The 60948-nt window shown below is 34.9% G+C and overlaps 4 protein-coding genes, 1 non-coding gene and 3 pseudogenes across 5 annotated transcripts; 6 read left to right on the forward strand and 2 right to left on the reverse strand.

The window, feature by feature from the left end:
- The first annotated feature begins 2475 nt into the window (after positions 1-2475).
- Positions 2476-6405, forward strand: LOC143625816 (uncharacterized). The gene is made up of 11 exons (XM_077096055.1): positions 2476-2533; positions 2602-2710; positions 2785-2893; positions 3761-3849; positions 3944-4000; positions 4094-4202; positions 4287-4388; positions 4518-4582; positions 4876-5044; positions 5158-5212; positions 6245-6405. Exons 1-11 carry the CDS (start codon positions 2476-2478, stop codon positions 6403-6405), a joined length of 1083 nt encoding a protein of 360 aa, XP_076952170.1.
- Positions 6406-15480: 9075 nt separating this feature from the next.
- Positions 15481-22383, forward strand: LOC143625912 (serine/threonine-protein phosphatase BSL1-like). Its single transcript, XM_077096129.1, has 21 exons — positions 15481-15685; positions 15786-15846; positions 15905-15983; positions 16056-16135; positions 16241-16335; positions 16492-16591; positions 17038-17107; positions 17744-17845; positions 17979-18060; positions 18166-18348; positions 18432-18603; positions 18997-19195; positions 19344-19511; positions 19586-19824; positions 19901-19985; positions 20062-20160; positions 20704-20903; positions 20978-21053; positions 21674-21809; positions 21887-22026; positions 22111-22383. The coding sequence occupies exons 1-21, from the start codon at positions 15481-15483 to the stop codon at positions 22192-22194; spliced, it is 2655 nt and encodes an 884-aa protein (XP_076952244.1). The 3' UTR covers positions 22195-22383.
- Positions 22384-23189: 806 nt separating this feature from the next.
- On the reverse strand, positions 23190-24907 carry LOC143625817 (protein SLOW WALKER 1 pseudogene; annotated as a pseudogene).
- Positions 24908-26881: 1974 nt separating this feature from the next.
- On the reverse strand, positions 26882-29455 carry LOC143625818 (NPL4-like protein 1). Its single transcript, XM_077096056.1, has 2 exons — positions 28475-29455; positions 26882-27264 (listed from the first exon to the last, which is right to left on the reverse strand). The coding sequence occupies exons 1-2, from the start codon at positions 29453-29455 to the stop codon at positions 27010-27012; spliced, it is 1236 nt and encodes a 411-aa protein (XP_076952171.1). The 3' UTR covers positions 26882-27009.
- A 23122-nt stretch (positions 29456-52577) lies between these two features.
- On the forward strand, positions 52578-55440 carry LOC143625819 (zinc finger protein GAI-ASSOCIATED FACTOR 1-like). Its single transcript, XM_077096057.1, has 3 exons — positions 52578-52869; positions 53893-54289; positions 54393-55440. Exons 1-3 carry the CDS (start codon positions 52722-52724, stop codon positions 55438-55440), a joined length of 1593 nt encoding a protein of 530 aa, XP_076952172.1. The 5' UTR covers positions 52578-52721.
- A 1149-nt stretch (positions 55441-56589) lies between these two features.
- LOC143625925 (small nucleolar RNA R41) lies at positions 56590-56673 on the forward strand. Its single transcript, XR_013152346.1, has one exon. It is a non-coding gene; the product is annotated as a small nucleolar RNA R41 (small nucleolar RNA).
- A 126-nt stretch (positions 56674-56799) lies between these two features.
- LOC143625924 (small nucleolar RNA Z103) lies at positions 56800-56920 on the forward strand (annotated as a pseudogene).
- Positions 56921-57299: 379 nt separating this feature from the next.
- Positions 57300-58180, forward strand: LOC143625821 (uncharacterized; annotated as a pseudogene).
- The last annotated feature ends 2768 nt before the right edge of the window (positions 58181-60948 follow it).

Consider the following 60948-nt stretch of genomic DNA (forward strand, 5'->3'; position numbering starts at 1 on the left):
CAAATATTCACTTTCTCTTAAATGCCGGTCGAGATAAAGATAATTGCATATATATCTTACTTGAAACCCTCATATTTCATTATGTATTATTGTTTTAATCTACATTTATTTCATTACGTGTTGTATTTTAAGTTTAACAAAATATTAAATAAACTGATCAAAAAGTATATTACTTGATATACCCGGAGAACTTGATGAAAATAATATTTCTACACTTCTATTAGTATTATTGGTTGAGAACCGCGAGAAGCACCTAGTACATTTGGACTTTGGAGGTAGTACTTTGAATGAGTTCGTAACAGGTCCAGCTTCTAACTTTCACTGGTATGACAATTATATTCTATTAAATTATTCATAAATTCTTTAATTATGCAATTCATATAGTTCTAAAGATATATACATACGTGATATTTTTTTATTAACTATTACTTCTACGTGTAAATGCAAATATGGATTGGAATAATTAATATCAATTAGTATTTTACTAACATAATTATATTAATTTTTCATTAGACATATACACTCAAAACAAAATTCAGAAATATAATTATGCAATAAGATTGAATTGAATATAAATTGAAAATCTATAATTTTGTTAGATGGTAAATATTCATTCAATGATATTAGTTGAGAATTTGTTGTGTAGTTAATATGGTCGGTCGGTCGGTCACCATTCACACCCATATGATTATATTCCCATTTAAATATTCGTGCCTTTGATTCTCTGTTTCCCTTTTGGTTTATAAGTGGAATAACATTAATATTCTTATAAGCTTTTATTTTATAATTTAATACAGAAATGAACTATTTTTCAAAAAAAAAAAAAAAATACAGAAATGAACTAATCAAACTAATTATTTAAGATACCGACAAAACAAATGAAATTGTGAATTTTAGCTGCACAAAATATTCAAGTTGAAAAACTTGTCAAAACTAAAAAACGGCTTTTAAATTATGATAAAAGAAATCATAATTTCATCCAAATGTTGCTTTCTAGCATCTCAAATTGAGTACTATTACACGTGTATTATAGAGTTGTCATGATATTTCGAAGCATATTAGAGTGATTATCCTTCCTATATTCATTCCATAATTTCTATCTTGTATTATTTCTATATAAAACAATGATGCATTCTAGTTTATTCTAGTAACACAGAATACCCCTATTCAATACAACTATACAAGACTTGTTTTTCTCTGAATTTGTTGGTATCTTACCATCATGTTATAAAAGTTTTTCTCTGAATTTGTTGGTATCATACTATCATGTTATAAAAAATACAACTTATCATTTGTGTTTGACAAAACTTTGAATTATCATATTAATTCCAAGCATTTTTCATAATACTACAGAAAAGAGAGTATAATAAGATACGCTTATGCATTTTCTATGATCCGGAAATTGACAGCCCAACTTCAGCCCAGGCCCATCTGGCTCAACAATCTCACACACCGGTTTGTAGCAGTAGCCCAACAAATCATTCATCACGTTTCAGCGGCCCAAGGTGTCTCAATCTGAGCCTGGTCTCTTTGCACCTTGGCCTCACAACGGTTTGGCCCACAGCTAGGCCCATAGACCGTAGTTAGAATATAATGTCCAATGAACAGTTCGAGAGCTCTTAGCCATAAAGTTCACTTTTCTTTGTTTAATTGATAAAACAAATAAACATGAACACTCATTTAGTTAAACAAGCCCTGCTTGAGTTGCGCACATATGATGTATATATGTGTGAAGCCTCGGGTGGGCAAAAGTGAAATTGCACTAATTTTGACGTTATTTTACTAATCTCGTGAAAATAACGTTAAAAGTGACGGACGGTTAATCAGGCATCATGTAGTGGCGTTGATAGCCGAAAGACAAGGGTACATGCACCGATCAGCCGGTGTCCCGATGATTGAGTGCTATGTGCCTTATGTCCAAGGCTTTATGCAAAACTACTATCGAGCCAGGGGTCTCACCGGAAGCAGCCTCTCTATCCTTATGGGGTAGAGGTAAGGCTGTCTACATCTTACGCTCCTCAGACCCTACCATAGCTTTGCTATTGGTGGGATATACTGAGTACGATGATGATGATGATGATGATGATGACTCATTTAGTTAAACAGACAAACTTGTCTCGTTTTGTTCATTTAAATATATTTATATCAATACATTTCATTTATTATTGCTTGTTTATGTTAATCGTTAATATTTCATTTAACTTAGTCTTGTTTTAATAACATTTTAAGCCTAACGTGTTGTTTTCACATTATTTTTAACAAGTTTTATAGCTTAACTATGTTCTTTAGCTCACATTCACGAACCGTTTGTTTATATCATTTACAAATAAACACAAACACATTCATTTTTTTAACGAACTAGCACGAACAAGAAAACCATGTTCATTTAATTATTCATAAAAATTACTCCTAACGAATGCTCAGGTTAGTTTATATTAAAAAAAAAGAAAAAAAAAGCAGCTTTATCAATTAAGAATGGCGGTTCCTCTATCCAATCTATCCTCTAATCTCCAAGTTTCCAAGCTCTGTTTAGGTAATCATTTTTCACATCTAAACAAGCATCAGTCGATTCAAATCTTCCTTTTGTGTTATCTATCACAGGAACGATGACGTTTGGTGAGCAGAGCTCGTTATCCGAATCCTTCAATCTTCTGGACAAAGCATTCGTTATCACGGACGGAGTGAAATGTAACTTAAATTCGGCTGAAATGTAACTTAAATTCGTTATCACTGTTTGCTTAACTAATAATTTGAATAATTGATTAATATGTTTTGAGATTTTAGGTATCCGGTGCTGCAGCGTGCGGACACTCACGGACGGAGTGAAGAATACTTCGGCCGATGGATTAAACAGCGAAAAGTGCCTCGCGATCGTGTCGTATTCGCCACTAAGGTTATCTCATTTCTGATATAAGAATTTGATGTACAATGTGCTAGCTGTTTTTAGGCTTAGTTAAGTAATTTGTATCATATATATAGTTAACTAAAAAAGCGTGCTAACTATGCGAATCAAGTAGTGTAATTATGTAATTACATCGTAGTGTAATTACACTATGCTGTATATATAATTGCACTACTTGATTCGCACAGTTAGCACGTTAATTTGATTTGTATTTGATCCAAACACTAAACAAATGATATGGATGTTGATTATCTAGGAATATAGATTGTAAGGAATGGATCCATCATTCATGTGTAAAATTGATAAGCTCAGTTAGATGTAGGATAATAGGAAGGTGTGTTGCTCTATGTACTACCAAATAAGCTTTATGACAACTAGAAGTTGCATTTCTAACATGGAAAATTGTGAAAATATTCATTTTGTATGAGAATATTAATAAAATGAAGTTGACTTTTCAGATTACGAAATAGCCGTTTGATTATTTTTTAATTTCCAATAATTTTGATTAATCACAGGTAGATATGTGTCACCAATCAATGTTGGATTACACCCTTGATTAAAATCTCTTGTGCCATGTTTTAGCTTTAAAAAATCATTTTTTTATCATGTTTTAGCTTTAAAAAATCATTTTTTATAAAAAAAATTGTGGGGCCTTTGGGGGCTAAAATGATCGAATCTGCTGTGCCAGATCAAAATATGTTGCGTCAAAAGACATTTTTTCGTGCTCTGGTCATTTTGTAGTTTTAAAGAGTCAAAGGCTATTTTGTTAATTTTCTCCGTCAAAAAATGGATATTTTGATGATTTTCCATTTGCTTGTTGGTTTTAAATAGAAGTTGTAAGATTATTTCTGATTGCAGGTTAGTGGCCCTTCGGGGCAAATGCCCTGGATTCGAGGTGGTCCAACAAGTTTAGATAGCCGAAATATAAATGATGCTATCGACAATAGGTTAGTTCACATTAGTGCTAAATCTGATGCTGCACTTGTTTCAGTTAATGCAACCGTTTGATGGTGCCTTTTGTATATTGGAGAACTCATGCAGCTTGCTGCGTGCACAGACTGATTATATTGATCTTTATCAAGTACACTGGCCTGATCGGTTTGTATATTATCTGTTTAATTTATTTAAACACCTACTTTGATATCATATAATTTCAGAATAAAATATTCTAAATTTTGTCCTAAATCGTAGCTATGTTCCAATGTTTGGGGAAACTGATTATGATCCTGTGAGACAATACAACCCTGTTAGTTTTGAGGAACAACTTGATGTTTTAGGAAGAGCAGTTGATGCTGGTAAGGTCGGTAATCATATCATCAAGTGGTAATAATTTATGCATCTAGTCTATATTATATAATGATGTAGGTGGTGAAAATTTGTATAGATCAGATTCATTGGCGTTTGTAATGAAACACCGTATGGAGTCATGAAGTTCTTACAAGTTGCTGAAAATAATCCCGCTTATCCAAGGATAATATCTGTTCAGGTGTTGTTTCACTTTATTCTGACTCGGCCCGTTTTGACTTTTGACATGGGATCCCTTTTGACCCATTACCCATACCCGCTGTGCCTGCTATATGGCCATCTAATGAGAATATATGCATCAATATTGTAGAATTCGTACAACTTGTTATGCCGACATTTTGATTCAGGGTTGGCTGAGTGCTGTCATTTGGAGAGGTATGCTTTGCATTGGTTACTATTGTTAATGTAGGGTTGACAATCATGAGTGGGTTTGTCGGGTCAACTCGAATTAGAAACATGTTAATTTTGGGTCAACTCAAATTATACAACAGGTCAATTTGGGCCTACTCAAACTATACAACTGGTCAATTTGGGTCTATTCAGATTATACAACCGGTCAATTTGGTCTTAAAACTAGTTAACTTAAAACGGCCCCAAACAGGGTAGTTCTGGCCAGTGTCCACCACTGACTTTGATGCTGATTGTGATGTTTGTGTAATAATTTATAGGGTTAAATTGTTGGCTTATAGCCCACTTGCAATGGGTTTGCTTTCTGGAAAATATCTGTTACCCGATGGTGGTGCAGCCAATGCTCGTTTGAATCTTTTCAGAGGCAGGTATTCAGAAGGGGAATCCAGATACAGCCTTTCAAATCCCATCATTAGAGAAGCGATTAAAGTAAATCCAGTCTCTTCTTTGTTACGTTTAATTGTTAAATATGTTTCATTTTCTTTTTTCCTTGTGATGGCTGAATACACTGCATTACTTTCTGATCCAAGAAACTTTTGCAGGCATACATTTCTATTGCAGAACGTTATGGTATTCATCCGGTATCTCTTGCAGTAGGTATGTACAACAAAAACTGCTGGATAGATTTTCGGGTTCGGCTTGTTTATTATTGTTTAAATATGTTATTATTTATTTTTACACATATATAAACATATTTATGTCCATTTATAAAATTTATTGGGCAATACTATAAAAAACCAACATTCTTTTTGCTTTTTTCTAGCAAAAGTCCCTCAACAGTATTTTGCACTTTAAAGTCCCTCTCTACATGTTAGATTTGAACAATATTGTGAAATTCCTTAAAACAACTAGGAACGGATATCCAAAATGTTTTTGAAAACAATTGGGATAAAAAATAAACAAGCAAAGCTTGAAGATAAAACAGAATGAGAAGGAGAGCCGGCGGACCACAAGAGGTCATTTTTTACATAGGAAATAAGGAATAGCCTATATGGAATCAAATACTTGACTTAGACACAAGGTATAGCCAGACGTGGGGACGTATGATTGAAATTCTCTTAAGGAAATGGCCAGACCTAATGTCAATAGTGGGGCATAAGCTCGCTCACACCTTTATTCAATTCGAAGTACCTTCCACGACGGGACCACTTCAACCAGATGTATCAGTCCCAAGTTTTTTAAATCACACTTCTGTTCAAAATTAACATATAAAGGGACTACTGTGCAAAAAGCTGTTGAGTGACTTTTATGATAAAAGAAAGTACATTGGACGTCGGTTGTTTATAATATTTGTCCATATCAATTTTATAAATACAACAAAATATATATTTTGTAGTTATTATATTATATATAGTAATATTGATTATGTAATTATATATGTATTATATAAAATAAATTTATAATATTTATATACATAATAGGTTAGGACTTAGGAGCCTGAGTGAAACTCGATGTTGGAAGCTCAGGCTCGAGCTCGTTTATTAAATGTGCTCTAATTTAGGCCTGAGGCCTGTTAAGCTCGCTCGTTTTGAGATTTTAACTAGCTGATCTTAAGTAGCTCATGAGTGGCTTGGCTCGTTTGCAATTGTAGATTTGATTTGTGTACTTGCTTTTCATTATTTTGGGCAGCTTTTGTTTTGAGGCATCCTCTTGTGAGCAGTGCCATTTTTGGAGCTACAAAATTATGGCAACTTGAAGAGGTTGTTGGTGCCTGTGAAGTGAAGCTTAATGCAGAGATCATGGCAGACATAGATGAGGTTCATTCAAGGTTTCCAAGTCCCTGCCCCTGAGTAAACATTGAACTCATGGTTTTGCTAGTTGACCGATGCCACTTAAATGTTAGTCAAACTAGTTAGCGCCTTTTTTAGATGTTTGTAGGTTAGTGAGAAAACCGTACGTTTAAATTTAGTTAAATTACTTCAAAAATCACAAACACAATGTTATGTCTGCTTCTTCTTATGGCTGGTCAAGTGACAAAAATGTTATATATATTTATTGTATTTTTTAAGGTATTAGTATTTGAATAAGTAGGAAAGGCCCCATTCATATTATTACAATGGTTTTAGTTTGGTACTACTTGCCTGCATTTGAAGACCAGTCTTTGATATTGATGCTGATTTTTGTGTCGAAACATTCATCATTACAATGAGGGGAATAACATACCTATCTCCTGTTTATTTTAAATAATTAAATCAACAATGTTTTTTTAATACTATGAGAATTTTTTTAGTGTTTTACTCATCATAGGAAAAAGTTGATAAATAGGTTATTATTAGATTATTAGTTAAATGTAATGTGCTTTGGTTGAATGCTAGGTTATGTGTTGTCGTTGAAGTTAGAGGACGAATTTATCCAATAATGTTATGTCATGCAATGCTGACTAGATGCTCGCCGAAGCCACCTCTATAGCCACCCGAGCCTTCTATGGTTCAGGCGAATGGTGGTGACTTTTTTTTTATTAATTTACATTAAAATAAAAATCTTAAAAACAAAATAACACTGGCCTAGTACAAGATCATCGGGACGTCTGGCCCACAAATGCTCGACTAACTCATGATGAAGGTTTCCATGGATCTCGCGGTTCTTGAGATATATAAGGTTTTGGAGTTTTTCATCATCGGTGATTGTCGATTCGGGTTGTTAGACGCCACCTTGGTAGTTTTGACAAATAGTCATGCCTTGGTCCTCTAGAACCATGCTATAAAGAATTATACAAATATATTGACATCCACTATTTTCTCCCTTGACCACATCCGTAGTTGCCTCGAAATCAAATGAAAATTTTTCTTTAGAACTCCAAACATCCTTTCAATATCTTTTCGTGCTGATTCTTGCTTTTTCGTAAAGTACTTCCGTTTGTCTTCAAAGGAGATGAATAAGCTTGAACAAGCATTGACCATTTGTTGTAAATGCCATCAATTAGGTAGTATCCATGCTTGAATTGTTCCCCATTCGCATTAAACGATTGAGTTGGCTCAACCACGTCAATAATGCCGCCGAATATCGGTGACTATTTGATAACATTTATGTCGTTATTTGACCCAGCAACACCAAAAAGCATGCCAGAACCAAAGATCTTGGGAGGCCACCGCCTCAAGCATAATAGTGGGGTCAGGGTGATCACTCCGGTGGAACTGTCCTCTCCAGGCCGTAGGACACATATCCCATCCAACATGCGTATAGTCGATGCTACCGAGCATTCTGGGGAAACCGTGTTTTTCATCGTGCATCTCGTATATGTGTTGGATATCATACAAAGTTGGTTTGTGCAAATATCTCTGTGAGTAAATCGATATGATCCCTATATAAATATAAAAATATGTAAACCCTCGAAAAATATAAACACGTAACCAAACTAAACATATATGTATATATTTTAACCTTGACAGAAAAAATGAAGTGAGTCTCACGCAACTTTTTCAGACATTTCTAGGTATTCATCCATTGCGTCTGACGAAATTTCATAAGCTAGTTGACGAATAGCAGCTATGTATTTTTGCATAGTCGTGAAACCGGGTCTACCTCTTACATCCAGTCTTTGTTGGAAAAAAAGATACCGATCCGACAAATCATTTGATAAACGCGTAAATAACTGTCTCCTCATTCGAAAACGATACCTAAAATGATGTTCGTCATATAGGGGATCGAGGCTAAAATAGTGAGGTACCAAAGTTTCATTAGCGCTTACTCGATCACGAAGAAGATGTGATTGTCTTGTTAGCCTTTGTTTCTTTTGAAACCGTTCGCCCAACATGTTAACCGTTATTCTCCCCGCTACAAAAATAAGGTTGTCTTCCTCCAAAGAGTCGGATGAAGAAAAGGAATTCCATTGCATTTTGATTAATAATGTTGTGTATTGGAGAAAAACGAGTAGAATGTGTGAGTTTTGTTTTGTAATTTTTTGGGTATGTGAAAGTGTTTGTTATGAGTTAATATAGAAAGTTAAAAATAATCAGATATAACGGTTATATGGAATGCCCCCCAAAAAGTCCCCTTCAATGTTCACTTTAGCCCACGCGAGCCGGCTTGCGGCCGCTCGCTCACGAGGCCGGTCGCGGGTGTGTGTTGTGGTGTTTTGGGCCGACGTGGCTTGCACCAGGCTGCTCGCGGCTGGGATGGCAGGCCACAAGGGACAGTCTTAGGAAATCTGCATTACGTATACATACTTGATTTACGGAGTAATTGCATTTAAATAATCTCTATAGTAGAGAGAACCCACAATTCTAGGTGTTGATATCTGACGTGCGTGAAGTATATATATTTTTAATAATGATTTTTCACACAACTGGGTTTTAAATTTACAGAAATGATTTTCACCTCAAAACTAAACCACACACACATAGGCAAGTGTACCTATCGTATAAGTAGTTTAGCATCAGTAAGAACCAAGTATCGATCCATGGACATGATAGCTCTTGATACTAAATCTTCACTAATGTCTAACCGGCTAAAATCATAAGTTGTTTGGTTTTAACTAAGAATATAATGCAAAATATAAAAACTAAGCTAACGAACACAAAAGCAAACAATCAAGGAAGAATATCACTTTAGTCTCGAATCCATTTAGCTCACAAATAATTATGGATACATGGCAAGATCACAAAATGCATAAGTGACTAGAATCTCGCCAAAGATATCTAATCACGTGACTTGTTGGAAAGTTAGTATGAAAGGTACAAACTAACCACCTAAAGTCATTCAAGTAGGACGAGTGATACGATTATGTCAATGTTTCATGATGGTATGGACTAGTTTCCTGTCACGGTTGACTAATCCAACAACTCTTTGGAAACATAACATAAAAAAAAAAAAAAATTCACCTAAAGTTGATTAAACTAAGCAATAATCATGCACTTCTTCAACTTATGATGTTCATATCAAGATTACATAAACTAGAGGTTCGTGTCAACAAACCTTAAATAAACATAGCACTTAACATGACAAATCATAACAAATACTTTGTCTTTACAAACATAAGCATAAGGATGCACATTCAAGAGTTTATCATGAATAATCAATAATCAAGACTTCATTCACCATTCCTAGTTCAAAAGCCATAGACTAGCATAAAAATATACAAATCCATGAATGGATGCTTAAATCATGAGTTTTCCAACATTACATAACCAAACAACCATAAGTCTTGAATATCATGGCATAACAAACCTTTAAATACACAAACCATTGAAGAATAATCATGAAATTGCTATAACACTAACACAATCCTTGCCAATAATCCATAAATACCATCAAATATTACTAAACTTCATCTAAATCAAAGTGATAACAAAGAGTTTAGCTTATCATGAGCTCAAGAACAACATACAAGCTTGAAAAGACAACAAAATTCATGGTAAAATCAAGAAGAATCAAACGAAGAATCCAAGCTAGGTGATGGATGATGCTTCTCTTGATGTTGGAATCCTTCAAAGTGCTTGCAATTGGATGGAAATCACCAAGGTTTGGAAGTTAAACAGTGGGTTCAAAACTCCCTGGGACTCCTCTTTCCTTCTGCGTGAACGGCCTCTTTATATTGTAAAAGGGAGACATGATCATGTTTTGAGAGAGACATGGTCATGTTCAAGCAAAATGTAGATCTAAGCCACTGATTGGTTCTTTGGTATCCAAGAAACTATTCCCTGTAGATTGAAGTTACTAGGCATGGGAATACAACTGGACATAAGCTAGATTTGGTAAACATGAATTCCTGAATAAAAAGGCAGGGCATGACTTTTTCTTTTGAAGACACCGATACATGGTTAATTAGATATGTAGAAAGGAGTGGCATGATCATGTTATTACAAAGACATGGTCATGTGTGAATAAATGTGTATGACATGGTCATGCTTGTTTATTAACATGATCATGTTTTGCATATGTTTGCTATAACTCCACGTTTCAGACTCCACTCTTCCACATTACTCCTCCAAAATTCTCATTATTCAGCGCCAACCTCTGGAAATTCAGAAATCAATATATAAGTATACACTCCAACAATTTTCTATTAAATTTCCACCAAAAGAGTGTAGAATGAGGTAAAATATGTGCAATAAATATGAATAAATTTGGACACATCAATATCCTCTTTCCTTATACAAGTTTAAGTCACTCACAAGTTACACATGAGAGTCTTGTAATTTGTTTTACAATAAAGGCTCCACAAGTCAAGCGTAAGAGTTTTGCGGTTTATATTACAACCAACGGCTCACACAGTTTTTTTCCTGTTCAACCTCTTATTTTTTCTCTCTCAATATAAATAAATTGGACATCTACAATACTATTAAAACAATAACTATTTTCAAAAATAACATTCATTCTCATAATTTCTTACTAATAAAATAATTCAAAATTAAATTAAATTACATTCAATTTAATCACATTCAATATATAATTCAATATAAATTAAAAACTATCATGTTTTTCTTTTCAAAGTTTCATGGTAGTTATTCTTATTTTGGTGTTATTTCGGGTTTTGGTTTTTGTTCGGTTTTAGTTTTTATAAATTATTCGATTCAGTTTCGTTTTAGACGGGTTTAACTTTATTCATTTTTTGTTTCGGTTTTTACAATTTTTGTTTTTAGTTCTGTTTTAAATTTATCGGTTTTAGTTTTTCAGTTTCATTTTGGTTTTTGTTTTAGTTTTATTGGTATTTTGTTTTATTTAGGTTTTCGGTTTTAGTTTTGTTTTAGTTTTTTTTTTCAATTTAGTTTCGTTTCAATTTTTATTTAGTTTGTTCAGTGTTTTGTTTTAGTATCTATTGAAAAATGAAATAATATGAAGTGTTCAAAAAATAAGTGAAAGGTTCACATGAGTTTCAACTTTCAAGTGTTTTGAAGTCATTGAAGCTTTATATTTTTTTTGAATATTCACAGCCACTAATAATGAATTCGCATTTGGTAGAAAAGATTTCAAAAGCTAAGAACGTTGTATGTTTTACCCTTCATTTTCTTCTTAATCTGCAAGTGTGTTATTATTTTCATTTATGAAAATGGGTCATTTTAGAAATGTTTTTTGATTTGCTTTGACTTGGATTAAAACGGGTCATTTTAAAAGGGTATTAGTTTCGTTCGGGTCAACGAGTCAATATAAAAAGGCATCGATTTCATTATGGTTTCAATGGGTCTTTTTAAAATCGCATTGATTTGGTTCTGGTCATACCGGGTTAATTTAAAAGATATCGATTTGGTTCGTGTTTAAATGGGTCATTCTAAAAGCGTAACGATTTGATTCTGGTCAAAACATGTCATTTTAAAAAGGTTTAGATTTGGTTCTAGTTCTTAAATGAGCTTTGAATGTGCTTCAATTTATGAGGGTGCAAGACTTTTCATATGAAATGCAAAACCAGTTTTCGTAGTCAGTTAGTCACTATGTTTGTTAGATTGGTATATGAATGTTTATGTCGTCAATTGTGTTCCCGGTCCAGGAATAAAAGAAGCCCGAATCATTCTTGGATGCTTATCGGGAATCTTTCTCGGATGCTTATTTTCTGATTTGTTTGCTTTCCAGAATAATGTTAGTTAAGTTTGTTTGTTTTATATTAATATTAGTTTTTAAAGTTTATGAAGTTTATGTTTTAAAGTTTTAAATTTTCTTCGTAGACATTATACTATATAAAATCATTTTTTGTAAGTTTATGAATTTAAGTACTTTGTTTGCGTATGAATATGAATTTCAATTAAAAATCATGTTGTTTCAAAAAATATATTAAAAAATAATTAGTCGTTTGAAATTGTATATATGTTTACTTGACGATTTATATATTTCCACCCGTGTCGTGCACGTGTCAATAACCTAGTTTAAGTGAATATAGGACATAAATTGATAATTCAATTGGATTATTCCTTCTTATTATTAAGCATTTGAATCATGAATTGTCTTTTGTGACTCATGAATAAGATATATTCGTTTTGGGTTTCTAGATTTTGAGAGCTTAAGTCAAATGTGGGTCAATGTTATAATTTTTTATGAAAGCGACTTTCATAGACCAAAAGTAGCAAAGACTATGGGGGCTCAACTGCAATCAATCCATGTCCAACCATCGACTCCAAAATGCAAATTTTCGCTTGTTTTTATCTTCGTTTTTTTAAAGTGTTGCTTATTTGTGTTTCTTCTGTGAGCTCTTATGAATGTCAAAACATTTAGAAAAGCACGGACCCTTTTTTAGTAGGAAGAAGATTAACAATTTAAGTTGGACAAAAATATGGATTTGTGTTATAGTCTACAAAGGGTAAGTGTTGCACCAAAATGTAAATTCAACAAAATGTAATAAGAACTTCGATCTATGTTAAGTATTCAAAGTCTTTGATACATTTTGTAAACCTTTTAGCTTTATAAAACCTCATTTAAAATTTATAGTTTGTTTTAAAAAAGTTTAGTTTTATAAAACTTTGTTTTAAGTTTCTTGATTGATTGACTTGAGATCTTTTATTATATATATGATTTGGTGTTTAACAGTCTTGTGGTTTTACATGATAATTCCTTTCTCTATAAGAGCATTCACATTCCATCCATCAATTTATATCCTATAATTTAACTAAAATTCATAGTTTTCAAAATTTAATACTCATTTTTAAAAATCTTTCACAACCCATCCACCATTTTTATCTTTATCATACTCACAAACAATTATTTTATTATATTCCTCGTTTGATGAATAGTAGCTTTTTATATATAAAAAGTTGGTATAGCAACTTTTTATAATTTAAGGTTGGGGTAAATAAATAGTGGATGAGATGGAGTTAGTTTTTAGTAGATTTTTTTTTAAAATTTAAAGATGAGGGAGAAGATGATGGATGGGATGAGAATGCTCTTAACTAAATTCAACAATTTATCATGTATAGGCATCTCATAGTTAACTAGCACATCGATTATGATTCTTTTGTTCCTAGTTTGAACCATGCCTTTTTTGTTCCTTGATAACACATGGATAATCGATATCTCCATATGATTCACTTGTGGATAATATTTATTTTAATATTTTTATTATTAAATGCACCAAGAGTGATGGGGTTAGATGAGGGGCGGGACGCCATGTCCATTGTGGACTCGTGATGCTGGGCAAGAACACCGCTCCACCCTCGTACGGTGTCGTCCATTTCATTCTTGTATGTGTTGCGTGTATATATGATACCACATGAAGCCATAGGTAATGTACGACCAAATATTTATTCGTAAAACCCAAAAAGTTAAGGGTTGGTTAGGGATGCGCAAGATGGATATTTTCAAGGTTTAAAGATGAAATACAAAAAATGACGTAACATTGATGCGGAAGTGGAAGTGTTAGGAATGGAAAAGACGAGAAAGATCACTCATCATCTTAAGTAACACTTTACGAAAACCAGAGATGTTTGAGATGAAATGGAGTACTGATACATTTTTGATTAATCATTTGTTTAAAATACTGATCTCCATCCTTATGTTATATTAAAAACCATGCTAAACCAATCTTTTTAACTAAAAAAAAATATTAGCATTAAGAAGATGTTATAACTTTATCTTGAAAAGTGTACAACTTCAACAAAATCCGGTTAGCCATAACGTGTTCAATTCTCATAAGCTGGATACAATTTTTCCTAAAAGTAAAAGCCATTTTTAACCAGCAAGCAAGGATCAAAATCTTAATTATCTTCATTAAATCAAGTAAGCCGCAAAGGTGATGCTAGAGAATGAGCCAAAGTTAAATAAATAGAAAATCTTAACCAATAATAAACCAACCGCTAGTAAGTTCCAAGACACTAAGCATGGATAATAAAAAAAATTGTCAGAGATGCAACTTGATAGGAGATAAGAAACGTCGTGTATTGGCAAGTGTCTTTTGTATGAATTATACGAGTAATGTATTTATCCAGTATCGTTGAGTATTAGCAAAGGTTTTAATTATAAGTTATACGAGTCATATATTTATTGAGGTGAAAGTTATCAATATTAACTTGAATACACTTAAAATTATGATCCTAACCTGACGTGTTTAACCATGTTTAATTAAATGAGTCAACATGGGTTTCAATAAAGTTGTCAAAGATCGTATAGATATTTGATATGAGTTTTAATAAAGTTGTAAAAGATCGTATAGATATTTGATGAGTTATAAAAATGTTGTAATACAGTTAAATAAATCATTTATGTATAGTAACTTTACTTTTTCATAAACTATAAGCAATATGTTGAATACGTATATGAAATTGTTATTTTATTCAAACTTATTTGTTTACTCACAAATATAAATGTTTGTAGGCGTTCAATATCACTTTCAAACCGACTAAACCAAAAATCAAACTGAACCAAATTACATTATCCAGCCAATGATTCAATTTCAAATTAACTATTTTCATTTCGTTTTGATTTAAAAAAAATGATAAACACCACTAGTTTCATTTATAAGTAAATTAATTACTAATTATCTAACGCCACCTTTACTATCACCAATATAAAGGAAAATTGAAGACTTGAGATAGAGGCCGCAGTGTGTAAGGTTAATACGATTCCAACCACATTGAGCCTCTGAGCAACAAGTGAACAGGAGATGGTAGTACATTCGTTCCTAAAAAAATAAAAATAAAAATAAAAATAAAAATAAAAATAAAAATAATCCAAGCACCACACAGATCCCGAACATCGGATAGCCAGTAAAAAAGTGTAAAAGCAGCACGGCACAGCAGCACAGCACGCCAATTCTATGGAATTTTGGATGATTAAAAGCAGAATAAAAATAAAAAATAGTAGCTTCCTTCCTTCCTTCCTGAATCTGAATATCCATCCGACTCTGATTTTCTTATACGGTTTTAGTGCGATTCCACCTAATCCCATCGTTTCTTCATCTAATCTTATCACTCCTTCACAGATTCACTAATCATCAACTGCACCCCATGGGTTCAAAGCCATGGACGCGACCAGCTCCCACTTATTATCCGCTCGAGTGTTTTTGGGACACAGGAGATGATGCTCCCGGTCCTCGCTGCGCCCACACGCTCACTGCCATCGCGCCTACCAAAACTCACGGCCCTCGCCTCATATTATTCGGCGGCGCCACCGCTATTGGCGGCGGACCCTCGTCTCCGGTCCCTGGAATCCGTAAGCATCCATTCTTATTCTTCTTCATTGATTATTTATTTACTTGAATTTGTATAATTATCCCCAATTTGATTGATTAGGTTAAATGTTTCAATTCTAGGGTTAGATGGTGTCACCAACTCTGTTCATGTGTATGATGTTCTCACCAGAAGATGGACCAGGTTATTATTATTATTGATTTTGTTATAGTTAGATTATTAATTTGTGAATAATATTCAGAATTCAACCGGCTGGTGAGCCACCGTCACCGAGGGCTGCTCACGCAGCAGCTGTTGTGGGAACCATGGTTGCATTTCAGGTGATTCAAGACTAGATTTATGCTAAATATAATGAAAATGCATATATAATTTCGGTTTTGATAAATTTGTAGGGGGGCATAGGACCGGCCGGCCATTCGACGGATGATCTTTACGTGCTTGATTTGACCAATGATAAATACAAGTGGCACCGGTAAGCGGTTAATCGATGCAGATAAGTTTGGAGTTAAGTTTGTGTCTTTTTGAGGTCTTGGTTGTTTTTATCAAGTGTCGGTTTTGTTTGTTTTGTTGTGTGCAGGGTGGTTGTTAGAGGGGAGGGTCCCGGACCTCGATATGGTCATGTTATGGATTTGGTAGCTCAACAGTACCTTGTGTCCGTCAGTGGCAATGATGGTGAGTTTATCATGTCTATGCATGTGGTCCCATTTTCATACCTGGTTGTAAAACTGTGTCCCACCTGTCGGTACCTGATTACTGATCTTTAGTATACCGATTCTTAGTATACTGATTCATGATCTTAGTAATAATTATATCATATTTGTTTTCTAGGAAAGAAAGTGCTTTTGGATGCTTGGGCTTTGGATACTGCTCAAAAACCATATGCTTGGCAGAAACTAAATCCAGAAGGTGATAAACCTTCTGCTAGAATGTAAGTACATAAGTTAGTTGTGACTAATAGTATTCAAATGCCATTTGTCATATGATTTTCATGGTCTTTTTTTATCTATCTGTTAAATAGTCAAAATAGTTCTTACCATCTTATTATCCTTTTAAATATATGTTAGTCTTGATCAAAAATTACAATTAGAAAGCAAACTTATCGTTACCAAACCAGACAATACCAAACTAGAATTTTATGGTTAAAACATACTCAATATGATTATAAAAATGAACTTAATAAGTAAGAGTAAATCAGGTCAAATGGTTTTTAAAGTTACAAATGAAGTGTCTAGTCAACTTTGAATGTTCCAAGTTATAGGTTTTGAAGCATCAATTAAGAATGAACAAACATGTAACTGCATACTAACAATAAGTGAATTAATGGGCAACCAAGATGTGCAATAAATTGCCGTATTTATTTCTTACATTTTGCAGGTATGCAACTGCTAGTGCCCGTGCAGACGGTATGTTTTTACTTTGTGGTGGAAGAGACATCTTAGGCACGGTATGTGCTATCTTTATCACTTATGCTTAGCATTGTCTTACTAATAACTCGACTTATAAATGTATTGGCACTCTAATATTCGATTTGAATATATGTTAGCACTGTATTGTCATTAAACTATATATATTTTTGTTAAAACTATTGGTTTTGTGTGTGTATTCTTTGTTTTAAAATGGGCAAATTAGGAGGGCATAATGCGCAATGCGCACAATGTGTTGATGAGATCGCATCGCTGCAGTTGATGTGATGTGATTCCATGATGCGCGTGTGATGCGGCTGATGCGACACATTATGTACTTGACCAGTATTTGAACAAAATTGTACCATTGGTTGCAGCGGGTGCATGTATTCCAAATTTGATGAAACAGTTCTGGCCATCGACTGAACAAGTCTGATCATCAATTGACAAATCTGACCGTTGATTGAGCACTGGGTTTGACTATTTGAACAAATTAGGCTACGGATTGAACAAATCTAACCAGAGATGATGAGAGTATCTTGTATTTTAGTATTTAAAGGTCAAAAATATTTTTTAGTGTTTTTTTGATAACAAAAGCCTCACATATGATTGCCTTTTGGGATTATAACATATCGGAGTGCTACACATTTTAAACCAGGTGTGTGTTCAATTTGCAGCCGTTAGCAGATGCCTATGGATTGCTCATGCATAAAAATGGTCAATGGGAATGGACACTTGCACCTGGAATTTCACCTTCACCAAGATACCAACACGCAGTGGTAATTTATAATTATTCAATTGGTGTATAACTTGCGCTGAATATTAGTAAAGCTACTTGCGTACAGAATCAATTTGTCATGCAGTGGTAATTAATAGTTATATAATTGGTCATTGGTTTATATCTCTCACCAGGTGTTTGTCGGGGCTAGATTGCATGTTACAGGAGGTGTTTTGAGGGGAGGTCGAGCAGTAGACGGTGAAGCAGCTGTTGCAGGTTAATTTTATTTTATTAATATTTTTTTGTACATAACATAAATTGTAATATAATTGATAATAATAATATTATATAAATCGTTTTCAACGTGAATACATAATACAGTTTTGGACACGGCTGCGGGTGTTTGGTTAGATAGACATGGGATGGTGACTTCTACACGCAATAGTAATAGCAAGGGCAGTCAAAGTCAACCCGAAGATTCTTCTTTGGAGCTCATGCGACGAGGTAGGCATGCCGCTGCATCCGTTGGCGGCCGCGTGTATGTCTATGGCGGTCTTAGGGGAGGTAAGTTTTAGTTCACAAAATACCCTTTTCTCATCAAGCATGTATGTGTGTTGCATAATATTAAATTGTTTCATGTCTTGCAGATGTCTTGTTAGATGATTTTCTTATCGCGGAGGATCCAATTGATTCTGATTCTCCTATGTTAACGTCTGAAACCGCCTCAAATGTGATGAGTCCTAGGTCTAACATTTTAAGCCCGTTTGGTCGTATGTCTTCTGAGAGTAGACCTGAGAGTCCTTCGTCTGGTGGTTTAAGGTTCGGCCTATTTTTTCTCTTGTTCCTATAACTAGGGGTGTAAATGAGGCAAGCTGAGTCCGAGCTCGTCTCGTTTAGAGTTCTATTTGTAAGGCTTGGCTTGTGAGCAGTTAACGAGCGGCTCAGCTTGTTTACACCCTATAAAAGTGACTAGAATATTATTATCGGAATCTAATATGTATATTAAAATACTCTACCTATGACCTGTTGTAGGTTAAAGTTTGGTAGTCGTGTCATTTTTTGACCCTTTTACTTATGCATGTGTCAAATTGGGCTACTTTTTTACAATCTTAAACGGGTCAAACTAAAAAAGATTTAGCTAACATGGGTCGAAAATGGTTCAAAGTCTTTAATATTTTATCCAAAATTTACAATAATTTAGTTTCTTTCCAGTATGAACAAGGAATCTATGGACCGGCTGGCAGAAGCATCCGCAGCTGAAGCAGAAGCTGCTAATGCTGTATGGCAAGCTGCACAGTCACACACTATGAACCCAGACGAAACACCTATTTCAAACGACCCACAACAAGCAGAAAACAATTCAACAAGTAGTGATGACACAGAGAGAGACGTTAAACTTCACCCGAGAGCTGTATGTGTTTCTCAACCTTTATCTACTGTTTGTTACTTTCAAAAACAAACAAAACTGACAGTCGTCTATTAGTTTGGGTCGGTTATATCAGTTCACTTTTGTCAATTATTTCGGCTAGGATTCGGTTAATCGGTTCTATACACTGCAGGTTGTGGTTGCCAAAGAAACTGTAGGAAACCTTGGTGGTTTGGTCCGACAGTTATCGTTAGATCAATTTGAAAACGAGAGTAGGCGAATGATTCCTTCTGGAAACAGTCTCTCATATCCAACTAAAAAGTTCACGAGGCAACCATCACCTCAAGGCTTGCATAAAAAAGTCAGACAACATTTTCATTTCACATATTTCTGTTATACAAATACTGAAATATTATTTGTTATTCATCTTTGCAGGTCATATCTACTTTACTCAGGCCCCGAAACTGGAAACCGCCCGCTAACAGGCGGTTTTTTCTCGATTCTTATGAAGTCGGCGAGCTTTGTTATGCTGCTGAACAGTTATTTTTACACGAGCCTACGGTTCTTCAATTAAAAGCCCCGATTAAAGTGTTCGGTGATTTACATGGTCAATTTGGGGATTTAATGCGGTTGTTTGATGAATATGGATTTCCGTCTACTGCGGGAGACATAACGTATGCTTGTAATCCAATTTTCACTGTTTAAATTTGTTGGATTTGAATTGGGCTGAAGTTGACTTTTGCTGACCAGGTACATTGACTACTTGTTTCTTGGTGATTATGTTGACCGAGGGCAACATAGCTTAGAGACGATTACTTTACTTCTTGCTTTAAAGGTATGCTTACTGGTTATTAGATATGGAGTTATAACCCCGGTTATGATTTTTTATTAATTTTTTTTTCTGTTTTTAGATTCAGTATCCCGAGAATGTTCATTTGATACGTGGGAATCACGAGGCTGCTGACATAAATGCACTCTTTGGGTTTCGGCTTGAATGCGTTGAGAGAATGGTAATAAGTGATTTCATGTGCCAGTTTTGGACCCGTTTAGGCCTTAGGGTGTGCATGGGTCGGCTTTTGAGTTTTTTTAAAAGCGTTTGGTTTTTATTTTTTAGGTTTTTCGTTTTACAATGGCTTTTGTTCAGTTTCGATTTTACCATTTTGGGTTGAAAGTTTTGGGCCCAAAAGAATGGTCTAGAATGATAAATTTGGACCTGAAACTTTAAGCCTATTTTTTATTTTATTTTTTGTTAATTGATAATTCATTGATTACTACACATTTATAACTAAAAGTTTTGATCTACATCATTTATTAATTTCTTATAATTTAACTTAAATTTGGATTTTCAGGTCCGGTTCGGCATTTTCAGTTTTTGGTTGATAGCAAAACCGAAACCGAACTGAAAAAACGATTTTTTAAAAACATAAACAAACTGTCGTTTTTTTATCGCGTTTGGTCACGTCTGGTTATGGTTTAGTTTTTATTCATGCATGCCCCTACGCTATATTTTACGGGTTTTTAAAATGTTTTTATGGTTTGTGTATAATATTCAGGGGGAGAATGACGGAATCTGGGCATGGTCGCGGTTCAACCAACTATTTAACCATCTTCCACTCGCAGCACTGATTGAGAAAAAGATAATATGCATGCACGGTGGCATCGGGCGGTCGATGCATTCAGTTGAACAAATAGAGAAGATAGAAAGACCGATAACGATGGATACGGGATCTCTTATTTTAATGGATTTATTATGGCAAGTTTATTATTCATACTCTGCTTTTGGTTTTACTTATGAAACCGTGTTTTGATGTTTTCACTTTTTTGCAGGTCTGACCCTACAGAAAACGACAGTGTGGAAGGTCTAAGGCCAAATGCTAGAGGACCGGGTCTTGTCACTTTTGGGGTATGAAATCAATGATTTTTTATGAATAAATAGGTCAAGCCTTACGAAGTTTAGTGAAAAAGGAAAACTGGTCAAACGGGCTGAAAGTCACCCAAGTAGGGTTCAAACTAAATCCGATCCAACCTGTTTCAACTTGAAAGTCACCCAAGTAGGGGTCAAACTAAATCCGATCCAACCTGTTTCAACTTGAACAAAAAAATTATGTATCTTATTTTGACCTGTTAACAAACAAGTAGCCCATACCATTCCAGAAACGACACGAACTCAACGCGAAATTCGTGATTTTGGGGCTGTTTTATGTCGACCAACACTTCTAGCTAAATGGGTTGTGTTCATGTGGGTTCAAAAGTTGACCCGTTTAAATCGATTCTTTTACTATTTTAAATGTGTTTTGTGTCATAAATTAAATTGGTTTCATATTTTATGCCAAAAAAATTGGGTTAAACGGGTCGTGTTCATGTCAACCCATGAATATATGTATCATTTTAAGGCTCATATATGTCATGACTGACAGTCTGACACCATTTCAGGTTCATGCGTGTTCGGGTTAGATCAGCCAGTTTGCAAACACAACCTGTTTAACACCCTTAAGATTAATGCATTATATCTTACTTTTGCAGCCTGACAGAGTTACAGACTTCTGTAAAAGAAACAAACTTCAGTTAATTATAAGAGCACACGAATGTGTAATGGACGGGTTTGAACGGTTTGCTCAAGGCCAGTTGATTACCCTTTTTTCCGCCACTAATTATTGCGGTAAGCAGTCTTCGTTTAACAATATTTAACAATCAATTAAACGCAAACACGCTCAAATTATGGTGGTTAAATTATAGGGACTGCAAACAATGCGGGAGCTATATTGGTAATCGGTAGAGGACTCATGGTAGTCCCAAAACTGATCCACCCTTTACCGCCACCACTTTACTCACCAGAAACATCTCCAGAACATGTTCAAGATGACACATGGATGCAGGTAGGTTTGACACATTAAGGATGGCTAAGTCAAATGCTGTGAATGTTACTATTAATAAATTGATGGAACTTTGTTTTGGTGTAGGAGCTTAATAGTCAGAGACCACCAACGCCTACTAGGGGCCGACCCCAGCCTAATCATGACAGGAACTCGCTTGCATATATTTGATTGGTGATATGATTTGGGGATTTTGATTTAAGTTATATATACACAAGAGATTAAGATCATATTTAGAGTACATAAGGTTTGTTCATAGGTTATTGTTTGTTATTTGATTGTATGATAAGTGATGATGAGATGGTTTGTCTCATAATATCTAGGATTTGTTCATGTGATTTGAATAGTTTCTGCATTTAAAATGTGCACACTTTGAAATTATAATCTTGAGTTAGATGCTTGAACATAGTAATTATCTTGAAATAGTATGCTATAACAAATTTCACCTAAATGGTTTAATGTAAGATTGCAAAGCTATTATATATGTAAAATCATAGCAGGCTCTTGTATAAAGCATGCTTTTATTTCTAAACAAAAATGCTGGTTTAAACTCTTTTACCACCCGTACCATCAAAGTTGATAAATTTACCCAAAACAAGTATTTTATCTTTTATTGAACTCCAAGTAAAGAAAACGCACCTTTCTTATTTTGGGTATCTGAGTAATGAGGAGACTAACTGCGCACCAATAACTGCCAACCTAACAAAACTGTATCTAAACGTGGCATATGAGATGTTACGATGTGTTAGATTGACACAAATGCTAAGGTAACATAATACACCTTGAACAAAAGTCATTTCATTTTTCTCATAAATCGAAGTTTTAATTCTAACAAATTCTACAAACCAAACATATTATCTCATACACCAGCATTTCAATTCTAACAAATTTTACAAACCAATCAAGTAAAGACTAGAAATCTAGAATTCGAATTCCAATTCAACTGAATTCTAGCAAACTAAACGCCCCTTTCGGTAGTTCAATTGTATACTAGGGGTCTTAACTCGTAAAGCACTTAAACCATTTTAAGACTAACATGTCACTATTACAAAATCGAAACTTATAGCAACACGACGAATTTCATTTAACAACTCCACCAACATGTCTTCACTGAATCAAACAAGTTATAAGGTAAATAAATAGTGCCATCCTTTAAAAATCCAATAATACAACATCAACAAAGAAAAACATCATTTTTATAACTTAAGGCAAACAAAACTTGGGCATTTTTAAACCAATAACATCTTCTAATGACAAAAAAACACAATCATACTCAGTTATCATTCATCTCTTCCCTGCAATCTTCAGCAGCGGCGAAATCATACCTTGTATTTCCTGCAAAGATTCTTGAATCCCGATCTCCTCAACAACCAACCTCTTAAGATACCTAACATAAACCTTCAACTCATCCGACCCATTAACATCATCAACTCGGTATTCCACAACTTTCTTTGCTAACACAATCAAAACACCTGCATACCTCGGCACCGTACAATACTTATGAAAAAACCCCAACAACAAACTGAGCTCATCGGTGCTCAAATTCAACACACATTTTATCAACTTCTTTCTTGACACCAATTCTTCAATAACCGCCACTACGTTTTCAGGGGTTTTAGCCTTCAATGCAGACACCAAAGCTTCTTTATGATGAAACTTCGTTAGTAACTTATCATGTTCCGCAAGCTTCACCTTTTTCGGTCTCATTATCAAATAATCCCCTTTTGAAGGCTTCTCGTTTTGACCACGGCTAAAGTAACGAAAGTACGACGGTCTTAACACCCTCTTTTCCGGCTCGTCCACCGCTCCAAAACCTATGTAGTTCCCCCACTCGCCTTTAACTGGCTCTACCTTACCAACAGTCTTCCGTTTCCCAGCAAACAAAACCCCGTTTGCAGACCCGACCACACGAGTTGAACAATCTGGTGAAAACGCAACCGACCTTAGTGGTGCCGGGTATCTTTTCGAAAACGTGACCTTTAACGTTGAGTAGTCAAACACTTTCAGATACCCGTCTAACGAAACACTCAAGATTCGATTTTGATCCGTAAAATTGGGGCTATCTTTACCGATTCTGCCCACGCATAAAGACGTCACCGTCTTATTATGCTTTTCCATTGAATGCAACAACTTACCTCCACCAATCACATCCCAAATTTTAACCGAATCCCCACCCGCGGTCGCAATTAAACCACCCGATGGTAAATAAATCACATCCTCAACCGGAGTCCCATGGTTAACAGTCAACATTGAGCCTTGATCAGATACCCTAACATCCCAAACCCTAACTGTATGATCATACGAGCCCGTAACAAACATTTGATCATTCGCGGGAGACCCATCACCGAACATAATCCTTATGACCGAATAAACTGCACTTGGACTCCCCCAACTCAAGATCCCAGTACTTAACAACGGCATCATCACCTACGGAGAACAAATGAAGCTTATCGACACGCGGGTATCCTACGAAATTCACCGGACGAGAATACCCTTTAAGTATCCGGAGAGCAGACCGTTTTTTAACATCGAACACCTGGATTAAACCGGATAATGAACCGGCGGCGAGTAATTGGCCGTCGGAGCGGAAAGAGGCTGATGTGGCAATGTCTTTGAAGGCGTTGATGGTGGATTTGGGCTGGAGGGTTTGTGAAGAGAAGATGGTGACGATGGCGGAGTGTGTGGCGGCGAAGTCGTGTGGAGAAGATGGTGAGAAAGCGAGTGAGGTAATGGATGAAACTAGGGTTTGTGTTTGTTTGGGTCTGAATGATTCCCAGTACTTGGTTTCTGGAGAAGATGGCTTTTTGTTGGTGGGTTTGAGTTTTGGCTTCACGGCGAAGGTTTTGACGATGGGTTCTGATGGATCGTTGATCGTCATTGAAGGAGATGATGATGAAGGCTGTTAGTTTAGGGTTTTAGGGTTTTGGTATGATGCTTGTTTATATGATGAAGCATCTTTGGGCTTCTTGTTATTTTAGTCACTCATCTTTTAACAACTTGTAGTTTGACCACTATATTATATTTATAGCTAAGTAATCACATAGAAAAATATAAATGAAAACTAACCATAAATACAAAATTTTAACACTGTGTTCCCGAGTCTCATTTAACAAGGGAAGGAGAAGGAAAAGAAATGAAACCATTAAAAAACCAAGTTTCAGAGATTTTTAAGAAGAGATGGGGAGAGGAAGGGAAGGAAAATGTTGGAAAATTTAAACATATGATCATCCTCCTAAATTGAAGAGATTATGAGAGAAAATGTTTATGTCTTATAATAACTTTCTATTAATTCTTAAATTACCCCCATATCTAACTCCCTAATATAGTTTACTTAAAGGGTATAATAGAAAAATTACATCTTTACTTTTCTTTCCTCTTAACTCGGGAACACTAAAATGTTTAATTTCCTTTTTCTTCCTCTCATTTTTATTAAACTAGAGAACATGAAATAAAGTCACACATTTTTCCTTCCCCTATCTTTCTTTCTTGTCCTAATTCTCTTCCCTTCCCCTCCCCTCCCCTTGTTAAACGAGACTCGGGAACACAAAAGTGGTTGTGAACTCGTGATATGCGCTAAGAGTGAGCATTGTCCTAGAAACCCGAGAAAAATAGGCTTGGTTTTTGAGGTGTGTATCGCTTGGTTATTAGCCTATTAGGAGGAGCTTAAAACATCAAGTTCATAGGCATCATCTTATTTGTATTTTGGATGCCTGTATAACCATAAAAAAGTTGAAGTACATAATTTATGGAAACTAATATTTGTCACCTTATGAAGGAACCAAACGATGTATAAACAATTCTCGAGCATCAAATCGGTTTCAATCAACATTAACCAGCTCGGTCTAGTCCATCATCAACGTTCAGTCAGCTCACGTTAATCATCATATCATATTCATTACCAGGATTTGAAATCGGTGGAAACATGTTCCTCAAGTTCTTCAATAAACATAGACCTCTTCAATCGCTAGAAATCCTTCTTGTTTTTTTTTTCTTTCTTTTTTTCTTTTTTAGTTGTAACTTTAATAAGTTCATGAGACTATATACATTCTGCAAGTCTTTATTTTGTTCATTGCGTGATTTGTGTCTAATATAAGATCATGAGACAATATACATTAAATAAAATGATGAGGCCCTATATACTTTGTTCAACTGTAAACATAGTCCGGTAGACTGGTGCTGGGAATTAGTGCTGTGCAAAAAGCTCTAGACTCGGGGCTCGCTCGAAAAAAGATAGCTTGAATTCGCATGGTTTGAAACCAAGCCGAGTCGAGCCAGTTTGTAAGCCAAGTTCCAAGTTTTTCAGCTCGGTTTCAAATCTGAGTCGTGCTGAGCTGGCCGGTTTAAAAGCAAGCCGAGCGCAAGCAAACTCTGGCTCGTCTCAGCTCATTAACAACCCTACTGGGAACACATTTTGAACCCACATATTCCATTCGTAGGCTACATGAAATGCAAGAAATTCTTTGATATCCTGGGTTTTCAGTATACTATGCTGCTGGAATTAAGATCTCATAATCGCTCCCAAAAACTGACCCTTCATTTAGTGATCCGGTCCTCAGATTCAGTATGACAAATGTCAACACTTTTATTTACAGTTTTGGTCTCAGACCCGCCCGGGTGATTTAACATCATTATTTACTTAACAAAACACGGAGACTATATATAACTATATAAGAGTGATTCCACTAAATCAACTCCTTATGCAACAATCTCGTAGCAGATCACAATCACACACAATTCAACCAAAATAAAAAAAACAAAAAACATCAATCACAATACCAAATAAATCTGAGACACTGATTCAATAACCACGACTAAAAGTCAAGTATAAATACACAGACGTGCATGAAACATTATAAACAATGCGCATACACGATTATGGTCAACCCTCCCATACCGAACCATAAACCTCTTTCACCTTGCCACAATAATCAAACCTGATTGGTTGAACCAAACATCAAGACACCGCACAAAGTGATAACAATAACCTCAACCAGATGCTGCCATGGATTCTATTAGAAGCTGGTAACCTTCAGGTACAGTTGCCTGTGCGCGAACGCACCCAGCTAATGCTGGAACATCAGAATTCACGTCAAGAAACCTTCCTAGTAACAGCAGTAAATGAAAGTCAGAGATTCTCCTCACGAAAGGAAGACTCTTAGAACGATCCAAATGGGTCTTTAAGGTTCTCATTGTGATTACGGTGTTTCGATTTTCAACCGGAAATGTTGATGACAGAGGACCCTGCAAAAAAAGGCGCGTTAATAATACAGATATTAACTATAAGAGTAGTGTTCGTCAGACACGTGAACCTAGACACAACATGCATTATCGCAGGCTGGCCCAAACACAGTGTGTTTGACCTGAAATTTTCTTATTTTTGATGTTTTCACATGCTAATACTTTAAATTTACATTTATTACAGCAAAAAATACAAGCTTATACAAAACAATCATCACATTTTGAAGATAAAATCGTACGTCAATTTCCTTTTTACTTGTAAATAAATTTTGGCATAAGATACCCAACCCATGTTTACAATATAAAACATTTTGAGAAAATAAAAAAACGGGTCGCTATTGGACCCAAGCACAACCTGTTTAGCTAAACAGGTTCGCCGGTTCTACCCAGCACTTACCAAACCCAAACCCGGAAATTTTATGGTTTTCCTAGCCAGGGCCGGCCCAACCATTTTGGTAAGCCCTAAGCGAGTAAAAAATGGAGACCTTTTAAAAAATAATTGGATTCGTACTTTTCAATTTTTTTGCTATTTTGCTTCATTTAGTTAAATAGATAAGTTAAATATAAAACCAAATAGTCGCGTTGACTCATTATAAAATAAGCTTGACCATATTTAATTTTCTTTTTTCTAAAAAAAAGCTACCTAAAAGTAAATCTAGCGGACAACACATGGGCAATTTAAACATGAGCATTTAATTTACAAATATATTTTCCATATATCTTCCTAATTTTGAAGAATATGGTATTGAATTCAATATTCTAAACTTGTAAAGATAACTACTGAAATAACGCTTGTTCCTTCCCTGTATATTAAGATTCAAAAATCTAGAATTGTTAACGGGGAGCGAGATTCGATCCTTGGCTGTCCACGAGACAAACAATGCATCTTACCACTACGGTAGACCAGGAGTGATTGAAAGCATTATCAACTTAATAATTATATACATGAAATATAACGTTTTATACGAAATTAAGGCCCAAATTTTTTGGAGGCCCAAAGCCCTAGCTTTGGTTTGTTATACTAACGGGCCGGCCCTGTGTCTAGCGTATCGGTGGGGCCGGGAAGTCTTCCCTAAAGGATTCTATGGTTACCTAGAAAAAGTCTATTCTTATAGCAAAACATTACTACAACAAAAATACAAACAAAGCATCTAATGTTGGAAATATATTCAAAATCAAAGATCAGATAAAAAATCAAGAAACAAAAAAGAACCTGATGATCAAAGATCTTGACAACCACAAGAAAGAAATCATTATCCACCTCCCTAGTATCCTTCCCTCCAACCACCACATCCTTCTTCATCTTCGACAGCTTTGGATCCGCATCCTCCGCGATCTCACTCTCAAACCACCCTTCCTTAAACAACTTCACACACAAATCACTCATCTGAAACGCCTCGAAATGCACATCCGCACCACCGTCCTCATTCACCTCCAACTTCACCACCACAGTCACCCACTCCTTCAACTCACTCTCCGCCTGCAACTCCACCGCCTGCAGTACCTCCCGATTCGATAAAGTATAATCCTTTTTCGTTTGCCCGATCGTCTGCGTAAATATAAACCCCAGTTTCCTCATCCCTAAACCTAAAGCAATCGCTTCCACAATCCTCTCCTCATCCGAATCCCTAAACAACACCAAATTATCCTCCGTCCCTTGCTGCGGCGGCTCGTAAATGAAATCCACCTCCAATTTCCCCTCGTCCGACACCGTCCCGTACATAAACCCGCCTCGCTTCACCGCAAAAGCTAAACTTTCATTCACATAATGCTGAAACCCGTTCGCAGCGTCTCGATCAAAAGACACGGAATCACAATTGGGGTTTTCTTGCCGGGTGATTCTCATTTGCTTTGCAATCAAATCATCCATGGTCATCTTCCGGCCGAATGACCCGGCAGGGGCGAATTTAGGGCCGGCGATTGTGCGTTCACCGTCGTAAGCGAGGAATATTATTGAGCCGTGGGTGATTCCAAGATTGGAGATTAGGGTTTGTGGGTTGGACATGTCGGTGAATTGGGCGATTTCGGGTGGTGATTTGGCGAGTAAAAGAGATTGGTTGGTTGATAGGGTTTGGTTTTGAATTGGGACTCGGAGTTGGGATTCGATTAGGGTTTTGAGGTGTGCGATTGTGATGTTGGGGTTGTCAATCTGTAATCGTTCGATTCCGTCGCGGCTTCGGATTCTGATCAGCATATTGAGAGAACTGTCGTGGGATTTGAGTGATGATGATAATAATATGCAGACTGAGTGATAATAATAAGAAGAAGATGAAGATCTCTTGGAGAAGAAGAAAGAAGATGAATGAAGTGGTGGTATTCGTGTTTTCAAGGATTTGTGTTGTCAACTATGAAGTAAAGAATCATAGGATTGTAAATTTGGGCCGGCTTTCCTTTTGGGCCTTGGTTAATATTTTTAATTTATTTGAATTTTGAGACTCGTGTTTATAGATGTACAACAAAACCCGAACCCGGAACCAGACCCGAAAAAAATACCCGGAACCGGTTTTTTTAATACCCGGGTGTTTGATATCCGAGCCCGTACCCAACCCTACCCGTAGGGTACGGATAGGGTACCAAAACCCGTACCCGGAACCGGACCCGATTTATACCCGGTAATACCCAAAAACCGAAACCAGTTCCATACCCGAAACCGGGTTTCTCCAATACCCGAAACCGGGTTTTTCAAATACCCGATTTATATCCGAAAACACCCAAAAGATACCTGAAAAATACCCGAAAATACCCCTAAAAAGTGCAATATCTTAAAAAATCCAATCTACACCCGAAAAATACCCGGGAAAAAGCCCGAGAAAACCCGAAAAAAACCTGAAAATAGGGTTTATTCAATATCCGGAAATAGGGTATTCAAATACTCGGTTCTATACCCGACCCGAACCCGATGCATAGGGTATGCTTTGTAGAGACAATACCCGGACCCGAACCCGACCCGGGTATTGCTAATACCTGATTTTCCTATACCTGATCATACCCGAACCCGATTTCATACCCGAACGCGGGTATTTGGAAAACCCGATTCGTGCACCTCTACTCATGTTTATTTAGGGTATGTTTGGGAAGAAACTTTTTGGAGTTTTAAGTTACAAGGTTTGTCATGACAGTAGCATTTAAAATAATCTACAAGCTTTTAGGGTTTATAATTACCTAAACAGCATTCCAATATATATTTATCAATCCCCACTTTCCTTCACACCGTCTTATCAATTATCAATACAAAGCAATTATCAATACAAAGGCTTCTAATTCTATAACGTTTTTGCAAGCAAGGAAGTTTCGTGAATTCGTGATCAAAAAGTAGTGAAAGTAAAGGTGAGTATTATTTGTTTACTGATTTCATTGATTATTACTTTGTTTCTGATTTCATATATGATCGTTCGTGACTTCGTGAATTCATGCCGTGTGCGATTAAGCTGTTATTGATTACGCATGATTAAGCTGTTATTAATTCTGTATATGATCTTTGATTATTATTTGTTTCTGATTTCATTGATTACGCATAATTAAGCTATTACGATTTGATTGATGATTATTGATGATACGTAACCATGTGCGATCGACGTGTTAAAACCGTTCTATGGAGTGTAAATCTGGTGCGTGTGAATGGTAATTAACTTGCTTGTATTGTTTTTTGACAAATTAGTTTTCATGACCCGAATGAATGAAATTGGAAGCCCTTTACTTAATCATGCTTCTGTATATTTTAGATTAATTACCTAATAGGAAGCCCTTTACTGATTATTGATTTAATAATAACTTAAATTTGATATATATATTTAGATAATTTGGGATGATTGTTAGGACGTCGTCCTGTTGCGAGGCATAATGTGATTATTTAGTTGCAATCTCGTTAGGGGTGCAAATGAGCCCAGTCGAGTCCGAGCTCGACTAGGCTTTAGCTCGGCTCGTTTAACTTACCTGGAGCTCGAGATTGGCTTGTTAGTTATAGTTAAGGATGACTGTTCTTGAGAAGCATTGAATGCAAAGCATTAGGTAAACAAACTTGTGGAGTAAATAAGCTAATAATTCAATCTATCTTTTAGTAAAGAAACAGCTACCGAGCTAATAATTCAATCTATCTTTTAGTAAACAAACAAACTTGTGGAGTAAATAAGATAATAATTAAATCTATAATTCAATCTATCTTTTTAGTAAACAAACTGGTAAACAAACAGTTCATGGGGTGGGTTTATTAGTTAAAATAACCATGTAGCAGCTGCTGCGTTGCAGCGACGCGCCAAAAGATCAAACTTTTCAATTTGTACCACCTCAAATATTGAACGACAAAAGATACATGCCGTATTTCAAGGTATTAAATTGATTAATGTCATTCATGGTTGTGTACTTTGTTATTTAACTAATTTCAAATTATATTTAGGATTGTATCGGATGTATTGATGGTACACACATAGGGGCATGCATCCCAGAGAGTCAACAACTACCTTATATTAGTAGAAAGGGGGGTACCAACTTTCAACGTAATGACAACATGTGATTTTGATATGTTAACATTCGTATCGATCGGATGGGAGGGTTCAGCACATGACACACGTGTTTTTATTAGCGCGACCCAAGATAGTAAATTCAACTTCCCACACCCACCTGAAGGTAATATTTAGAATTTTTTTACACATATATTTGGAACTGTTTCATGTTACTTTTAATAAATTCCAACGTTTTTTGTTTTTCAACTCCTTTATCATGTAGATATTATTTGGTTGATAAAGGATATCCAGACAGAAAAGGGTACCTTGTTCCATATTCCAAGACAAGATACCATCAATCTCAATTTCAAAGAGAGCCCACGAATAATATGCAAGAAGCTTTCAACCGATCACATTCATCTTTACGAAGTTATATTGAGAGGTCATTTGGAATTTTGAAGAAACAATTTAAGATATTTGGTACAATGCCCAAGTATAGCGTGCAAACACAAATTGATGTTATCATGGCTACATTTGCATTGCATAACTATATACGTAATTCTCAAGAAGATATCATGTTTACTACAATGGAGCAACATCCAAACTACATACCACGAGATGAACTTCATGATGTTAGTAACCATGACACAAGCACCAGCGGTCTATTTGTAGGAACAATGAATGAGATGAAACATGTTCGCAACAATATTGCTACTTTGATATGGAATACACGACAATAATGATTTGATAATATTATATTTTATTCTTGACTGTTTGCCGATGACTATATTTTATTTAATAGAAAATAACCATGCTTTATTTATTTGAGAAAAAAACTTACACACACACACATACACACACACACACATATATATATATGTGTGTGTGTGTGATTATGTTTACCATTATGTTTTTTAGTTACGTTCTTTTTGGTCATTTTATATATTTTATTAAAAGCTCCAGCTACTCTGCCAAACACCTAAATATATCTAAAAAGCTACAGCTACCAGCTAGTTTTGCCAAACATACCCTTAAGAAATGATTTGATTTGATTATGATAATGGAAAATGAAGTGCGTTGCTTTAAGGGGTTCTAGTCGATGATAATTTTGATTTTTTATATCTTGGTCGGGTGTGGCGACTCACACGTGGCCAAGATTTTAATCTAGACGATACTGATATTAATATTGGTCTTGGTCTTGACTCATGAGTCATGCATGCCACGTGATCCAATACTCAAGGGGAGCTTCTTGAGCATTTTAGATTTCTAACTGTTCGAAAGAGATTTAAATTGTTATTGTAACTTGTCTCACTTTTACATATTTTAGTAGCACTATTGTCTAGAGATGTTCAACGAAACCGGTTCCTGGAACCGAACCGGTGGACCCGAACCGGACCCGAACCGGTTCCTACCCGTTTTTTGTAGGAACCGGACCCTATCTGATTCAACCCGATGATCCGTGACCGGTTCTTGCATTTCTGAGTGGGGGCGGGTGGTTCCTAACCGGTTCTAGCCGTTGGATCGAATATAGCCGTTGGAAATCGTTTTTTTGGCCGTTTTTTGACCGTTGGGGTCAAAAATAGCCGTTGGATCGAACAGGAACCGGGTTAGGAACCGGTAAGAACCGGTTAGATAGGTTAGGGGTCCGAGGGTGGGAGAACCGGTTCGGTTCCCTAACCGGTTCGAGCCTGGAACCGGTTTAAAAGGGGGTTTTGAATATAGGAACCGGTTAGGAACCGGTTCCGGTTCCTAGTCCCAAACCGTTTTGAACATGCCTACTATTGTCGTCCACTAGGTAATAGCCATATTGAAGACTTGCTTTAATGGTCCCTGTTGTTATTGGAAAGATTTCACTACATCAAACGTCAAATTATGTTTGACCATGTTAAGCACGTATTTAATGCTTTATTAGTGTATGTGCATATTTAATTTTATATAATTAATATTGACTAAGTGCATATATGTGGAAGGGCATTATCGGTGGCATCTCAACATAAAGGATACAATCTACACAACATTGAACGGCGCCATGGTTTATCAGTACACTAACGAAACTATAAGGGTTGTGCACACATAAGCCTAGAGAGTGGCAAACACAAATAATGAACCAAAATATGGGCCACTATTGATTTTCACATCATCATATCATAATCTTAATTCTCTTCATCGTGAACAATGTAGGAACTTCTTAATTTTCTTCAAAAATTTTTCAAACATTTGAATTTGTTTAATAACTAACACCGTATTCTTTTGTTGTAGATCGGGAAGAAGAGACATGAACCACTATTTCCGAGGCTTTTGAGAGGACGCACATAAAGAGGCCAATGGGTGAGTCTTTGTCAGAGCCAATGTTGTGTAAAGACGCATGAAATGTCGATATGTTTTGTTTAACCAAAATCAATTATGTTTTTATTTGATTAGTCACTATTTAGTGTTAGTGTCGTCACTTATGAAAACTATCAAGACTTTTATTAACTAACATTTGCATAATGGATATGTTATATTTATAGCATTTAAGTTCTCGTTTTTTTTCATTAACGAACACTTGTATTTTTGTTTTCTTAAACCACAACAAAGATATAACGAGTGACTTAGTGAAAATCATGCTAATAGGAATCCTGACACGACAGTTGTTGATGACCCATAAATATGGGTGAAGAGTGTTAAGAGGCCGAAAGAGGCATCTCGATAGATGAACTAGAAGTGGTTAAAGCAAAAAAACGTGGAGGTGAAGACACAAAATGTAGAGATGATGGTACATAACCAGGTATGAGGCTCGAAGGTGGATAGGCTAAAGAAAGAGATAGAGACCAACCAATGGATGATGAATTCGGATAGACATAGCATGGGAGATCTACTAAGTAGACAATATCTTTTTATTCTATTTTCTTCTAGTTAGAGTTTTTTTTCGTTCACAATATATATTATATCTATGTTTTGTAATTGTTTGTTTCTAAAATTTATGTATTATTTTTATATGTTTAGGATATTCAATATATTAATTATCATTAATTTTTTGTAAGAATGAATATTACCGACAGATTTCATCGGTAAAGTCTTCGTCAATGAGTATTCCGTATTTGACAGAAAACATCTAATGACAATGACTACATTATAAAATAGTCGGTAAATCATCGCTCGATCATAGTCCATCAGTATCCGTAAAAAATCAAATTATCCACCCCTTACTTTCACCCCCTTACTTTCAAATTAGCAACATATTTTCAAACGTTTAGACCGTGACTGAAATTCACTAGTTTTGTTATTACAAATTACTATAAAGCAAAACAAAAGTCAAATCATACACGAAAACACTTGACATGTATGCAATCATCAATATATATCAATATATTTAGAGTGCATAATATAAATTCAGTGACGTGCCCTGGTATTAAATATATAAAACATCAAATCATAAGAAAATGAATTATATTTTTTCTGGTAGGCAATCACATCTGATTCCTTTAATCATTTACACTTGAGAATGAAGTTATTCAGAAAATATATTATGATTTTACATGAAGAAAGAAACAGATAAATAAAAACAGAAGCAACCTTTAATAGATATGATCTATATCAAGAAGCCAAACAAGCCTCCCAGAAATTTCTATCACTCTCTCTTTTATTTGAAGGATCATGAACACAATTAGATCTCCACTGTTGCTTACATGAACACATAGGCTTACTCTGACACTGATTCTTGTTCTTGTCGTCTTCATCATCCTCAATCTCACCATCATCAACATCATCATAAGAGATTAACCTTTGAGACTCATCATCATATCCAATATGACCAGTGTTATCGTAGGATGAATGATCATAGCTGCAAGATTGAGCATCATCATCTTGATCATCACTGAATCGAAACAACACACCTTCTTGTTCATCTTCTTCATGAACATGTGATTTCACTTCTTCAGAATCACCAGTAGACTCAGACAAGAAAAAAGGAGTCATATTATTATTATTCCCACTTAACCAATTCCATTCCATCTTTCTCTCTATAACTTTCTTGATACGTTGCTAGATTTTGTTGAATGGGATTTGTGGACTTTTTGTAAAGCAAAGAGCTTTAATGATAGTATGTATATCCATAGGTATGTGTATGCATACACAAATTTATATAGGGTAAAGACTATAGTTTTAAAGCGTGTGGTGTATAGGGTGTGGGGTATGTTATGTTTGACACCGGACAAAGAAAAGATGAAGTAGGGAGCTTTTGTGTCGGCCCGACTTCTTCTAGAAGAATGGAACTCAACCCTATTTTGGACTTGCACGTATACAATGTCATCCATTATTTTTTAGTATTGGTTTTCATAGACCAAGACAAATACATGTTCTCTAATAAATGAGATCGATTTAGATATATCTATCCACTTAGGATATAAGATGTCAAAAATGGAAAGATAGGATGAATTGGATAACATATCATTTAGGATACCGGGATATATAAGAGTTTTGCGGATATCATTTTCACAACATCAGACATACGTAATTATTTTTTATTGTTTACTTAAGTCATATTTGTTTGTTTAAGTACTAATTTTTTATTAACATATTGTTGTAGCGCCGTAAGTGATTGAGGTGATCGTGAGGATCCACACCATTAAGGATCCGACGACAAGTAAGTGGACATGACCTTATCCAAAAGACGCAAGAAGCTTATGTAAGCTTTCTCTAATAAAAAGACAGCTTTGTTATGTGATTAAGTGTTTTTTAATGAACTAAAAATACTTTTTCTTTGTTTCGTCAAATCGTAAGAAATTTGGCAAAAAAAAATGAAAAGCTGAGGTCAGGTCGTCTTCAGGCACTTTACAAGTTGATGGCATCAACATGTGGGTGGAGTGTTCCATAGGTGGACAAAGGGTGAGCTGGAACGTATAGCCTAAGAGAATGTAAAAATGGTTGTAAAAACGTATGGCTTAAGAGAAATTTTACTATAACTGAAATGCTATGTTTGTCCCTAACATTTAGTTATATTATTTCAAGCAATTTAGAGCACTCTTGTTTTAAAAATCGTCTAACACGACACTACTTTTTTTTTCTGAAATAAAGTTAATGTACAAATGAAATTAACGTGCTAATTGTGAGAATCAAGTAGAGTAGTTATATAATTACATCATAGAGTAATTATTAGAGTAATTATGTTATTATTCTATGATACAATTACATAATTACTCTACTTATATGTATATAATTATTCTATTTGATTCTCACAATCAGCACATTAATTTTATTTGTAGTTACTCAACTTGCATATATAATTAATTTATTTGATTCTCATAATTAACACGTTAATTTAATTTGTTTGATCGAAACCCTACTTTCTTGTTAGACTGAGTTTGTTTTACAAAAACTAACGCATTGCTAATAGCCTAATATAGGTTAGTATATACCAATCAATTATAAATAAATAATTAAAATAAAGTTGATAGAATTATATATAATAACATTTATTGAGAAAGGAGGGATGGTGGGATAAAACGATGCAAGATGTATTTAGTCATGTGGGATGAACATTGGGTGGAACATATCTTGAATGGTTTGGCGGTTGGCATTTTGGGGTGTCATCGTTGGACCCAAAATCCTTCTAGAAGCTATGCCTGGTACGCCTGATTTTGACTTGTCGATTTATGATAGGCAACTATCACAATAGCCATCATTGGCGAATTATTATAGAAATATGTATTATTCAATAGTTGGTTTTATTTAAAAAAAATATAAAACAAAAATGTATCCGCCTATACTATTAAAATATCACAATTTTCACATGTCACTCAATTAAACCATTTACTTAGGCTGTCAAATGTATAAGTTTTCATTTTTACAATTTTCCCTTTTGTGAATGATAAAATGAAAAATATGTTGTTGGTGGAAATAGAATTCACTACCTTGCTTTTATCGAACTAACTACATTGCTTTTAAAATGTTTGTGGTTTGCCAACTCAACTAGGATGAATTGATGATAGTCTTCTCTTTTTCTTAATTGGTATAGATTCACAACCTTCCATTTTGATTCTTCTAAAATACAAATGCAAATTATTTTTACTAATTTATGTTTTAGAAAATTATTTATATCTTACGAATCCATAAAATATGTTATTATGTATATTAATACACTTAACTTTTTTTGTTTTATTTTTTAACCATCCATGTATTAGATGGACTCTATCCTAGTTACCCATATAAGGGATGACCCATAAAATTGGCATTTAGGTCCTAAAACCTAAACTATTACTCACATTTTTTTGGGATATGATATTCGTACACCCTTTGGTTATACACACACCCTACATACGATCGTATGGAATCCCACGTTAAAGAGTGTGTGAATAGGTCAAGGGCGTGTGAATAACCAATGCCTTTTTTTTCTCAAACTACAACAATACAAATCCTACATAATTAAAAATCTAATACGAAAATTTCAGGACAAAAAATATAGCACGAAAATTTCAACACAAAAATTCTAGTATTCCATTACAAAAATGTTAGTACAAAATTGAGAAAGAAACCCACATTTTGATTTATTTTTTCAGTTGTTTTTTTCTATACAACAACATCATACTTAAATTGAAGATAAATTTGAATATCGATCAGTTAGCACCAAGCCAAAATTGAGCTACCTCTAGCCCCCCCCCCCCCCACCGTTTTTCACATTATCATTTCGTAGTTTCACATTATGTCACACCCCAACCGACGGCGGAATACGTCGAGGTGAGACGGTGATTATTCATAGCACATGATACTACGTGTCACAATAGTCGTTAAATTTAATTTAATATCAAGCAATACAGAGATACAATGAATTGTTTTATAGTCATCTAGGTCCAATCATGCAATCCTATATCTTGCATCAAGTAATCTTCAACAAACAAATTTCCAATACCTGAAAAAAACATACGAGAGTGTCAACTAAAAATAGTTTGTGAGAACATATGTTTTAATAAAATAAGTTTTAAGTTGAAAGAAATCCATATGTGTTAAGTTACTTTGTATACTTTGTGATTACAACCAAACCTCTGACACGTTTAGCGAGTCGTCTAATCCACGATTAGACTATTATGTTTAATGTTTAACGATCGTCGGATTCTGAACACACAAGCCTCTACCTAAGGCCTGCGTGGGCGGGTCGGGCCAATAGATCTATCATCATACTACCACGGGCTTTAACAAGTTAATGGTTGTACATGCGATTAAGTATACACTTGTAATAATCACACAATGAATATCATGAATAAAGCTTGAATCAAATAACATGTAAAACAAATTGATTATGCATGTTTCCACCCCGAAGTATAAAACGTTTAAAAACATGTAAAAGGGGCTATGAACTCATCTTCGTTGATGAATTGAGACTTGTAACGCTTTTGTTTAGAGCCCTAATGATCAAGAAAGTTGTTAGAATGTGACCCTATTTCGGTGGAATAGAATCTCCGACCTCTGGTTCCCAAGAAAAGGTAAGTGGGTCCATTCACGCCCGGACACGCCACTTGGTTTTTCCTTAGGCCGTAGCCTTGGTGACAGAACCCTTGGTTGAATATCTATAGACTTGGTGTTTGTTTGGAAGTACAATTGGATTTTAGGGTTTCAAGTGATACTTTATGGTTTAGGGTTTTAGATTATCTTTTCTATAAAAGAATAGGTTGTTTACTGTTCAAGACACGAATTTTTAAAAATAGTAAACCTTTGAGTTAGATTACGAAAATTTTATATCTTGTAACCGTATGAGTTTTTTAACATGTATATTTTTTATAAGATTTAAGTGTTTATAAAAAAAAATATATAATTCATAGACTACCGAGGGGTCTGATTCTGAGTCAGTTTAGTAGAAAAATAACTAAAAATCGATACTTTAACAAATTGAGGAGATTCTAGTTGGATAATTTTTATAATTAGAAGGTCTAAAATATATCCAAAAATTGGGTCATAATTCGTAAACATGAGTGAGTTATGACATTCGTTTTGAGGCTAAAGTTATCTGTTAGGATTTTCAGCAAGACCCTTTGTTAAAGAAAAATAATAAAAACGTTTTTAAAGTTTATAAAATTTTACACCAAAAATTACAGAGATACTAGACACATAAAGAACCAATTTAGGCTTTTGAAATTCGTGATTTGGATATATTATGACCGAGATCTAAGCGTTGAAATAAAAGGTTTTTCTGCAGAATGAAAGAACAAAACATTATACGGAAATTAGAACTTACTAGGAAGGAAACGAGTTGTGAATCTTTGAGAGGATGATGATCATGAATTTTCAACCTTGGGGCTTTGGAATATGCAGGTTTGGAATGAATTTTAGGGGTGCTAGAGAGTTCTATTTATAGGGGTGTTTAGAGAAGAGATTATGATGAATTAGAGATAGAATTTGACTAGAACTTGAATTCAAATTTGGATAAGGCTAATCTTGGAGATCAAGAATAGAATATTCTAGAAGGTTATTCTTAATTTGAATTTAAGGATATAAATAAAATTACTTTAGGATAAAATTGACAATGACAAATATTAAATCTAGGCATTCCTGGTTAAACGTGTCACGTTAACGATTAACCATGTATAACTAAACGTACATAGAAACATGTAATTGTGCATATGAAAATAATATTAATAACTAGAAATAAATAATATATGATTCCATAATAATATAAATGGTGAACTAATACATGGACCTTATTAAATACGAGTATAAAAGACTAGTGATTTCATGCATGAAAATGCATAGGTGTTACACATTATCATTTCGTAGTTTCTAAATGTTCATTCAAACTAGTTAGTATTCTTTTTTTCTTTTTTTTCTTTTTTTGTGTAATCAACGAGTTTTAATGTAGTTTATGATTGTAAAATAATAAAAAGAATAGCAAGTTGCACCAAGCTACCAACTTGTGATGTTAATTATGGCCTGATCCTGAGAACCACCTTTCACCTATACAATCCATGGACAGTGGCGAAGCTTGGGCTTCGTCATGACGGTGATCGAAGTCACGAACCCAAAATTTTTTAGGTCGGTGATTTGGTTCATGTTGGTGGTTTGGGTCGTATCGGTGGTTCGGTTCGGGTCGGATCAAACAACATGACATCTTGAAGAAACATGAAATGAATCTAACTTGATCCAAGACGATGTTCCCCGAGATGAACGAGCCACGACTTCGTCTTCCTCTCCGGTTGCTCGAGATCTGCCATGGAAATATGGGGGAAGTGGAGGTGAGTGCTAAGAGTTTCCTCTTGTTTACAGACACAAAAATATATGTGGAGGCCAAGTGTCCATGAAGGGAACCTCTAAATGAGATATGAATACCCCTTATATAGGAACTTCATGGCTACCATCATGAAACCCTAACCTTAATGGGCCAAGCCCGCTTAGGGGTTACCTCCACAACGCCCCCCAGCCCATTGGGCATTAGTTAGTAAACAATTATAATAAAACAAATATAATATAAAACATAATAAGTAAAAGGTCGTACCGGGTATTTAGGACCCTACATCCACACATCTATATATCTAATTTTTTTTCATTCATTTAAAACAATTGTTCTTATAATAAAAAAAATTAGACCTAAAATATCCATAATAATACGAGAGCCGAGAGGAGGGTGAGTACCTTAGAAGAAGAGTTACAAAGCAGCTCGACGACCTTTAAGATTTTTGAATTCTTTAATTATGGATTCTGAATCAGATGTTGTTTTTTCATGATTTATCTAATTAAGAAGATTCAATAGGGTAAGTTAGAGTAAAATTTCACCATACAATACCAATTACAAGCTTAATTGACTAATTTCCCCAAATCCCCAATTCACAATTACAAACCCTAATTTTATAATACTTGAACCATGTTTAACAACACAAAGGTAGAGCAATCAAACTATTACCTTGCGGTGGATCGGGGACCGGGGACGAGCAGCGGCGGTGGATGAGCGGCGGACGGTGGTGGGCCGGTGGCGAACTCAGAAGGCAGAAGCAGAACTCAGAAGGGAAGCAGCCAACCAGGGCTTTTTTTTTAAATGCCAGTTTTTTTTTTTAAGTTTTGTCATGTAACAATTTACAACAAGCCCCTCCAAATTTGAGTTTTATTAAAAACTAAGTTTTTTACAATTTTTATAACTTTTGTTTATAAAAATCGTCCACCTCTTTATTCCTTTGGATAGAGGTACGGTGTGCCTACATCCCACCCTCCCCAGACCCTACTTATAGCTTTGCTGTCGGTGGGATTTTACTGGGCATGATTGATTGATTGATTGAATGTTTATAAAAATCGTGAGGTTTTATAAAAAAAAATCAAACGATACGGTATTATATTAAAAAAAATGGTGGTGACCAGTAACTTTTTGGAAAAATAAATTGACAGTGACCGCGTTTAATACCTATAAAAATTTTTGAGAAAAATCGCGAAATTTACCCTATTAACAAAAAAACGGCAGTGACCATGACCACCCCCGATCCCTTATGAGCTGCGCCCTTGTCCATTGACGACAATTGGTGTAAACCAACACTTCCAGTTTTATGATATTTTTGTGCTCTTTTTAAAACAACCTGCTTTAAATTTGAGGTGCTATCTTCTTATTTCTCTTTTATTATCATTACATAGCACTAATATGTATCTATGTATAGAGTTAGGACCATCAAGCGGCTAGTGTTTGGAGGTTAGCTAGTCGAGCTTTCATGCCACGTACCTGAAACTCGTATCACACATAAAACCAAACACGACAACATATTCGCTAGTATGTACGAATACAACCTTTTTAACGTGGAAAATGTATATTTCTTTGATAACTTTTGCATATTAATACTTTAAAATTCTACTTTTACATATTACTTTTTAAACCGTTAACTATGTTTAATGTATACTAATTTATTTATTAACTTAAACTTTGACATACTAATTTAAAGTTAAAAGAGAATTATATTATTACTATGTGGTTCTTCTAAAAGGAAAAGTCATGAATTCCATTTCGGTCCATAGGTTTTGCATATCTCCAAACTAATAAATTATCTCATCTAATTTCTAATACTTAACACCAAGCATGCAATGCTAATAAATCAGAATATCACCTGGTGAGCTTTAGCCGTCCAAAAAACATAAAAATCTAATGAACCTTGAATATATAGTAATTTTAAATTAAATATATTGGTGTTAAAAATATATAGTGTCAATTCAAATATCAAAAATATATTTGTTATTCTCATAATTGTTATTTCTATTTTTTTTGTCGTATGTTATTGGGCTTGGAGCTAATGACGGGGATTGCACATGGAATTGGATTTGAACTTGCTTATGGATAGATGGGCTAAAGTCTGATGGGCTGGAAGGAAGCTTATGAAGGTCCAGGCCCAAGGCCCATGTGTCTGTTTTAAATAACATAAAAGTTGTATTAAGCGTAAGGGATTATTTTTTTTCTGAGATACTCTCCTATTGGTAGATCTCGTTTCTTCTTTGGTTATGATCTAGGGTTTGATTGTTTCTTTTGGATTCTTTAGCGATTGTATTCAATCATCACGATGGTGATTGCTATATTTGTTTATTATTGTTTCCCTAGAACGATTGTTAATTGTATCTTTGTTTGTGTTGAGTTAAAGATCTGTATCGTGTTTTTCGTTATTTGTTCGGTTCAATAAAAAATTATAGTTTTCTGACAATTGGTTTTAAATAATCTCAACTATCATCTTTTGGTCACTGTCGGTCTCAACTAACGAAATGGTTGGTGGCAGTCCCACCTTTTAACGTGCTTGCTTCCAACGATCTACAAATAACAGAAGCGTAACCCTGCTAGTCTCAAGCTGCCGGAAAAACGATTTTTTGCCGGAAAACTCAACTTGAACAGCACCGCTAACCACCACCACCGCAGCCGACCGACAACCACCACTTGAACACTACTGTTGACCACCATCACCCGATCACCACCATCGCTGGCCACTGCTATCTAAAAACCGCCACTGTCGATTTCCACCTGAAAAAGGAGTTTTCTGGCAGAAAACATTTTTCGGACAATCACCACCCAGGGTTCCAGCGGCCTTAATAGTTGGGTTTTTTTTTTACTAAAAATGCTTCCTAAAGGTCTGATCTAAGGTTTCAAGGTTTATGACGAAAATGTTGAGTTTTCTGTGCGAAAACTCTTTTCCGGCAATCGGAGACTAATGGAGTTATGTTTCCATTAGTTGTGGATTGCTGGGAGCAAACATGTTAAAAGGGGGGACTGTCACTAGCCATTTCGTTAGTTGAGACAGGCAGCGACCAAAAGGTGAAAGTTAGGATTATTTAAACAAATATACCTTTAAATTAAAAGGTCCAAAGGGGACTACATGAAACTGTGAGATATGTATCGATTGATAGCAAGGGGTGTTAAGACTGTTAGCAAATGCTTTGGGATGGACAGGTTCGTTGATGCATAAATAAAACACATGATAAACTTTGGTCTAACTTCTACTTTTGGCAACCAGCTTTTTTAGACCAGAATTACTATCAAAGTTCCAAAAAAATTGTTGACTTATTTTAAAAATGTAACCTTTAATGTTTATTGTTGACTAACTTTCAAGAATTTCAATCAAGTAAAATCTAACCCCGTGATGGATCAAAATGATGACGTCTTATTCACTTTTTACCTTTTTTTTTTTGAATTGTGAACTTCTTTTAACCATTGTTGTTTATGGGACTTGAATCCAAGACCTCCTATTCTCAAACCCAGATACTTAAAGGTTTTGCTTTTGCCAAGGAACCACCTCACTAGTCACTTTTTACTGTATTGACATTTTCCTTTAGGTGATTTACCTTTTGTTAATTGTAGTTATTGATATTGTATTATAAGTGTTTAGTTGTTATAACTTTTAACTAGGGGTGGTGTTTGGGTTTTTCAATGGGGTTTTAAGTTTTTCGGATCGGGTTATTCGGTTTTGTGTTGTAGGAATCCCACCCGTTTACCGACCCAAATGAGATTTGTGTTAATCGGTTTCGGGCTTATTTGGGTCGGGTTAATCGGTATTCGGGTTTTAACGCACAAGCTGGAATGCAACTATACAATTTAACTTAGCATGGTATTAGTTAGATAATAATCACAATTCACAATTCTCTTTATCAATATTCAATCAATTTTTTGGTGGTTTTTGTCGCCTATCAGTTGGCCATAATACCCGAGTACCCGACCCATCTGCTATCAAGTAACAGATCGAGAATACAAATTAAATAGTCCTTATTCCAAGTCCAAATCAAAATCCAAAAACAAAAACCCATCAAACCTCCACAATCCACATACGACAGTATCACACATTGTGGAAAGCCTTTTATCATCACTCGCCCACTTCTATTTGATATTGGCCCAAGAGTAGATACTAAAATGACACTAGGGGACAGCCGGACACTGACAGGGGTAGCAGGCCCAATGTAGTTTGTAAATGTATTGAACTATTGAACCATTGATTCTTCCTTCTAGAGCATTATTCATTAGAATTTTACGGTTTTCTAATATTTATTTCCATTTCCGTATCTTTTGAAGATATGGTCATGCTGCTCATCCTTGGGTACATGTTTATACGAGCTATGGTTTACTGCTTCGGAGTTTCAGTGTAATTATAGTCCTTATAGACATTTACCCGGCGACATAGTTATTTATTTATTTTTTATTTTTTTAACAGCAAATATTACTCCTACTCTATTACACCAATAAATCTAAGCTACACCATTGCCCAGGTTTGAACTTAGGACCTCCCATCTAAGAGGCAAGTGCCTCTACCGACATAGTTGAACAGGAATAACCAAAAGATATAAAACCAAAAACAAACTTTCAGTTTTTGTATGGTTGTGAAAAAACTGAATTTCGTTGTCACGTTGTGTGATGTTGATGATTGCAAGATATGATCACGGACTGTGACTAGAATATTGGTTGATATTTTGGACGAACAGAAGTTACAGAAGATGGTAATGATGTTTTATTTTTAACTCAAATACTAATGCATTAATTTGGGCCATTTAAGCCCAGATTGTCTAATTATAACTTCAAAATCTGAAAATAAAAAATCATCAAAAACATAAGCAGGACTATACTCAAAAATCCAAAAACTGAATTTTCGGGTTTTGCGTTTGTTTGAGCCTAAAACAAACCTAAACCTAAACTGACCCATGAATACCGTTAATTATCAGTTTCTTTCGATCAAGATGTTTTTCCAATTTTTTTATGAGGAAGATTTCAGGATTTTAGCATGAGAATTGTTTTTTTCATTTGTATGCAACTTGGGTCTTGATCTGACCACGTCAAAAGTCAATAAAGTGTTTGGTTGTCAAACTAAGATACACATTTCTTTCATTACGGTCTTTTAAGGTGCCAACACACAATATCGAATAACAAGTCAATACAAAAAAAATAAAGGGTGCATATTAGTCAAACAGTTTAACATCAAGAAAATGTCTAATGCGTGTTCAATATTAACTTAATTTACAAAATGACACGTCCAGTTGGAAGTTATTTGTTTAATAAACACACAAAATGTCGCGTCCAGTCACTAATTTGCAGTTAAGCTTCAATATCAAACTTCTGGTGTTTGATATTGCTTTTGGCCGGACTTCTGTTGTATAAACTTAAAGTTTGACCCCGAAATTTGAAGAATTCTGGATTGAAAATCAGTGACTGTAATGGATGTGGTTGTTTCATGTGCTATATTGTGCGCATAAATTTGTTGATCTCCAATGATGATGTTATGAATCGAGATATAAGATGAAATTAATGACTTATTTTAATGCAATATATTGTAACGAGATTCGTGTAGAAATTTAAACTTTTGAGATACTTTAGATGATTTGTTTAAATATTATGTCGAGGTATATGAGGCCAATGCTATTTCATCTGGTAGCGCAAATGTTTGGCGTGAAAGCGAGAGCAATTGCGTAATTTGATGATTGCAATTTGAAGATGGTATGCTCGTTTTTCACTTAACTTTTGAATTTTCTAGGGTATTTAGACTTTAAATTTGTTTAACTTTCGAAATATTGGATGTAACAATATACATAGATCTATACTTGGACTTCATGTCGAATGTTCACATTTAATTCTTATTGATGTTCGTTTATGTGTGTTTGCGTTCATTTATATTCGTGAATTATTTGTTTAGGGTAGTGAATAAACGAACATTGAAGATCAAAAACACGTTAGTTTTCTTAAGGGACAAACATGAACCAGAAGAGTACTTGTGTTTGTTTGTGTTCATTTGTTTATTTGAAACCAACTTCACCAACGATTTTTAAGCGATCATAACTTTTCCATACATTATTTTTTTTAAATAAGCATACTATGTGTAAACGAGCATTTTCTTATCTTTAATTTGAATATGATATTGTTATAGTTTTTTATTTAATTAAAAAAGCATGTTACATGATTACCAATACTCGGGTACTTTGCCGCATCGCACAAACACCTTGGCTGGGCCATCACCCAGTCTTGCTAAATGGTTAAAAATAAAATTTTGCTTAGGCAAAGGAATAAGCATGTAAGTTGTACAATTATTAATTTTTGCAAGGCCCTTACATTGCCTTTATTTAGTAGAGATTGTTCCTTGACTTTATTTCTTCTTTAATATGGGACTAATGAACAATGAATAAAACTTTAAATAAAGAAGTAATCATTGTAATGGTTTATAGAATTGTACAAGGTGTTTTAACATTTATAACTATTTAAGCTCTTGATTAAAATTTTTTTTTCTTATCATATAATATAATATAATATAATATAATATGTATATAACTAAAAAATGTGAGTTAAGAACATGCAGAAGGAACTTAATTCAGTTGTATAAAGCCTTGGAGTAAACTTTAACGTCCAATGCATTAGGATTGATTTTGTAATTAAGGGTTAACTAGTGGAGCACCAGCCCTTTCATAAGTAAAAAGGTATTAAAGGCAATATGGGTTAAAAGTATTAACCCGCTTTAAAATCTTCTATATACAAAATAATTTAAAAATAATGTTTAAATTAAGTTGAGAAGGGCCAAGAGGCGTTAGACCGTTTCCTTAAGAGGCAGAATGAAATAGGTAAAGAGGGTGATGTGATGCCTACGTGAATACATGGAGTTATAAGACATGAATATATACCGGATGACCTAAAGAATCCTTATTTCATTTAAAACATGTTAAAAAGTTTCATATTTCAAAGCCTAGAAATTTATAAATGTTAACGTATTCTATAACTTTGTTTTGAAGTAAGTTATAATGTATTTGTTTTTTGTATCAATATCTATACTATATATAATGTATGAAAGGAGTCAAATTAAGACACCTTAGTTTTAAGGGATTTACAATCTATGTAACAAATGGTACAACCTTCCATGCATCTAGGATAACGACAAACTTGTCCAATAAAAATTTTATACCGGTTACTAAACAATAATTTACAAAATTAGCCCCTTCACTTTGCCCAACTTTTGCGAATTTTAAAAATAGTTACAACTATGATCCTTAATCTTTCACTAATATGTGATTTTTATTTTCACTTTTAACCCAACTTTCCTCATTATTTTTAAGTATTAGTAACTTTTTCGTACGTTAATATTTTTTTAAAGAAATTGCACCAAAAAAACGAGCATATTTTCCTCTTTAATTTGAGTATGATATTGTTATATTTTTTTTCAGTTAAAAAATATAACATTTTGTTTAAGGACGTTTGCGGTCTGATTTTGATGGTTTTTAAACTAAATCGTTGGCCAAATCGTTAGTAATGGGTTCTCATCGTCAAAAACTGAAACTAAAACTTTGAAGATTAAAAATGACCGGCCAAAATTTAATGAAAAAATTCAACCGTGAAACCAAACCAATGGCTGGTTTGAACGGTTTCAAATCAAACAATGAACACCCATAAACTTGTTACGTGATTACTAAGTCTATGTTTCCCGCTGCATCGCGCGGGCACCCGCCTAGTATATAAATATGTCTGTATCCATATGAATTAATTTGTTTTACTAATGACGATAAATTATGGTATCATTTTCGCATGACAAGTTATGGAATAAAAAACAGAAAATAATAATGTATGCCGTTTGGTTTTATCCTTGAGCTTCCTTTGTTTATGTCAATTAGCAAATGTCTTGATCTCCATCTTTTTATTTATTTATTTATTTATTTATTTGTCTTCAATATAATATTAAAATATGATATATTCAAAACTAAAATAAACAAAATTATGGAAACTTATAATCGTCTTTACGTTGTTGGCTAATCTTTTTACATTAGATACATCGATATTCATCGATGGAAACCATGTGGAAATATTTTGGGTGATTGATGGAGAAACATAATATTAATTTAAAACACATTTATTAAACTATTACTAAGATGTGAAAAATTATATTGACTGGAGTTTTAGAATTTTGTTAGTTTTTTAATATTCTAATTTCTGTCGCCTTCTTTCTTATTTTTTTAACGGATTTATTAGTTTATACTTTATACTTACATTAGTTAGTGAAAAGATGATCATAAGTTCATAACCTTTATTAGCATTACTTTAGTTTTGATGATGTGGAGGTATTAATGCTTATAACAATCAAAATTCATCGTTCAGATTTTGAGTATTCAAAATTAACGGATTTATTAATGTTAAGTATTCAAAATTAATTTTGAATACTAGAATAATAAAATTATGCTTGTCCGTTGGGAATGAGAGGAAAGGGGTGGTCCGCCGGGAGGTGGGAGGAAGGGGATGGTACATGGAGAGGGCGTTGAGCAACGCCACCATATCAAGATTAATTGAATAATGATGACAAATAAACATGGACCTGAAAGACAATATGAAACATTCGGGATGGGTAACGGAACGAGTATTCGAGTGCGGAACTATACTTTTGTTTTAAAATATGGTATCTGGAATAATAGTATGATTTACAAATTTTGCAATTTTTAGATAGATAATATTTTATTAAAAACAACAATCAAGAAGCTAGCCGGAGAAAAAAAAGTAACATGAACAATAGGGAATTTTATTAACATTTCAATTCCTATTGCCTACCCATAAAAAAAAGAAGAGAAAGTAGTTATATCATCAAAAATTGTCTCTTTTCATCTGCTCTTGATCCCGAAAACCGACCTAATCATTCATGATCCGCCACAATTGTGAAAACTATAGCCTTGACCACCTTCTTTAATTTCTTCTATTGCAGCGCCTCTACCCAAGCAATGACTTTGGTAGGTCTTCTCGAATCTAGAACAACTAACTCCAGCCATTACCTGATCGCTTCCCAAATGTTAACATGAATATATTATGCAACTTTATGAAAATTTGAATAGCAAGAAACATATACACTTGATGTCTAAGAGTTATTGGACCGGATATGAAACATGAATTGTAATGACCGAATACACAAAATTTATTTCAAATCTTTCTCATTAAGATCCACGGTGGAGAAGATGGGGGGGGGGGGGTCACTAATTCTCTGATCCAGTTCGTACTAAATTGGTTTTAGTTAACTTAATTGATACCAAATTAGATCATTGTGTATATAAATAACAAGAAGTTTAGTTTACAATATATATGACCATAATAGTTTAGTTTACAAATAAAAAATTTGTTTCTTAGAAATAATAGTAACTGTAATTATATAAAAAGTAAGATGAAATAATTGCAAAGAAAATGAAGTGAAGGAAACATTAATATTTAACTACTAAACAATTTGGAAATAAAGTAGTTATTTTTTCTTTAATTATTAAGACTTGGTATAGATGGAATTGTATTTTATATTAAAGAAAAGGTTATGTTTCACGAAAAGTGACATTTCTTCTCATCTATGAATTTTGGTGAAACTGGTTAAATAACATTGAAATTCAGGTAATATATATAACGGGTATAAAATAATTGCACACGGTAAATAAAGTTATACACTAAAGCTAGGCTAATTTATTTCATAATATAAATGTTATATAGTATTTATAAACAAATCGGTAAAGTATCATATATAAATAAAAAGAGTAGTATGAAGTTATTAAAGACTTTAGGGAAATTGTAATAGCCTCTGCTTACACTTAAAACCTGAATAAAGCTATTTTTTTAATGAACATTTAGGGCCCGTTCGTTTCACGGACTTTTTTTTAAAGGATTTGAAATTGGAATTGGAATTAGAATGGAATGGAATGTTTGAGAATCTCTTTCATGTGTTTGGTTGGTTAATATGTATTGGAATTGGAATCTTCTTCATTCTCGGTTTTTTTTTTTTTTTTTTGAAGAACGAGGACAATGAAGGAAACGTTCTAGTTTTTTACATTTTTCGTTTTTGATTTATATTTTGAGTTATGATTTTTTTATTAATTTTTTTGAATTTTTTTTGGAGGGGTTTTTATTTTCCATAACAATCCTTTCAAATAGGTGGGATTTTGAAATCCCATGAAACGTGGGATTTGATGGGATTTAGTTTCCATTCTCATTCTTTCATTTAATGAAACGAACATATCAATTAATGGGATTTAAAATCCCATTCCTTAGGATTCCTTCCAAATTCTTGAAACAAACAGGACCTTAGATTACAGGTAATTAGATTGTAATCTGCATTTCATCCTCAGAATTGAAGGAAATCCACATGAGAAACAACTTGAATAAAGCTGGCAACATTTTTTTAACATTTGAGAAATGATAACTGTGACAAAACAAAATAAGAATGCAATGTAAAGTATTAGTATAGTAAAAAGAAGTTCGTAACTGAGGTTACTGTACAGTAAGGATTCTAGCTATCTTCAATGAAATTGTAAATTATTCTGAAGGTATAAGACCATGCGCAATGGTAGGAGGAGAATGGGGGAAGAAGTGTGTCACGTGACGCCCAGCCAGCAAAAAGATGGATTCCGTTTTAAGGGTGTAGTGATAGGGAGAGATCGGAGGGAGAAGTGTTTCAATTTTAATGATTATATGAATAAAAAATAATAAAATCAGGTGGGCCCCATAATTTTTGGCTGAGAAATATTTCTCGGGTGCTTCTCTTCTAGGTGGGGGGGGGGGGGGGGGGTGGCAAATTTACGCTGGCAGGAAATTAAAAGAACTTGTGAATCACCTATATCATTATCAACCAAAACAATCACAGTCAAAGCCAAACATAAACAAAGAAAAATCGTCTAAAACAAACACATGGCATTGTTCTTGATAAATCTATGATTAATGGACACTAAGAATCTAAGATCATCCTCATTCACACTAAAGCAAAACATAAACTCAATAAAACCTTAAGACGTACTCTCCATAAAATAGGATCCTCATAGGTGCAACTGAAGATCTCCAGATCGAATCACTACAACCCTGGACTAATCCGTAATCAGTCTACACACGTATGATGCCATTTTAATCGTGTACACCGATCAGGTTGAAACCTGTGATCAATAATCTCTCATCCCGTGTAAGAGTGTGGTAGAGTGAGAGAACCTCCCGTTAAGTAGTACTACTCATGCACGTGGCAAGTTCATCAACATAAGTGTTGATCACACTTTGGAAAGTTTGTAACGCTTGGTTTAAAATTAGCACTGAGCATGTATAGTCTCAAAACATTTGAATAAAAAGTGATAAAAACTACAAATCATAGGTACAGCTTCCTAAATTATAAAACTATGTTAAGGTGATATTTATATTATGTCATAATGTTTTAGGTGTGTACGTGTACTAGGACTCTTTGTCTAGTTACTAATTTTAGAAACTTTGTTATTACAATATATAGCCAGGTAAGTTGCCTATAAAATGTTTAAAATTTGATAATTAATAAGTTGAAGAAAAAGATAGGTTCTTCTCTATATTTTTCGAAAACATCATATTTAGTTCACATCACCATTACATCATAAATCAAAGAAGTTAATTAAATATTAAACAAGGTTAAGGGAGGACTACTTGTATATATAAATATACAAGCCAAACAAAGACACATTCATAATAAATGCAAACCCTTTTCTTCTTCATCTTCTTCAATAATTCAAACTAGAAATTATTCTCTGGTTTTGTCTTCGTCACCAACCTTCAGTTTCAGATATATTTTGGTTTCTTGTTTCTTATAAAAATACAACAGATAAAAATTTATTGGCCAAAAAGGTATGTCAATAACAGCGGATGAAGGGAGCTTTTCGTCCGGAGAAGACGGTCAAGAAAAGCAAGTTCAGGACCTTAAAACCAACTTCCATGGTGGAACTACACTCCCACCAACACCTCCTAAAAGGAAAAGAAACCTACCAGGAACTCCAGGTTTGGTTGTTTGTTTAATAATTCTTATTCATAATACCTATACTGATGTCCATTTGACTGACCCAACCAATCTGGAGGGTTTGGTTTGTCTTTTCCAGAAACATTAATTAGCAGTTCGGTGAACAAAAATTTTCTTCAATCGCGAATTTCTTTTAATCCTTGTCTATGTGAGTTGAACCAAATACGAGGTTTGGTAAAAATATGTGCCATTATTTTTAACTCGTTAAAGACGTTTTGATATCTTCTAAAGATTCTTTCTTGTATTGTCTTTGGAAAAATCATAGCATTCCATGGCCTCAAGATTTGAAGGTTCACAGTTCATTTTATTTTTGGAACGACCAACTAAGTAACGCCGGGCCCGTACTTCGTACGCCGCATCCAATGGCTAAAGGTAGCCCGAGCCGGTCACGAGTCCGGACGGACGGAGCCCCTAGCGGTCCACCTGTTGAGGGATTCCCCGGATAAAACCCGACCCCACGCCCGCCAAACGGCACGACAGCGAGGAGCCGGTAAAACCGGGTGAGATCATGACTCGAACCCTAGCAAGCCAGGGTCATCCCTCACATCTCCCATATAAATTGGTGATAGTGAGATTTGAACCCCTTGGCTCTCACTAGTAAAGTGAGTGCTCTACCATCGAGTCACATCCAATTTATAAGAATTTATAGACTAGTAACCAAGAATTTATAGACTAGTAACCAAGTTTCACAAATATTTCATTAAAATTATCCAAACTATTATTACTCTAGGTCACTAAACTTTTATTTGAAATGTAAAATTTTAAAAAATAAGTGAACAAAATAAACTATATGGATTCTAGTTATTACTATATAGTAATTATTTTAATTTGAAATATGAGGTAATGATGGGAAAAAAAATCAATAAAACTGTTATTTATTTTAGATCGCTACATAGCTTAATAAGAATTTTTTGGCATTTATAAAAATCTCAAAATACGATTGAATGAAATTGTTACTTTTATCATAATTAATAGCTTAAATACTTTTTAAAAAATTTACACAGATCCTACAGCAGAAGTGATTGCATTATCACCAACGACACTAATGGCCAAAAACAGGTTTGTTTGTGAAATTTGCAACAAAGGCTTTCAAAGAGACCAAAATCTACAATTGCACCGAAGAGGCCACAATCTTCCTTGGAAACTGAAGCAACGAACTAGCACTGATGCCAGGAAACGCGTGTATGTATGTCCCGAACCATCTTGTGTTCATCACAATCCGGCTCGGGCACTAGGTGATCTCACAGGGATAAAGAAACATTATAGTAGGAAACATGGAGAAAAGAAATGGAAATGTGACAAGTGTTCAAAGAAATACGCGGTACAATCTGACTGGAAGGCGCATCAAAAGACTTGCGGCACTCGTGAATACAAGTGTGATTGTGGGACTATCTTCTCTAGGTTTGATATTCTAACTAGTCATTGTTAATTATGGATGTAGTGATGACTTATTTTCTTTAATCTTTACATTTAAAATTAATGTTTTTTTTTTCCTATATGACAGGAGGGATAGTTTTATAACTCATAGAGCCTTTTGTGACGCGTTAGCTGAAGAAAACAACAAGGTGAACCAAGAAATATTACAACCTCAACATCTTAATGATCATCTAATGACATCTAAGTTAAACAACTCTCGAAACAAAGGGTTGATCGGGTTACCAGATTTTAACAATTATGACCCAAAACACCAGACCAAGTCACTTCCTCAAGAGCTAGTTCCAATGCCGTTCAAGCCATTGAACATGTCGGGTGGCATGTTCTCTAGCAGCTCGGGCACCCTATTTGGAAACCCAAGAGGTGGATCATCATCATCTTCTGGCCTACAACTTAGCTCGCCAAATGGCTCGTCGGGCTATGGGTACTTTCAAAACGAAAGCAAGGATGGAGGTTTGCTTTCTGGGCCCGCAGGCCATATGTCCGCGACAGCTTTGCTTCAGAAAGCAGCCCAAATGGGCGCTACTGCAAGCAATGGGATTAATTCCCCTATGATGCAAAAAAGCTTTGTCACCAGCATGGCTGGCCCGGATCAACTCAGTTCACCCGAGCCAAGGCCTACATCACCTTACGGTCTCCAACGAGCTAATACCTATGACGATTTCCATGTCCAACGTAATCAAACAACTATGGTTGGATTAAATGCAAGCAATGAAGGATATAATCTTTTCCAAAATCCAAGCCAACAAGATATGTTTGGGCCAGGCCCAAGTCCCGTTTTGAATGATATAGGGATTTACAGTGAAATGCTAATGGGAGGAGATCAAAGTAATGAATTTGCAAAGAATGTGGAGAATCGCGAAGATAGAAGTGACGAAAACTCCGTCTTCATTCAGGGTATGGGGAATGGAGCACCAAAGTTAGGTGGTGGCAGCGGCAGTCATGGCGGAAACGACACGTTAACAGTTGATTTCTTAGGTATTGGAGGATCCAGACCACTAAATATCCAACAACAACGGTTGAATGGGTTTGAAGCAGCAAGTCAAGTAATGAATCCTTTTCAACAACTTATCCATGGGGAGTCTTCAGCCCATGAAAAGCCCATTTGGGATGAATGAGAGTATGAGATGGAGAGGCAAAAGCCCATTTGTAAGAGATCATTATGTTAAAGATGAAGTAAAATTGTCTTGAAGAGCGTTAGTGGACTTAATGGGCCTAATGAGATTTGTGCTTTGTTAATTGGGCCATGAAACTAACTTTGTAATAGTTAAGAATTTATAGACCCTTGCCAATTGCCATCTTGTTTTTGAAAAGAAAAATGATCAATAATTTGTTAACTTCATGTTATTTTTATATATCAATAGTTATATAAACATGTTAATACTCTTCGTATTTTAAAAATTGGATCGTCAACAAGGTTCCTAGTTCATACTACTAGTTTAGAGCGAACTATACCGAATTAACATGGACGAAACACGTGACGCTCAATACTTCCGAGAATAGCATGGGCACAAACCCGAAGTAAGACTATTATTTACACAAATCCAAAAGGTAAAGCAATAAGAGATGAAGTGTTCTTTCGCCGCTCTCAACTTAGACACCAGAGTCACAATTGCCTTGTATTACATAGACCCATCAATGAACTTTGAGCTAGACCCACTTACATGTTACTCTCAACAATGTTGACGTAAGAAGGCCGTGCTAACATCTATTGTACGACGACAATAAGATGACAATAATTGCATGTCAAGATCTAGCTCAGATACCATGATCGAATTGAAAGTAGAACAATGAGACGTTAATGATGAATAAAGATTTTCTTATATATCAAGCATTAATTATATACAAACTCTTTATACGTAGAAGAGATGTTTCAAACATATACTTATGAAACTAACAAACTAATGAGATGGATATACATATCACATAATAGATTAGAGATTAATAGTAACTCTAAAATTCTTTCTTGTCTAATACACGCCAGATGCCCATCGGCTAATTACTCGTCGTGTGTCATTTAGACGTTTGGTTAGAATACACGGAGTAAAAAAAAGCATAGTAAAGGGTGAGTAATGCAAAGTAATAATATTTGAAGGACAAAAACGCAAACTTAGCCCCGCCGCAATATGCAAGAAACCCTAAAACCCCAAATTCCACGACAGAACTATAAATACACGCCACCACTTAATACCATCGATGAGCCGTTGCAGGTTTGTGTAATCTCTTTGTGTATGCAATATTTTAATTTCAATTGTTTTGAATAATTTGGAGGTGCGATGATGCTTAAATCTACCTATTTTATGATTTGTTTCATGATTAGAAACAACCAATGGATCCTTCTGAGCACTCTAATCTAATTAAATGGCATTAAGTTGATGAGAAAGTTGTCGGAAAATACGATGTCGATCAATAAATGCTTCCGGACTACAATTTTTTTTTTAAATTGATTTACGGCAAAAAAAAAAAAATTATGGCGGATGGAAGTGATGATTATTTCCCCAGATGATCGAAGATGATCGAAGCTGATTATACTGTGTGCTATTATTTTTAATTTCTCTTTTTCTTTTAAAGAGAATTCAAGCCAGAAATTTGATCCATCTTTTTCATTTTTATTTTTGCAACAACTGAATTTTAATTTAATTCCAATTATATTAGTTTAGTTCAAAACGGATTCACCTTCAATTTAATATTCTGTAACATTCGTTACTTTTCTATTAGTTGGAAATTAAGCTTTTAAAAATTAAATTACATCGAAGCAGAATGCAAGCGGCAACAAGCTGCGCTGCTCCCCCTTTTTGATTCGCAATTTCATATGATCTTGATTTCAATTTCAATTTCATATGGTTTTGAACCGACACATAACCCTAATTTCTAAATAAATGTGATCCCTTATGGCATTTGTTTTATGTGATCATTCTATGTAGGAAAGAATAGTCTTTTGTGGAACATTGTATTATAACTCTTTTTTTTATACTTCAGAAACAATGCCTCCAAGAATTGCACAAATCCGACTTGTGAGCTCACACCCTCACGTGTATGCGCCCTGTGATGACTCATTTGCGTTAGTCGATGCACTGCTGGCTGACCGAACCAAACTCTTAGACCACCACCTGTCAATCTGTATGGAAATCGGCTCGGGTAGTGGCTACGTCATCACGAGCCTTGCTCTTATTCTCGGATCCAAATCCAAAAGCGCACATTACATTGCAACCGACTTGAACACTCACGCCACACAAGTGACTCGTGAGACACTCGAGGCTCATGGGGTTCATGCTGAGTTGATAACCACTAACATTGCTTCCAGGCTTGATAAAAGATTGTCGGGAATGGTGGATTTGATGGTTATTAACCCGCCTTATGTGCCAACACCTGAGGATGAAGTGGGTAGTTCGGGTCTTTCGGCTGCGTGGGCTGGAGGTGAAAATCGCAGAACTGTAATTGATAAGATTTTGCCTGTTGCTGATAATTTGTTGTCGGAAAAGGGTTGGTTGTATATGTTGTTTCTTGCGGAGAATGATCCAATACAGATATGTCTTCAAATGAGGGATAAAGGTTATGGTGCAAAGATTATTGTTCAAAGATCAACAGAAGAAGAGACTCTGCATGTGATTAAGTTTTGGCGGGACCCGGATGTTCAAGTGGAGGGAAATGAACCGGTGTCGTCGGGTGGTAAAACGGCTCCTCAACGAGGCTTGGATTTTGTGCGGTCGCAGATTTCTAGGTTGTCGTTTAGGGAGACGAGGTGAACTTTAGAAATCTTTCTTCTGATGCATTGGTTTAATGTTGTTGGTTACATGTTTCCTGAATTTGTTAAGGTTGATTGGTTGAAGCAATTTTGGCTTTTGAAATCATTGTTCTAATGGGTTAGAACCAGTTGGTTGTAGAATGGGGAGTGGTTTTTAACTAAAATGTCTATATGAACGGTTTTGTTATATATAAACATTATAAGATGTTTTTAGCGTCATATTGGATATAGTCTTATAACGGGCATATTATAACAACGAAATTATGGACAAGTCGCAAATAGAAGAGAAATATTTTTCTCAAACATGATTATTCTTTTTATAGATATAGATGATCAACCCTGCTTAAATAAAATATGATAAGAGAAGTTATATTACGCTAGTAAATTTCTTGAAAATGGACAGCAATGCAAAACTCAAACCACTTAACATAATATGCGATCGATTATAAAATCATTGATCAAGAAGAAGCGTTTCTAGCAATTTGGACATCTTAATGAAAGCTCATAGCTAAGAGGAACATAAAACCTCGTTTACCATGAATAAAGCTTAGGAGTTGTTGTGCACCTAATACCGTTGATGCATGTCGGTTAATCGTCTAAATGGTCAGAAACATCTTCTAACGCCAACGAACCAAATTCTTCTCGATCCACTCAAATGCCTCCACTCAAATGCCTGTGCCAAAATAAATTTAAACGACACTTGCATCAAGTTTGATTTTGATTGTGTTATTTAATTATTTAAAATTTTAAGTAAAATTTATATTAAAATAAGTAATAAACAATGATTACATATGCTTGAACTAGATAAAACCACTACACTTCGGGACTTCGGGTTGTACCTTTGAGTTGCGGGTTTCTTGGGTCGGGTTCCTTGGGTTTGAAAATTTTATTTCTAGTACTCATACCCGACCCTAATTCCCCAGGGTTCTTTGGGTTTGCGTTCGGGCTTTATGAGATCGGGTTTCGATTATTTGTCCTAAAAAAATGAAAAATTTGTTTTGTGAGGAGTGTGATAATGCTTTAAAATAAAGTGCATCATGTAAATAGGACATTATACCATAAACATGATACTATACATTTTTAAAAAATTATTAATCTCAACTACTAGATTTTGAACCAAATGTCTGAATCCAAATTTCATAATCTATTGCTTAAGTTCCGTCACTGAGTCTTAAAGCAATACATGTAACGTTTATTTCTTATTTTCTTTCATAGTAATGTATTAGTTATACTTGTAGAATATGAGTTAAAAAACGATATGAGTGAACAATGATTTTTCCTAATTATTTATGAAATTTGTTTTAAGTTGAAAATGAAAACTTCTTTATACCGAAACAAAAGAGAAAAAGAATTCTTTTTATTTGATATCATCTTGGCCATTGATAATGTTGTGTGAAAGAAATCTGAAATCAAGATTTTGAAGATGGTTCATGCGGACAATCGAGAGCTGACTTAATCAGAGCAAGCAACCAACATTGGATACTTGGATGATAGATCCATCATCCTATCTTTTTAAATCCTTGGTTTTGCCATAAAAATGTTATTTACCTTCACATTTAAGACGGTCTTAAATACCAACATCCTATCTTTGTAAATCTTTTTAAATCCTTGGTTTTGCAATAAACGTTAACTCAATGTTATTTACCTTCACATTTGAGACGGGCTTAAAACAAAAAATGTTTTGAACAGCTCGCATATAAAAGAGAAATATTTTTGTCAAACATGATCAAGTTTTCATTAGGTTTGATCAAAGGAATGGAATGACCCATTACCTAGTCCATTCCATTCTCTCTAAAATACCCCAATTTCATTTCATCCATACCCTATGTTTTTTTTCCATTCCATTCCCTCTTTCACCCTACATCACCTCCACCACCTTCCCACCACCACCACCCACCACCATCAACACCCATCACCACCACCGCCGTCGCCACCAATCACCACCATTGTTATCCAGCGCCGATGTTACCGCCACCAACCACTGTCATTAGTGCCAGCTGCCCACCACCGCCACCCGTTCACTGCCACCATCGCCGCCGCCCCTCACCACCACCTGCTGCCCACCGTCACTGCTGCGCACCGCTGCCATTGCCACCACCGCCTGCCACGTCCACTGTTACCGCCACCACCCAACACCACCAGCACCACCACCACCACCTCCAACCACCATTATCTCCCGTCGCCCACCACCACCAACCACCATCACCGCCCACCAATGCCACAACCGCGACCTACCTCCCACCACCACCGCCACTCACTACCATTGTAGTTTTATTTTTTCTTTTTTTTCCTACCTACCAAACAACGCAAAGTAATCATTCTTTGCATTCCCATGTAGTAACCAAACATCTCATTGGAATGGTAATAACTCATTCCATTCTCTTGTTCATTCCATTACCACGTCTATTCCATTACCACATACCAAACAGACCCTTATAGAAGATTCATGTTTAAAATAGGCAAATTAGAAATAAATAATCCACCTTTTGTGTATTAGCCGATAATAATCCAAACTTTAAAATCAATATCAATGGTCCAATCTTTCAACCCTTTTTGTCTCAATGGTCCTCCGTTAAAAAACACTTAACGCCGTTACGTTTTTTTCCGAGTTCTAAACCTATGTTTATTTTTAAATGGTTATGTTTATAATTTATATTTTATTATTTGTGTGTTGCTTCATTAGTGATATTTATGACTTATATTTTCTTATTGATATTAATGAGTTTTTAATGCTTATGGTATAGATAAACCACATTATAAACTAACAAAAAATGAATATTGCGTTATAAATTAGCGTTGTCGTTGCATCGCGTGAACACTTCGTTGCAAATTGTGAAGAGGACTGATAAACTTGCAGAAATGAATACCGCGTTGCAAATAG

This window comes from Bidens hawaiensis, unplaced genomic scaffold, assembly GCF_021521415.1.
Source record: "Bidens hawaiensis isolate Kalapana, Puna unplaced genomic scaffold, B.hawaiensis_p1.1 tig00004242_1, whole genome shotgun sequence".
NCBI lineage: Eukaryota > Viridiplantae > Streptophyta > Magnoliopsida > Asterales > Asteraceae > Bidens > Bidens hawaiensis.

What these genes read in the sequence shown, in the direction of transcription:
- LOC143625819 (XM_077096057.1), top strand. Translation starts at nt 52,722, where the DNA reads ATGTCAATAACAGCGGATGAAGGGAGCTTTTCGTCCGGAGAAGACGGT. An exon ending in AAACCTACCAGGAACTCCAG is followed by an intron (nt 52,870 to 53,892) that starts GTTTGGTTGTTT and finishes AAATTTACACAG; the next exon opens with ATCCTACAGCAGAAGTGATT. An exon ending in TGTGGGACTATCTTCTCTAG is followed by an intron (nt 54,290 to 54,392) that starts GTTTGATATTCT and finishes CCTATATGACAG; the next exon opens with GAGGGATAGTTTTATAACTC.
- LOC143625912 (XM_077096129.1), top strand. Translation starts at nt 15,481, where the DNA reads ATGGGTTCAAAGCCATGGACGCGACCAGCTCCCACTTATTATCCGCTC. An exon ending in GAACCATGGTTGCATTTCAG is followed by an intron (nt 15,984 to 16,055) that starts GTGATTCAAGAC and finishes ATAAATTTGTAG; the next exon opens with GGGGGCATAGGACCGGCCGG. An exon ending in GTCCGTCAGTGGCAATGATG is followed by an intron (nt 16,336 to 16,491) that starts GTGAGTTTATCA and finishes TTTGTTTTCTAG; the next exon opens with GAAAGAAAGTGCTTTTGGAT.
- LOC143625816 (XM_077096055.1), top strand. Translation starts at nt 2,476, where the DNA reads ATGGCGGTTCCTCTATCCAATCTATCCTCTAATCTCCAAGTTTCCAAG. An exon ending in GTGTCGTATTCGCCACTAAG is followed by an intron (nt 2,894 to 3,760) that starts GTTATCTCATTT and finishes TTCTGATTGCAG; the next exon opens with GTTAGTGGCCCTTCGGGGCA. An exon ending in TCCGGTATCTCTTGCAGTAG is followed by an intron (nt 5,213 to 6,244) that starts GTATGTACAACA and finishes TATTTTGGGCAG; the next exon opens with CTTTTGTTTTGAGGCATCCT.
- LOC143625818 (XM_077096056.1), bottom strand. Translation starts at nt 29,455, where the DNA reads ATGCTGATCAGAATCCGAAGCCGCGACGGAATCGAACGATTACAGATT. An exon ending in TCAAGATCTTTGATCATCAG is followed by an intron (nt 27,265 to 28,474) that starts GTTCTTTTTTGT and finishes CTTTTTTTGCAG; the next exon opens with GGTCCTCTGTCATCAACATT.